We start from the raw sequence: 72089 nt of genomic DNA, 5'->3' as shown, positions 1-72089 counted from the left end.
GTCCCAGTTGCGCGAGTCCGCATGCGAGTCCGTATAATTGTCGATCGAGTTACAAGCTCACAGTAAATCACACTCACCGTCGACGTATAATATTCTCCTAGGCAAGGAAATATTCCCCCAGACAAGAAATAATTGCACAACTGAGCTAAACAGACAACGATGAATCTATGCTAGCCGCCGCGAACGGTTGAATTAGACACCAGCCTTCATGTGTTACCTTAATAATGTATTACATGTATATTATCCATGTATTGTTGCCAACCAATCCAATAGCATGTACATGAAAACTCTTAAGCGCATATATTTAACGTAACTTCACCTTATTCAACAAATTAATTACTGGGAACATCATGATATAAAACGAAATTTATCTTGCAAAATTTATAAAACTAAATCCAAGCGGGATACCATTCGGACAAAAAAAAAAACGTGGATTCAGTAGGATATCGGCACGCAATTATTTTTGTAGTTGTTGAGCCTTTGCTCAACTGTTAAGTCTCAACTGTGCGTCAAATCTTCGTCTTCTCAAGGAGCAACTCCCAATATCTACAATTATGCAGCAATATTAATCAAACATTACACGTATACTCTTATAAAATTTTATGTATTATTGGGCTGCTGCCAAACTCATCAAATGGGCCCTTCCCGAGTGCGTTTTTTGACACGTTTGACGAAGTCTGAGTGACGTATAATTTTTGATTTGTTGCGTAACTACCCCTAAGTTCTAACGAATACAATTACGGAATAATACCACCAAAACCTTGCAAATATGCTCATAAGGAGCCTCTTATTAACCCTGGCGGCTGATTGAGACTACTGACCTACTGTAAAGCTTCTCCATGGAGTAAAGCTCCTACGGTAAATCTCTTACCGAGTTATACACTGACACGGTGTTGTAGTGAGCGTTCAAACTCCCAACACCAGATACCACAAAGACAAATTTACACACTTCAACTACCTACTACATAGTACATACCGTGATGATACCGAACAACATATCTCAAGACCACGGAAGGTTTCAGTCAGTCATTGAATGTTCTTTGCGAGGCTGTTAGAAAACGTATGTGGGGTAACTGAGATAATTTATTTAGTCGGTTGGTAAGTCCCGAAACGGAACCCGAACCATCGGGGCTCGGGGGTTTGAGCTTGTATTTGATTCCAGAGCGGCCCGAAATCTCAAGTGCCTGAATTTGATTGTACGAGCTGACGTAATCGAAAGGGTTCACTTAAGGAGTTTGGCAAAAATCTCAAATCTATATCAGTCGGCAAGGTTAAATAATAGTGTGTGTACTGCACACACTATTATTGTGTGTGTGTAACCTTGCACACAGTGTGCAAGGTTTGAGGCGTTGCGCTGCATAGCTGTGGACGTTTGGAGTTGTTCCATTGTATGGGGGAATAAACATGTAGCTGACAAAGCTGCGAGTAAAATCAGTGCCGGTAATTTTATACGCTTTGGGCTGTAGCCCACATCCATACAAGTTACAAGCTCGCTATGTGTCCGATTTGTGTCAATCAAACATAAATTTTCGTCATTAAATAATTCACCTTCAACTGTTATCAACAGCCATACACATATGGATATTCCGAAAAGGGCGAATTAATCTTAGTATATAATAATATTATGAATACTATATAAGAAACGCCATACACAGGGAATTGGGATCATACGTACCCGAGACCGGAATAGCTTCCCGGATTATGTCAATCATTCGTACCCTCAGAAACGATGATAATATTTTCATTGCCAATCGCTAAATTTCAATGCGAAGTTTCAATGTCACTTATCACACCTAAGAGTTAATTGAAGCATGGACATTCATGCGTGCATAATTCTTAAACCTCGAAAAAATATTTGAATTCTTAATGACGGCTCAAATTGGACTACTTCAACTGTCTACTACATGCTATGAATCGTCATTTGGTCTTAATTTAAGAAGCACAAACGATTGTCCAATGAAAAGAGGCGGGTGCAAAGATTAAGCTGTGCGGTGAAAACAATGGTGGAACGTTGAGTATTTAAAACCGAGTATAAATTTGAGATCGAATCAAGGTCTAACGGTGACTCTCCCCTGCTGAAAATCACGTGATATTTTTGTACCCACTTCACAAATAACATGTTGACAGCTGAAAAAACTTTCTTGAATTTTAATTTTCATTTGTTTTCAATTTTGTTTGTCTCTGTTACTATATTACATTGGTTCAATTTGTTGAATTGAATAAGCGTGTAGCTTCTATGTACGGATATCCATTGCGTGGCTCAAATAAACGAACACCCGAACTTTTTTACATGGCATTCACTTGAGAAGACTAATAAACTTTCTAGGTGGATCAGAACGAACCAGTAAAGACATCTAGGGCCGAATTATCAGTAATAGTGAAGATTTGAAAATACTGTTAGCCAATTACAGACGGCTTCAATAGCTACACCAACCAATCACAAACGAGAAGTCGGCCGCTAATTATACTTACGCTACTACGAGTATTTGTGCAAGTTTTGTTAGTATGTATACGACCCCTGGGGACTCGAACCTATCGTCATGTCAATGTCATGTCATGAGAAGAGTTTCAACGTAAACAGCCTGTATAGCTGAAGTCTAGTGGGTCACATGCTTATAGCCCGACAACTTTGCCTCTATTGGTCAAGCTCACTATAAATAAAAAAGTTATTCCTTACATATTCATTCAGATTTCTAACACCAAACGTACATGTATAAATACTATTATTTAATAAATGTGGGCAGGGTAAAGCTAAAAAGCATCAGCTATATCTATAAAGTAACTTCTCTCATTAAACATACAGATATATACTTTGAATTCAATTCTGAGATCCCAAGCACTTACGAGCTATAATTTTAGATACGACAAATTTCAACTAATATTTAAAACATAAACTGTATAGGTTCCAGATCCTAAATTTAAATCGTTGAGCCGAGGCTCTAATAAATTTACTTCTCTTTTAATGTCAATCAAAACCTATTTTTCTTCATAAACACCTATTTTCTCCGTGTTTCAGTTAGCTTTGCTGAAATGACACGTATATAATTTATTGCCATGGAGAAATTGACTGCAAAAAGAATCCCCAGAAATATTCACGGCTACAGCCCAACAAGCTCTGTTCATTTCGGAAAAACTGGAGTTCTCAATTCGGTAAAAATCCTCCTACCAAAAACTGGATTGACCTGGAGCAGACTTTTGGTGGTACCGACTAGTGGAGAGTGTGCATGCCGACGCGTTGGTGCGATCCATTCTAGTTGGTTCCATTATAGGCTATACTGAACTATAATGGTTAAAAATTTACATAACACACGCATTTATAAGATAAGAAATCTCGAAAAAATCATCTAATATAGAAAAAATGTGACAGTTGCAGTATTTTAAATGCTGAAATTTCACTAATTGTCTTTGAATGTTTCTCGACACCTGACGAATCTATTTTAGAAAATATTGATATCCATGCTCGCTAGGTAAAATATTAGCTAGCGTATACACCATACAACCTAAATAATAACACCACAACACTCATTCCACTTCACCGAGATCAAGACACCACAAACATCATATCGCTACGACTCGATCGTGGCAACACAATCTCTATACCACCACGCCCTGATCATGACATCACAGTCGCCTACCTTCATACTTCGCCCATGACACCACACACCACCCTCTACCATGACATGACCTATACCGTACCATATCATCTATTCTTACCTCCGTTCTGACTCTGCGGCGACCTTCCCTGAAATGTGACATGGCCATGGAGCTTTGAAATTCATTTATTGTGAAAAACATTCAGGGCAATTATGAAAACTCTGGCCTGATATTGGCTCAATTTATTTTAATTTTTCAAATCACACATCGGAGAAAATTATAAAATAATTGGCAATTGATTACACGATTTCAAAATGATCCATGTGAAGAAAGAAAAATTAAAAATTATAAATCTTCCAAGCTTCTGTTATCGACGTCTGCGTGGCGACCTCATTGCAGCATGCAAGTATACTCATGGTTTTTATAGGGTCCCGGAAAGATTCGAAACAGAATTATAAATGTTCGTAGTTCACCAATACTCAGCTTCTTCCTTCCTGATATTGAAAATATTGAAATAAGCTTGAATTTTGAAGAACGCTGATGAATACATGGTTTTTGCTCCAAAGTTACGTTAGTGCAGATACAGGAAAATGGGCCTGGTAAATTACTAAAAATGGTAATTATGGCTAGTCATCAAATACCAGAAGAAAATACGTGCCAACTTGTAAATCGACTGACCTTTGAGAAGACCTCAATGGCTTGTCACAAATACAGCTTTACCACTAGAACTTAAAACATTTACCTAACTTTCAAAAATATTTTCTAATGAAGAGGCTATTTCAGTCCTACGACACTCAAACTTGCAATTCTCTTCAAAACTAAGAATTTCTCATAATCTCCAGCTGCTGGCGGATCAGAACTTGGATTTGAATCTAATTGTATAAAATGTAGCTAATGTCGCCTGTCCTGAAGCAGGATCCATTAAAGTGGCGCTTAAATTAAGCGGTTCAGTTGTGCAAAAATAAAGTTTCTCAGTACATGCCGAGGCTGAACATACAGATTTCATTTCTATATTGATATGTATTCATTTCTATTCATAAAATTACGTTTCTCAGTACATAGACGATCAAATAAAACCCATGAACGATGAAACCATGGAATAAAGTACATGGACGATCGAATAAAAACTTCACTTCTACATTCACCTCTACGTATACCCACGCGTTACGGAGATGGTCGACTGCGTTGGTGCAGGCTCCATAAGTTGCTGCGATGGTCGACTGCGTTGGTGCAGGCTCCTTAAGTTGCTGCGATGGTCGACTGCGTTCGTGCAGGCTCCATAAGTTGCTGCGATGGTCGACTGCGTTGGTGCAGGCTCCTTAAGTTGCTGCGATGGTTATGGTAGACTGCGTTGGTGCAGGCTCCTTAAGTTGCTGCGATGGTCGACTGCGTTGGTGCAGGCTCCTTAAGTTGCTGCGATGGTAGACTGCGTTGGTGTAGGCTCCTTAAGTTGCTGCGATGGTCGACTGCGTTGGTGCAGGCTCCTTAAGTTGCTGCGATGGTAGACTGCGTTGGTGTAGGCCGCTCAAGTTGCTGTGAGGGATGTGTGGCTTCTGCCGCGTTTCGTTAACACGATCACAATTAATTTGTCCTAACTTCAGAAAGTAAATAGATGGAGCGAAATAATCATCCTTATTTTTTTCATTTTAGAAGACAAGGTACAACGGCAGGTGTAACAAACTGCTGCAACTTTCTCGATATTTTTTAGAGATCTTCTGATATCAAAAATAATTTGACGACAGGCAGCTGCACCAGTTGCGCTTGCGTGAGGATGACAAATATATTTTGCATGCCGGATTCATAACCTTCTCATATGGATGCTGTTGTTGGTTAAAAATTTCTAAAAATCGGTGGCGCTGACTTTTTTGGTAGATTCAAAATTTTCATTAAAATAACTGGGAATCTCATTCCTATAGCTATTTTTCGAGAGACAAGTTCATTTACGAGCCATTACGATGTCTTGGCATTGGAATACCATTCCGCCAGGTGAAAAGAGTCAATGAGTTTTTGTGGCATTTGAAAGATGGCGTAATAAACAATGCTTAAAGATGGTGGCGCTGAGCGTCGTAAAAAACCAAGCCTGACGTATCAAAGTTTCAGCCAGAGTTTAATTATAGCTTAGGCCTTCTTGCGGACACGGAATTGCCATCGTTTGATTATCAAATATAATCATGCAGCGTGCGACCATGTGTGGCTAATACTAGAGGGTTATCGGGTGAAATGAATATTGCGTGAAAGTGGAACATTTTATGAGGGGCTGTACAAGCTCTACAAATTGTTACTGTATATTATGAAAATTGTTGAAATAGTATGATTTGTTGAAATAGTACGCTTTCATAAATTCAAAAAGCCCTGTTTCGTAGCCAAGTGTTGAATATACCACATCATCTAAGAGGAAAGGTGTGATGGAAGCGTAACTATTTCTCAACAACTAAATATTCGCCTATCTGAAAAGACGTACATGTACACGAATCGATAATAGAGGTCGATTGACGTGATAAAATCTATTACGTGCGCTCTAATTCACGTCAATTCACGTGCGCTCTAATTCACGTGCGCTCAATTAAATTTTATGGAATTGAAAATGAAAAATTGAAAATGAAATTTTATGAAATTGAACGAGAAAATGAATTAGACGTCTGCTGCAAGTCAGGCTATCAATTTTTGTGTTTAATTAAGCACCAGGTTATAAAAGTGTTCACAGAGTGCAAACGGAAACTGGCGAGAGAGCCAACACTGCAGGGCTTCGTGGACGTCTACACAAACGTGCTTCTCCACTCCCACGTTGTGATGTTGCACATGGAAGAGGCTTGCCCATTGAGAGGTCTGGGTCTTCTCCACTCCCACGTTGTGATGTTGCACATGGAAGAGGCTTGCCCATTGAGAGGTCTGGGTCTTCTCCACTCCCGCGTTGTGATGTTGCACTGGAAGCGACTTGCCCATTGAGAGGTCTGGGTCTCTCGACAACGACGTTTCCACAAAGTTTATAACGACTAATGTTCTGGAGTTTTTGGGAAAAAGTTATTTCCGGTGAAAAGTGAGAATTTTATGCATGTTAAGCGAAAAATTTAAAATTCTTAGCTACATTGCGGCAGCAAAATCAATCAACTCAGTGCTTGTCAACATTTACTTGTCTGCGACCCTTGGACACTTCATTTTTTACGAACGCACACTTTTTGAAGTTATTGCGCAAAAATCTACGCGGAGCGTCATAGGAAGAAACATTACATATATAAAAGCAAAAGATAGGAATATAAAAAGGAATATATAAGAAAATATTATAGACCTTACCGATTTTGAACAGTTTAAAAAGTATAAGTACTACGTTGGAGCTGATTGCTCTTTGCAAGATCGTCCTATTATTATGTCTTCTATCGAAAGAAAGAATGTTTATCGTTCATTGTTTTTAACATTCTCATCGAATACAATCTGCTCAAATCGTATCAGCCGAATTGTGTCGATCTACTATTTGGTAGTCGAAGTTTTTTCTGTGATTGTATCGCATAATATTTCTTCCCTATCGCTTGCAATTTTGTCCTTTCTTCTTTGTACGATGCGTAAATGCTCTAATATTTGAACATGAAGAAAGACAGTATATATACGCACGCCCTCTCAACTGCATGGCAACATATCAGTTGCTTGCAAATTGTGCAATGTTTCATTGACCAAGCATTGTAGGATTTTCGAGATTTTTCATCAAATCATTCATTTCACTGTGTATTCAAGTGTTAGGATACGTATTGAAGAATTATTTAAAGGTTAAGTTAAACCTCTCATCTCACCTTTCCTTCCTTTCTCTCTATATATCGTGCTATCAGTTTTTTATTTTGAATTCTCAATCGCTGTCGGCAGCGTTTTAAAACCTCTTATAATCTGTTCGTCGGCTTCTTGGTGCTGCGTTATCATTCAATGTTTGCGAAATCAGTGCCAATGCACTATTTTCTTCGTTACCATTTACGTTCATGCAGATGTGTTACTATATGTATTCTTAGTTCGACTAAACTAAAAATGAATAAAATCACTTTAAAAGTCGAAATTCAATAGACAGACATAAAACCTAAATAGGACCTAACATTATATCGAAATAAACAGGACTAGATTGGAACAACTTAGTCCTAGGGGTACGACAAGAATATAAAATTCTAGCGATTTACTATTTCCAGATTGTATGAACGAAAGTACTAAACGCATTATTGAGACACGGTTTTCGTTTGAAGATACGTATAGAGACTCCAAAATTCTCAAATCCGAGCAGCCAGAAGTGGAACCGAGTATCCTGAAATCACTCTCAGATACAGCCTCAGCATGGAGGCGCACAGAAGAATGAGGAGGCTTGGCGAGAGGCAAGTTAAACGATAGCTCCTGCCACGGTGTTCAAAAACCTGGATGTAGAAGTTAAGCGACGTCATTCCAACGTACGTAGATGCACAGCGTGCACAACAGAACTCACAGACCAGGTTTGATCGCATCCGAGCAGGAATAACGTCCTTATACCTGAAGAAAGAACCAATTTTGAAATTATTCACCAGTAAAACATGCAAATTTATATTCGGGAAATATTTCAAACACAACATCTTTCGTTCTTTGGACATAGTTTCAAACGCACTACCAAAATAGGGCAATGTGCAATAAATAATTTTGCCCCTTTGTCCCTAGGACTAAGTTGTTCCAATCTAGTCCTGTTTATTTCGATATAATGTTAGGTCTTGTTTAGGTTTTATGTCTGTCTATTGAATTTTTACTTTTAAAGTGATTTTATTCATTTTTAGTTTAGTCGAACTGATGATGGAGCTGGACTTCAAAACGTTTTTAATATCAATATGGTGAATTTTCTTGGCGTTTTTTAAATTCCTTGTGAACTTGCAATATAAGCAGATTAATAATATAAGTACTTATATGTATTCCCAGATGTGTTACCCTTCATTGAGGGTAGCCCATTTGTTCTACTTGTATGTGTGCTAACTGAGTTGTTTCAACGGAAAATTGATTCAATTATTTTGTAAAAAACAGTTTGCGCCGACATATAGCAGTTACAAGGCAATTAGGATAGGTTAGGTTAGCGCTGTTAATGTTTGGGCGAAGAAGGATTGAAATACTCAAGTTGCCACTTGCAACGCACTGGGCTGACCATTTGGAACCCACAGTTTCTAAAGCATGTGTCAGTATCAATGATTTGAACCCGAGTCATCACTGCAGTTAAGTTCACGACCAGCAACTAAGACGACGCATTAGCAGGACCTTTTTGAATCCATAAGTCATTATAACGTATGTCGCATCAACGATTTTAACCTACGCCATATATCGCAGCTCAGCTCACGACCAGCAAAAACCTCATAAGCCTAGCTTTCATGCTGTTGCCCGCAGTTCGTTCGTGCCAGCACCATTTATCTGTTTGCACTTGAATTTCTCATTCCATAAAGTTAGACGAAGAGCTGAGCTTGGCTTCAGCTACGCTTTCTGCGTCTGTTGTTTTGACTCGTAGTATAAAATTTATTTCCTGGTATGCGCCTCGAATAGTTTTCTAGCAGTAGAAATCTTTTTATAAACAATAAAGTTGTGCCTTGACAGCTGAAAATTTCATGCCTTGCCCACTTTTTTTATTCCAAATTTCCTGGAAGATTAAGATCAAGTCGAGCTTGAATTAGCAAGGAGAATAATCGCGCACATTGGCGGACAACTATGGAAAACATCAAAATTCATGCGAGAATTGAATATACGTTTTGACTGACGAACAAGCGATTCAGTGTTGGAATAGTTACGCTCTTTGAGAGGTAAAGCCACTCCGATTTCTTTCGGTGGCCAGGATTAGCGTATCTGTGTTTTGGTTTGCTTCCAACGAATACGTTCACGTGAATAAGGTTAAAAATACACCAGACATGTCCGTACAAAATTATTTACTATAAACAGCAGAGGAGTGCGTCCTTGAACAGCGCTTCATGATTAATTAATCTTAAGTTATAGATTGAGAGTAAAATGCCCCTTTATGCTACGAAAATGCTTAAAACCCTGTGAACAGAGAAAAAAAAAGACATATTTGAGGCCATGAAAATCGAGAGTTGTTGACAGAATTACTTGTGTACTTGACCATTTTCATTAGAATGAGGAAATTATCCAAAATAAATGTAGGTAGGAAATATTTAAAGTGAAATAACATAATAAAATGACGGAATAGCTTCATCGTTTCTAACCATGACCACCACACGCTCGGACTACAACTCCGTTTCCCACACATAAGACGACATAAGGCGAGCAATACATTCTATTCAACCATACAAGAACTAATTTTCAATGTCACTAGATTGCTTGAATCGAAGAAAACTCCACAAAAATTATGTATTTATGTATTGAATAAATAGGTATTTCTGTATTATTCTGCCCTTTGCCTGTAAATTTAGGTTTTAACTTCTGTTTTTTTTTTTCTTTTGACTCCAAACATTATTAATTTTCTGACTGTATATGTGTTCTAGATTTATCAAACTGACGATGGAGCTGGTCTCCGAAACATTTTCAATAGAGAAATGCTAATTATTAATGTTACGGTAAGAGGACTATAGCATTAGCTACACAAGAGGATAGGACGCAGCAGAAGCTATACCGCACATGTTTTGGGCATTGCGCAAAAATTTCATGTATCCCTTTTCTCCCCAATGCTCGCTCCACTCGTTCTTCAGGAGCCAAAAGTCTGAGCCGTTCTCTGTTCCGTAGCCCACAACCAGCAAGCCGTGGTCTATGTACTGGCTTTCGCATAACCCATCGACGTAGATACCTGCGAATTTAGACACAATTTAAAAATACATCATAAGGGATTAAGCAACAGACATACTCGCCCATCAATCATCAACTGCTAATAAGAAACTCATTTTGTCACTAACGATCAATTCTGGCGGTAACTGTATGTACCTCAAAGTCAGTTTTACAGATGTGATTGTTTTACAGTTTGATTAGGCACAGGATCAAACATTTGTTGGCACAATTGAAACTTTCATTTCTACGCCTCCAATGTCCCTTCAATAACAGACAACAAATCGAAGAGAAACGTTACCCAAATGACGCAAAGATATATAAATTAGGAGCTAGCCTGATTAACCGGGATCTCCAGAGAAGCCAATTTGAACTTTCCAGACTAAAAATTGCTGACATCGGAAAGGTGACCACGTATGGCATAATTATTAGCAGTGAATTATCACCTGAGCTATAGAATTGGAATTCGTCGCTGGATGCGTCTACAGCAACAGACACAGGACCCACGGTGGCCACGGCTGCCTTCAGCGCATCCTCGTCGTTGCTTTTGATGTCCACGAAGCCTGTGTCTTCGGCGCCGACGTCATCCCTCTTGAACTTGCAATCACCATCCTGTTCATGAGTTTATTTATGATATAATTTGATTTCCAGCTTCACATAAACTTTAAATATTAAATGACACACATATTGTCAACTTTCTATGATATCATTTGAAGTTAATAATATTATTAATAAATAATTGATATTAAAAATATCTATCGACAATCATGTCCGAGGAAAGTACAATTTACGGTTTGATCATGATACCGGCGCTCGACCTATTCAAGCACACAAATAGAATTACGGACTCACCACGGCTGTGTATGGATATGATTCCTCGGTGTCGATGCCGCCGTTATCTTTTATGTATCGGAAAGCGAACTCCATGAGTCCGCCATTGCAGCCCTCGTTACCGTAGTGGCCCGAACAGTCCACCAGGTTCTGTTCAGACAGACTCACCAGCTGGCCCGTCTTGAGGAAGTGCTGGCCTTCCAATGATCCCGTCTAGTATAAGAAGAGATACAGGTACAATTATCGAACAATAAACCTACAAAGCGTTAGCGTGAATAAGTCTGTTAAGACTGGATACAAACTAGTTTGACATCACCCTTTGTTTCATACTATTGATAACTTTTCTTGATAGTCATCTCATATCACTCAAAGAATTATCCTTATATCATATACGACATTTTAACCAATATGCTTCCTAGACGGAAATTCTACCGTAAAATAATGAACCTGTATAACTTTGAATAAAAATTAAGATCTTTCTGAAACTTAACGTGTGATTAGCCTCAATCTAGTAGGCGAACACTCCAGACATGGGACCGATTATCGCAAAGCCGAAATATTTTCTAACTCATATAACCGGAAATTTTGTAAAACATTTCAAATACGAGTAAGTGTAATTTCAAGTCTGATATGTGGATGGTAACTCCAGAAAAAATGACCACATCGCGATTACCTTAAAGTATAAAAAAGGTGTGTTTTTTATGTGGCTTGACGTTTGGCGGAGAAAGTTTATATTAATTTATAGTTCCAAATACGATTTTGGCAGCTAAAAAATTCCCAATTAGTTTATAAATTTTTAATTTAAATAAGTGTATTTATTAGCTATACTGACGTACCGCGGAGAAAGCCCAGCACGAGCCACATTGGCCCTGGCTCTTGATGGGAGTGACGGCCCCCTTGGTGCGCCAGTCCACGGAATCGGGGAGCTTCACGTCGCTGTCGGGCGCCACGAAGCGCGATGCCCCGTAGGTTCTGTTCATGCTATTGCCTCGATAGCCGTTCATCGTGTGCACGAACTCGTTATGCAGCTGCGAAGAAGTTCGATGAAATTAGAAGTTCGATGCTGCATATAATGCAGTGTTTTAGGCATAGAAGGAAACTGGGCTGAAATACCGCGTTAATAGAGAAACATATATATCCTTATTGTTTAAGCTTACTTGTGAATGGTTCGAATATACGATCATATCGCAGAGGTATTATTATGTCATAATTGTACTCCATGTCTCATAGAACGTTACTAACGTAGAAAGCGATCGATGGGAGTAAATTATTAAACTGGAAAACAATTATCAAGGCGTCATTGAACCAAATTAGCTAAACGTACATTATTTAGATAATCATTGAAAGTAGCTTAGCCGTCCTGTATTTATGAAGTATTGTCAAAGGACATTTACAGGGTGATAGTTCAACAGATGATAACTTTTCACCGGTTCATAATTCAATCAAATAATTTTGACGAAGACCAAAGTTCTTCACATTGAATGCAAGAACATTTGCGAACAGTCACAAAAACCTAATGCAACGCAGTTATATGAACTCACCATATCTCCAAAGTGATTCATCTTCAAGTCGTATGTGCGCTCTCCTTTGTTGTACAGTTGGTTGTGTCTGTCAATCTTCATCTTGTTCTCGGCAAAGACTTTCAGGCGGAAGGCCTCTTCCACGGGCTCATACTTCTTGTTGTAGACGAGCTGAGGGAGGAAAACTTTGCACTTGTTTGTTGTGTTCAGGAGTGTGCTATGTATAATACTTCAACTGGTTGCTCGCATCACCAATCAATTTAAATTTCGAAGCCAAGAAGCATGCCAAATATATTAGATTTTAATGAAAATGCTACCTTGACGCAGCTCCAATGTCTGTTCGTGTGGTGACAAAGGAAATATAGAATTTTTGCTGCAATTTAGTTTGTCATATAAATCTCTCTTATTGTACTTGACATGTGAAACTTACGAACTGGAGAGAGAAGGTGCAACATTTCTCAACATTGAAAAGAATGCCTTAAGGAATCACAGCAAGTCTACACGAATTCTTGATACCTTGAATGACTCCCATTCCTCCTTGACTTGGTCGTAATAAGAGGCAGCACAGGCAGCAGCGGCCAAGCCCAGGAGCAGCACCACCAAACGCATCTGCAATCCAAATCCAGACTTGTTTTTATGCCAATTACATATAATTCAGGGAGCACTTAATTTTTTCCGCGACTACAATTTTATTTAAATTTGAATTGTGGAATTGTCGCCACTCGTACGCCCACCGTCTCCAGGGTATCAAGACTCATCGCAGAAAAACTGGATGGTCTCTTGCCGGCACAAAATCCCCCTATATACATTTAGGCACAGCTGTGAAGACAGACCGATATGTTCGGTATATGAAGTATCTAATTGATATATAGTTTTTTATGATTAGAATAAGCGTTGGTGCGAATGATGTAGTGTAAAGCAATACATGACGCACCTACGATCTTGTATTATATGTTATATAAATTTTATGTATGTGAGCCTTGAGGAACATTAATTTAGAGCCAACAACTCAGAACAGCGGGCAATGTTTTCTGATAGGGGAAATTTTGATTAATACTCTCTGACAATAACAAATCGTTCTAATTAAAATGCTAAGGATAATGAGAAGTTTAAACTGAAATAACTTATTATGTATTGGGCATCATACCTTTGGCAAAAGTCGAGAAGTTTGGAACTTAGAAGACGAGATGATACCAATTACTTTCAGTTCACGCAATCGGAAGCTGATCGTCGACTATCCCTGCACCGGCATTTGCTTTGTGACGGTAGGCAGCGTCGAAGCTCTATTTATATCACTCGTTAGGCATAGCAGCTGACCTGCAGTTGGGCAGAGGCAGACTATCGTTACAATCTAAACAAAGGAAAATTTCCCGCAGTATTTCCGACCCTCTGTACACAGTCCGGGCGCGTTTCAGCAATAACACAAATTATTTTTTTTTCAAAATTGGAGGCAACTTCGTGCACTGCCACTATGGTGTCAGACGTCAAGTGTAGATTTTGTTTATGGTAATCCTATTTTTTCGGAGGAATAAAATATCATTGTTGGAATAATATATTTTTATAACCTCGTTCTGCTTATAAGTTATAACACGTAACCTGATTTTTTATTGGTAATATGGTTTTACATCTTAAATGTTCATTATGTTAATAAGATACAATATTTGTTAAATTGAATTTCATAAAACATTATCGAGTTTTGATTATGAACATGAAATCAATATACGAATGAGATTGTCCAACATTTTCTTATCATTCATTGTAATCTAATATCCTCTCGACCTGACAACATAATAAAAAAATCTCGCGACAATATCCAAAGAGTTGAATGTAGCAACATAGAAAAATAACTGCGCTGGTACGCCAATAAATGTTATCAATATTACTGCCTATGCTATCTATATATTTATATTAAAAGTAATTCAAATATGCAATAACAGTCCTAGTGGTAAGTGGTAAAGGTGATGTGTGGGTTGGCCGCAAGGAGCAGCTGTGGCTGTGATTGAGAAGGCAAAGTTAAATTTGCTGGGTGTGTAAAAGTTGAGAGAGTCAAGCAGGATGCAGGAATTGAACGTTGCCTATCGGAGAAGAAAATTACAAAAAATATTAATTTGAATATATCAATTGCAGATATATATCCCTTTTTTGCTTTAAGTGGTGGGTCACATTTGTCTGATTGAATTTATTTTTGTAGATAATTTAATGCAAATGGTGCTCGTTACTATGGTAAAAACAGTATACCCTTGAAAACACCGCTCTTCACAAATAAATATATTTCAGCCCCTAAAAGTTGGCTTGATTGTATTTTTCGAATATATTACATCAAGCGACGTGGATAGCAGAAGCGAAGGTCGGAACAGAGGCCTCCAAGACACCAATTTCAACAATCGAAGAGAAGGCAAGAAAATACCACCTTCACTATAGACACCATGTTCTATTGATATGGAAGCAATTATTGGTACAAATTAAAGAAAATCATTGGTTACACGTCTTCTACAGTTAGTTTCATGTGGCTACCCATGCTTTCTACAATATGATGTGCAGCATCGGTCGTAACGCTCGTTGAGAATATTGGCTGGTACAATGTTGCAATCATAAAAATTGTATTACTTAAGTTCAGATGCTGCTCTGTTCACCAATTTTACACAGATGCTTCATACCACTCTTCAATTTGCTTGAATATCTGAACAATATTTAGGAAAATGGTAGTTTTATTCACCGGGAGTTATCATTGTTGAATACAATCGTTATCATTTTTACACCGGGAGTTATCACCGGTACGGTCATCAGTAAGATACGGCCACAATTTCCATCAGCAAATTACGGACCAGGCAATAAATCCAGCAGCTATCTCAATCAATCGTCAGTTATGGAAAGATCGGGTTCCAAAGGCAGAATCCCTTTGTCACGAAAAGTTCAAGAATGGGCAACAGGCCATGCATGGGCCTATTTCTTCAATACCGACACACTTCTATTCTATTCTATTAAATAAGACATTTAAATCTCCAGGAAAGAAGAATCAATGCCAAGAGCATACAATGTTTTTCAATTGATAGACTGTTGTTCTTATTCGATTGTTGAGAATCATGCTATGGTAATGCAGCAAGATTATTTACACTATTAAAACTTAATGCTCACTCTGAGCATTAAATAAAGCAAAAATAATTTATGTTACAGAGTGCTACATCTTTTACAAAATATCGCCTATATTAAGAACTCGCTTTGTTTTTAGCCACAGCTGCACATGCAAGAAACTCGTAAATTCTTAAATTATGTTGAATCTAGATGTGCCTGAAATAATTATTTTTATTCAGTAAGATCTTAACTAAATAGGCAGCAAACGTTCAGCAACAAATCAAAATTTTGACGTCCAAAATATCATGATGTGATGATCTTGTTGTACGTACGTATACGTGACTTTACCGCCTTGCCTCGGCCCCAGCGATTCGACAGCGTAAGCCGAGCCACTATTGGGCGAGACGGCCAATTTCTGCGCCAATACATCGTCAGCCTCGCACTTATCGCCAGTGGAATGTCTTTGATTTCTGACCAGATAAAAGACCTTGCTCTAATCCTTGCAGTTTTAGCCGGTATAGCTGCAGTTTATAAGAATCCTAATTTTTGATTTTCTATGTTTAGTAAAATTTTTCCAAACAAAAGTTTAATTGACGCAGTTCCCTCGACCTACGGCTATAGCATTCGTTTTTAGACCAAGATACCGATGCCTGTTGTGCCCCGTGGAACCCAGCTATTTGGTTCATTTGATTTGTACTGTATCTTTCATGATTGATTATTTGGTAAAAATGTCGTTATAATGTATTTATAAATTTTACCTTATCCTTCCTTATGTATATTTTGTCGTTGCTTTCTAGAGAGTGTATGTCGTAAAAAAAGTCGTTTCTTGTCCTGTCTTGTTTTCTTGTGGAATGTTTCCACAAAGAATATCATGGCAGAACGTCTCTTTGCACTCAGAATACTCTATTTAAACAATTTCAATTTCTCGATGGTAGTTCTGGTTGCATGTTCTACACTGAACTTAGCCTCGCGCTACCAATTTATTAACATAAAGTATTTTTCCGTGATACTCTCTACTCTCGTGCTGTGTAGCCAGGGTTGCACGGGGCACCTGCCCAGGGAGCTGTTCACCTACCCACCCGGGCTGGGTTTTTTATTGTTAAAAAACCCGGGCTTTTATATAAACACGTTAAGTAAAAAGTTGGTTTAAAATAAAATTTTAGAATGAATCAAACTGATTTTAAAGTTTTGAACATCAAAAGCAAGACTATTTGATAGAAGCTGCCAAAGAAATACATATTTCGCTTTCTTGAACAAAAACATTATCTCATATATGTACTGAAAACCTCTATAAAAAGTCTACATGGATTTGGATCCTAGAAAGTTCCACACATTATGAAGCTTTACAAATGACACAAGGTCCCCTATCTTGCTCTATACAGTCATTTAGGACCAATCACAGTGACATGATTTAAAAAAATTAACACCTGAAAATTCCTTCATATCAAAGCTAATTTTGTGATTTGTCTAAATTCTTAGCAATTTTTGCCACATCATTGCTGGAGAAAGAGTTTAAGTTAAATATCTGACATAAGTGAAAGCAGCAAGCTCTCTGCTGTTGACGAAAATGGAGTGAAAGGCAGAAGAGCTGCATTTTGTCACCTTGACAACCACTCACTAAGACGAGAGCAGCTCGATATTTTAGGCGTCAGCTTCCATCGCGGCTTCTATACATTTCTAGGAAACAATAGAAATGCATATAATCATCAGGTAAAAAGACTATGATCGACTACACAAGAAACCAAATAATCGACTACACACAATATTCATTTCGCCCGACGACCCTCTTTTGTATTTGCATGCATACATGTTCGCACACTGCATGATTCGATTAGATGCCCAACAGTTCCCATGTCCGCAAGAAGGCTTAAGCTTTTATTAAACTCTGGCTGAACTTTGATACGTTAGGCTTGTTTTTTTTCGACGCCTAGCACCATCATTTTAAGGCATTGATTTCATAAATTCATAAAGCCTCGTTTCGTTGCCAAGTATTGAATATTTATCATCATCTAAAAGACGGGTGTGGTGGAAGCGTAACTATTTCACAACAACAATATATTAGCCTATCTGAAGAGATGTACATGTACACGAATCGATAACAGTGTGGATTGACGTGATAAAATCTATTACGTGCACTTTAATATGCGACGCTCAATTAATTTTTATGGAAGGCTTGTAGATAGAACGAGAAAATGAATTAGACGTCTGCTGCATGTCAGGTATAAATGTTTGTATTTTATAAGCGCCAAGTTTTAAAGTTGTTCACAGGGTGCAAACTGAAACTGGCGAGGGAGCCAACACCGCAGGGCTTCGTGGACGTCCACACAAACGTCCTTCTCCACTCCCACGTTGCGATGTTGTGTCAGAGCTCATTATATTAAGCTCTACCTGAAGACTGGGTTACGTGACTATAAGGTCGAGGGGGATTTTTAAGACACATCTGTATGATAACATCTCTTATATACGGGGTGGTTAAACAGGAGTACGATACAGAGGTATAAGCTTACGGCGTCGACCGTAAGGTCGGAGAACTCAACCGACACGTTACATCGCGTTACACGTTACATCACGTTACTTAAGGTTGCTAGCCCTTATATAGCATTCGCTTCCGCCCACAACTAAGGTATTGATCGCGTGATCTATCACGCATCTTCCAGATTCTGACTCATGTCACTAATCTCTATCAGATCAAGTGAGTATTAAGTCTCAATTACGTTATAAAAATTGTTATAGTAAATTATATTCATTACGTCTCAATTAGTTGTTGATTATAATGAGACGTCAGATTGACACCGGACAGTTGCACTGGAGGACGCTTGCCCATTGAGAGGTCTGGGGTCTCTCGACAACGACGTTTTCATACAACATGCCCATATCATATCAACCAAAGTATGACGATCTATAATTGGTACTCGAAGTTTTCACTATGATTGTATCGCATAATATTTATTCCCTATCGCTTGAAATTTTGTCCTTTCTTCTTTGTACGATTCGTAAATGCTCTAATATTTGAACATGAAGAAAGACAGTATATATAGGCACCCCTCTCCACAGCATTGCAACATCAATTGCTTGCAAATTGTTCAATGTTTTATTGACCAAGCATTGTAGGATTTTCGAGATTTTTCATCAGATCATTTTATTTCACTATGTTTTCAAGTGTTAGGATACGTATTGAAAAATTATTTAGGGTTAGGTTAAACCTCTCATCTCAACTTTATTTTCTTTCAATCTATATAGTGAGTGCTATCAGTTTTTATTTTGAATTCTCAATCGCTGACGGCAGCGTTTTAAAACCTCTTCATCTGTTCGTCGGCTTCTTGGTGCTGCGTTATCATTCATTGTTTGCGAAATCAGTGCCAATGCACTATTTACTACGTTATACCATTTACGTTCATGCATGCAGATGTGATACTAAATGTATTCTCAGATGTGTTTCCATTTATTGAGGGTAGCCCAGCTGTTCTTTGTATGATACCCGAGTTGCTTCAACGGAAAATTGATGCAATTATATTGTAAAAAATAGCTAGAGCGACATAAAGCAGTGACAAGGCAATTAAGACAGGCTAAGTTGGCGCTGTGAATGTTTGGTCGAAGCAGGATTGAAATACTTAAGTCGCACTCAAGCGTTAGACGACGGATTAAGAGATCAAGAAGATCCTAGAAGATTAAGATCAAGTCAAGCTCATATTAGCAAGGAGAATAATCGCGCACATTGGTGGACAACTATGGAAAACATCAAAATTCATGCGAGAATTGAATATACGTTTTGACTGACGAACAAGCGATTCAGTGTTGGAATAGTTACGCTCTTTGAGAGGTAAAGCCACTCCGATTTCGGTGGCCAGGATCAGCGTATCTGTGTTTTGGTTTGCTTCCAACGAATACGTTCACGTGAATAAGGTTAAAAATACACCAGACATGTCCGTACAAAATTATTTACTATAAACAGCAGGAGAGTGCGTCTTGAACAGCGCTTCATGATTAAAAAAATCTCAAGTTATAGATTGACAGTAAAATGCCCCTTTATGCTACGAAAATGCTTTTTAGAGAAAAAAAGGACACGTATGACGCCACGAAAATCGAGAGTTGTTGACAGAATTACCTGTATACTTGACCATTTTCGTTAGAATGAAGAAATTCAACAAAATAAATGAAGGCAGGAAATATTTGAAGTAAAATAACATAATAAAATGCCGGATAAGCTTCATCGTTTTCTCACTATGACCACCACACGCTGAGACAACTCCGTTTACCACACATACAGTAAGTCGACATAACGCGTGCAATACATTCTATTTAGCAATACAGGAACTAATTAATAATGTTACGGTAAGATCACTAGCATTAGCTACACAAGAGGATAGGACGCAGCAGTAGCTACACCGCACATGTTGTCGTCATTGCGCGCAAGTTTCATGTATCCCTTTTCTCCCCAAGACTCGGTCCATGAGTTCTTCACGAGCCAAAAGTCTTGGCCGTTCTCTGTTCCGTAGCCTACCACCAGCACGCCGTGGTCCAGGTCTTCGGTGGAGCATAACAGATCGATGTAGATACCTGCGAATTTGGACACAATTTAAATATACATCATAATGGGTTACGCTACAGACATCCTGGCCCATCCATGATCAGCAACTAATAAGAAACTTATTTTATCACTAACGATCAACTATGGCGGTAACTGTGTGTAGCTCAAAGTTAGTTTTAAAGATGCGATTGTTTTGCAGTTTGCAGTTTGATAAGGCACAGGATCAAGCATTTGTTGGCACAATTGCAACTTTCACTTCTACGCTTTCTATGCCCTTGCACTAACAGACAACAAATCTAAGAAAAACAACCTTAACTAATTGATACAAGAAATAGAAATTAGGAGCTAGCCTGAATAATTAGGGGAGCGTCTGGGTCCAAAATCGAAATTTCGGCTTTTCCGGTTTTTAGTCTCATATTAAAGCTTACATTCTAAGCTATCCAACTGTACCAAAACCATCTCTGTACGTTGATTTATGCGTTAAGGGCAGATCATGAAAGGGAGGGAGGTGGGGGAGTTCTTCAACAAATTAGATGGGGGAAATTAGTGGCCGAGCACTATAAATAGACTGTCTGCTAGAGCTGAGCTTCATTAGCCCGACTGGTGTCCTATGGGGTGCTGTGCTAGCAGTTGCTCCCACCACCCTTGACTGGAATCAAGCTCCTGTAACGCTCAGTTTCGTAGCCTTGCTACATTGAGTGGCTATTCCTATGCGCGCGGGACTTTGTCGAGCTGTCCTGAAAAGTTAACATTTTGTCAGGGCAAACCTATCTCCTCCTATAGTTTTGAAGCTACAGCAATGGGAGATATACCATTCGATTCGTAATTAAAATATCTATCAATTCGTCGTAGTTTTTTTTCGAATTTCGTTATATTTTTGAAAATATTTTGAAAAAAGGGTGCGGAAATTGAAAAAAAAACGAAAATTTTTCGAAAAATTTTGAAAAAATGCTCCCACTTCCACAAAAATTCGAAATTCGAAAAAAGCTACAACGAATCGATAGATATGGTCCTTACGCATCGAATGATATGCGTATCGATGTTGTAGCTTCAAAATCCTAGGAGGACCCCTTTTTTGGCCGTTTTCTAAGAATTTCACCTTTTCTTTGATTTTTTTGAAAAATTCACACGAACAAAAAAGTCTTAGAATTCTCTTTTACATATGTGTACCAAGTTTCAAAACGATCCGTCTGTAAACAAAAAAGTTTTTTCACCACCCAGACGCTCCCCTTAACCGGGATCTCCAGAGAAGCCAATTTGAACTTTCCCGACTAAAAATTGCAGACATTGGAAAGGTGACCATGTATAGCAAAATTCATAACAGTGTATGTCACCTGAGCTATAAAATTGGAATTCGTTGCTGGATGCGTCCATAGCAATGGACACAGGACCCAAGGTGGCCACGGCTGCCTTCAGCGCATCCTCGTTGCCGCTCTCGATGTCCACGAAGCCTGTGTCTTCGGCGCCTACGTCATTCCTCTTGAACTCGCAATCACCATCCTGTTCATGAGTTTATTTATGATATAATTTTATTTCCAACTTCACATCAACTTTAAATATTAAGTGACACACATATTGTCAACTTTCTATTATATGTTTTTGTAGTTAATAACATTATTTATAAATAATCAATATTAAAAATATCTATCGACAATCATGTCCGAGGAAAGCACAATAATTACGGTTTGATCATGATACTGGCGCCCGACCCATTCAAGCACACAAATAGAATTACGGACTAACCTCGGCTGTGTATGGATATGATTCCTCGGTGTCGATGCCGTCGTTATCTTTTATGTACTGGAAAGCGAAGTCCATGAGGCCGCCATTGCAGCCATCGTTACCGTAGTCGAACGAGCAGTCCACCAGGTTCTGTTCAGACAGACTCACCAGCTGGCCCGTCTTGCGGAAGTGCTGGCCTTCCAATGATCCCGTCTAGTATCAGAAGAGATACAGGTACAATTATCGAACAATAAACCTACAAAGCGTTAGCGTGAATAAGTCTGTTAAGCCTGGATACAAACTAGTTTGACATCACCCTTTGGTTCATACTATTGATAACTTTTCTTGATAGTCATCGCCCATCACTAAAGGAATTATCATTATATCATGTACGACATTTTAACCAATATACGTACTTCCTAGATGGAAATTCTACCGTAAAATAATGAACCTGTATAACTTTGAATACATGTGAAGTTCTTTCTGAAACTTAGCGTCAGATTAGCCTTAATCCAGTAGGCGAACACTCCAGACATGGGACAGATTTTCGCAAATCCAAAAAATTTTCTAACTCATATAACCGAAAATTTTGTAAAACATTTCAAATACGAGTAAGTGTAATTTCAAGTCTGATATGTGGATGGTAACTCCAGAAAAAATGACCACATCGCGATTACCTTAAAGTATAAAAAAGGTGTGTTTTTTATGTGGCTTGACGTTTGGCGGAGAAACTTCACATAAATTTATAGTTCTAAGTATGATTTTGACAGCTAAAAAATTTCCAATTAGTTTATGAATTTTCAATGAAAATAAGTGTATTTTCTAGTTATACTGACGTACCGCGGAGAAAGCCCAGCACGAGCCACATTGGCCCTGGTCCTTGACGGGAGTGACTGCCCCCTTGGTGCGCCAGTCCACGGAATCGGGGAGCGTCACGTCGCTGTTGGGCACCACGAAGCGCGATGCCTCGTAGGTTCTGTTCATGCTATTGCCTCGATAGCCGTTCATCGTGTGCACGAACTCGTTATGCAGCTGTGAAGAAGTTCGATGAAATTAGAAGTTCGATGCTGCATAACAAAGAAGGAAGCCTACGCAGCGTTATTTACAGACTCGCAGCGATGCTGACTATAACCTATACGCAAGAGCTCGAAATCAAGCTAAAGAAAGCTGTCGCACCACAGTAAAAACACTCGAAAAAAGTATTGCTACAAATGCAAAAAAGAACCCGAAAGCCTTCTTTTTGTACGCTAGCTCGAAGTGCAAGATGAAGGATGGTGTTTCTGATTTAAAAGTAGATCAACGAAAGATATCCTCTGATGAGGGCAAGGCTAATGTACTTAATCTTTTTTCAGTAGCGTATTCACTGAAGAAGACTTTAACAGTATTCCAGCTATTGAGGAGCGCCCAGTCGGCTCTAAATTAACAAATTTTGAAATACAAGAAGAAGAGGTTCTCATGCGCCTTATCGCTGTAAATCAAAACAAATCATGTGGACCAGACCGCTTCCACCCAAGATTAATCAAAACAAGGAGTGAGCAACTGTCCTAGCCGGCCCTCTGACGTCATTTTTTCGAAAAACTTTAAACGAAGGGATCTTGCCGGCAGACTGGAAAGAAGCTCAAGTGACACCATTGTTCAAAAAAGGTGACAAAAGCTGCCCGGGCAACTATCGCCCTGTCAGTTTGACAAGTGTCATTTGCAAGGTAATGGAATTTGTTGTGAGGGATGGATTGATAGATCATTTGACTGCTAATAATCTCCTATCAGTCTGTCAACATGGCTTTATTGCCGGGAGATCCTGCACCACTAACCTCTTGTCTACTCTAAACGAATGGACCCGCCTGCTGGACGAAAGGGAGCCAGTAGATGCAGTGTACCTTGACTTTGCTAAGACATTTGACAGTGTCCCACATGAGCGGCTGTTGCGTAAATTGAAGTCTTTTGGAATTGAGAGTAATGTACTCGAATGGATCAGAGATTTTCTAGTGGGGAGCCGACAACGTGTAAGTATTAATGGGTCCGTTTCAGACGGGGCTTCAGCGCGCAGCGGCGTGCCACAAGGAAGCGTTCTCGGGCCTATTCTATTCGTTGCGATTATAAACGATCTGCCAGAAGCTGTGTCTAGCGTTTGCTCGATATATGTTCAGTCTTAAAATGCCTAGCAAATTACGGACCAGGCACGAAGTTCAGCAGCTATCTCAATCAATCGTCAGTTATGGAAAGATCGGGTTCCAAAGGCCGGATCCCTTGTGAAACAAGTCACAAAAAATTTAAGAATCGGCAACAGGCCATATGGGCCTATTTTCTTCAATGCCTATACTTCTATTCTATTCTATAATACAGTGTTTCAGGCATAGAAGGCAACGGCTGCAATGACGCGTTAATAGAGAAACATATATATCCTTATTATTTAAGCTTACATGTTAATGGTTAGAGTATACGATCGTATCGCAGATGTATTATCATGCATAATTGTACTCCATGTCTCATGGAACTTTACTAACGTAAAAAGTAATCCATGGGAGTAAATTATTAAACTGGAAAACAATGATTAAGGCGTCATCGAACCGAATTTTTAAACGTACATTCGATAATCATCAAAAGTAGCCCAGCCGTCCTGTATTTCTGAAGTATTGTCAAATGACATTTACAGGGTGATGGTTCAACAGATGATAACTTTTCGCCGGTTCATAATTCAATCAAAATAACTTTGACGTGGTCACGTGGACCAAAGTTCTTCACATTGAATGCAAGAACATTTGTGAACAGTCGCAAAAACCTAATGCAACGCAGTTATATGAACTCACCATATCTCCAAAGTGATTCATTTTCAAGTCGTATGTGCGCTCTCCTTTGTTGTACAGTTGGTTGTGCCTTTCAATCTTCATCTTGTTCTCGGCGAAGACTTTCAGGCGGAAGGCTTCTTCCACGGGCTCATACTTCTTGTTGTAGACGAGCTGAGGCAGGAAAAACTTTGCACTTGTTTGTTGTGTTCAGAAGTGTGCTATGTATAATACTTCAACTGGTTGCTCGCATCACCAATCAATTTAAATTTCGAAGCCAAGAAGCATGCCAAATATATTAGATTTTAATAAAAATGCTACCTTGACGGAGCTCCAATGTCTGTTCGTGTGGTGACAAAGCAAATATAGAATTTTTGATGCAATTTAGTTTGTCATATAAATCTCTCTTAGCGTAGTTGACATGTGAAACTTACGAACTGGATAGAGAAGGTCCAACATTTATACCATTAATCAACATTGAAAAGAATGCCTCAAGAAATCACTTGCAAGTCAAAACGAGTTCTTGATACCTTGAATGACTCCCATTCCTCTTTGACTTCATCGTAATAAGGCGCAGCACAGGCAGCAGCGGCCAAGCCCAGGAGCAGCACCGCCAAACGCATCTGCAATCCAAATCCAGACATGTTTTATGCCAATTACATATAATTCAGGGAGCACTTAATTTTTTTCCGCGACTACAATTTTATTTAAGGGGGGGTATACCCTCCAGAAAAACTTCCACATTTACACATGGATCTTTCTGAAAACTTCACACATATATGTAAAACCAAAATACAAGAACATTTTGTTCGAATGATTTTTCGGAAAAATTAATAGAAGCGTGAAATTCATAACAAACTTACAAAAAAAGGGGGTACTTTAGAAATCTATCTCCTCCTAGGGTTTTCAAGCTACAACATTGAAACGCATATCATTCGAGGCGTAAAGACCATATCAATCGAGTAACGAAGCCTGATTTTTGATTTTTGCCTTAGTTTTTTACACGCATTTTTCCGTTTTCTTCTCATTTTCTTCAAATTTTTCCCCCTCCCCTCCCATTTTGATTCCAAACTATGCACAAATAAAAAGAAAAGGCTTCGTTACTCGATAAATATGGTCTTTACGAATCGAATGGTATAGGTATGTCTCATCGCTGTAGCTTTAAAACTCTAGGAGGAGATAGGTTTGCCATGACAATAACTGTGAATGTTCAGGAGAGCGCGACAAAGTCCCGCCCGCATCACAATAGGCACTCAATGTAGCAAGGATACGAAACTAAACGTTTCTGGAGCTTGATTCCACTCAAGGATGGTAGGCAATGACATACATACCTCCACATACAACGCCAGGCGGGTTTCTGAGCTGCACCTCAAGCAAACACTGTATTTATAGTGCTGGGCAGCGAATTAGTTCCTATCTAATTTCTTAAAGAACTCCTCCACCCGCCCCCCTTTTATGATCTGTCGTGAAAGCATAAATCAACGTACAGAGATGGCAATGGTACCGTTGGATAGGGCAGAATGTCAGCTTCAAGATGAGACTAAAAACCGAAAAAGCCAAATCCGAAAATTTTAGGGTATACCCCCCCTTAAATTTAAATTGTGGAGTTGTCGCCACTCGTACGCCTACCGTCTCCAGGGTATTAAGACCCATCGCAGAAAAACTGGATGGTCTCTTGCTGGCGAAAAATCCACCTATATACATTTAGGCACAGCTGTGAAGACAGACCGATATGTTCGGTATATGAAGTATCTACTTGATATATCGTTTTTTTATGATTAAAATAAGCGTTGGTGCGAGTGATGTAGTGTTAAACAATACATGACGCAATACAGCAATACATCTTGTATTATATGCTATATAAATTTTATGCATGTGAGCCTTGGGGAACATTAATTTAGAGCCAACAACTCAGAACAGCGGGCAATGTTTTCTGATTGGGGAAATTTTGATTAATACTCCCTGACAGTAAAAAATCGTTCAAATCAAAGTGCTTAGGATAAAGAGAAGCTTAAACAGAAATAACTTATTATGTATTGGGCATCATACCTTTGGCAAAAGTCGAGAAGTTTCGAACTTAGAAGACGAGATGATACCAATTACTTTCAGTTCACGAAATCGAAAGCTGATCGTCGACTATCCCTGCACCGGCATTTGCTTTATGACGGTAGGCAGCGTTGAAGCTCTATTTATATCACTCGTTAGGCATAGCAGCTGACCTGCAGTTGGGCAGAGGCAGGCTATCGTTACAATCTAAACAAAGGAAAATTTTCCGCAGTATTTCCGACCCTCTGTACACAGTCCGGGCGCGTTTCAGCAATAACACAAATTATTTTTTTTTCCAAAATTGGAGGCAACTTCGTGCACTATGGTGCCAGAAGTTAAGTGTAGATTTTGTTTATGGTAATCCTATTTTTTTCGGAGGAATGAATATCATTGTTGGAATAAAATGTTTTTATAACCTCGTTCTGCGTATAACCTGTTACTTGGTTTTAGTTTTTTATTGGTGACATGGTTTTGCATCTTATATGTTCATTACGTGAATAAGTTATAATATTTGTAAAATCAAATTTCTTAAGGCATTTTCGAGTTTTGATTGTGAACATGAAATCAACTTGTTAATTAGATTGTCCAAAATTTGTATATCATTCATTGTAAATCCTGTTTACTTGACACTATAATGAAAAAATCTCTCGACAATATCTAACAACTTGAATGCAGCAACATAAAAAAATAACTGCGCTAGTACGCCAATAAATGTTATCAATATTACTGCCTATGCTATCTATATATTTATATTAAAAGTAATTCAAATATGCAATAACAGTCCTAGTGGTAAGTGGTAAAGGTGATGTGCGGGTTGGCCGCAAGGAGCAGCTGTGGCTGTGATTGAGAAGGCAAAGTTAAATTTGCTGGGCGTGTAAAAGTTGAGAGAGACAAGCAGGATGCAGGAATTGAACGTTGCCTATCGGAGAAAAAATTACAAAAAATATTTATTTGACTATAGCAATTGCAGATATTTATCCCTTTTTCTGCTTAAAGAGGTAGGTCACATTTGTTTCATTTAATTTATTTTTGTAGATAATTTAATGCAAATGGTGATCGTCACTGTAGTAAAAACAGTATACCCCTGGAAACACCGCTCTTCACAAATAAATATATTTCAGCCCCTAAAAGTTGGCTTGATTGTATTTTTCGAATATATTACATCAAGCGACGTGGATAGCAGAAGCGAAGGTCGGAACGGAGGCCTCCAAGACACCAATTTCAACAATCGAAGAGAAGGCAAGAAAACAACACCTTCACTATAGACACCATGTTCTATTGATATGGATGCAATTATTGGTACAAATTAGAGCAAATCATTGGTTACACGTCTTCTTCAGTTAGTTTCATGTGGCTACCCATGCTTTCTACAATATGATGAGCAGCATCGGTCGTAACACCCGTTATGAAATATTGGCATTGGCATATGTTGCAATCATAAAAATTTTATTTCTTAATTTCAGATGCTGCTCTATTCATCAAATTCAAAACAGATGCTTCATAACAATCTTCAATTTTCCTAAATATCTAACAATATTTACGAAAATAGTAGTTTATTCATTAAATAAGATATTTAAATCTCCTGGAAAGTAGAATCAGTGCCAGGTGCATACAATGTTTTCCAATTGATAAATTGTAGTTTTTTATTGTTGAAAATTATGCTATGGTAATGCAGCAAGATTATTTACAGTGTTAAAACTTAATCCTGTAACTGGGCATTAAATAAAGCATAAATAATTTACGTTACAAAGTGCTACATCTTTTACACAACATCGCCTATATTTTAAAATCGTTTTGTTTTTAGCCACAGCTTTACATGCAAGAAACTCGTAAATTCATCAATTACGTTGAATCTAGATGTGCCTGAAATACTTACTTTTATTCTGTTAAATCTTTCCTAAATAGGCAACGAACGTTCAGCAACAAATACAAATTTTAACATCCAAAATATCACTATTTGATGGTTTAAAGTGGGCCTATTTAGATATCCTAAATATTCAAGCTGCTAATGTAAAATAGTCATTAACTCAGTGTAATTTTTTATAATCATATTTGATTTTCAACAATTATTTTGATCGGCTAGCAGTGTTAAGTATGACTTAATTAATTATTAGACTGCTAATGACTGCTATTACGCACATTTTTTGTCAAGTCAATTCAGCGGCAATTGTTTAATCAACGGTGTCTGGCTAGTTGTACTAGAGAAAATCAAGAGCGGACAAAAAATTTTGAATGATTTTTTTCCGTATTCTGCTAGAAGTTAAACATTTGCATCATCTAATTTAGCGCACTTAGATGAATAACAGATCAATTAAAAAATGTAAATAACATGTTTTTATGTAAGCTCAGAATCACTTATCAAAGTTCAGTCATGGTTTAACCAAGGCCTTAGGCCTGCTTGCTAACAAGGGGACTACCATCGTCAGGATATCAAATCTAATCATGCACGGGGAAAATACTGACGGTAAATACTAAATTTCTTCTAACTGATAAGAATTCGATGTTCCTAAAGCTTTCACAGGAAGCATCAAATGATGAACAAATCTAGTTGTTTGAAATTGTATTAACTTCAGCATACTTGACGAAAATGTCCAGTCTTACTCGCATCAACTCGAATTTCCTCGTCTTTCTCCTCTCGCTGTGAATAACTTTTCTACCCTCTATGTACACTGCAAAAGGTGTTGGCAAACCGTCAGCTTGCCTTGGCCAAACAATTTTCGGCTTTTATCTAGAAAAAATGATCGTTATTGACAGTGAAGACATTGGCAAAGAAGTTATTTATCAATTAATTTTTAACTTTGGTTCATGAGAGTAAATTTTTAAACAGATTCCCTGCAACTTTGCCTGCAAAAAAAAAAAAAAAATATCGCGACGACGCCGAAATCTTCAAATTTCGGATTGTTTTTAATCATGTTGTAGTGACTTTTGGAATCACTGTTAGAAGTGACATAAATTACGTCATCACATTTGCATGAAAGGCTTCGTTAAAAAATATTACAGAATGAGTGACAGTAACTCAGTGTAAATTAACAAAGTGCAGTAAAGGTTTTTTGTCCTTTCAGAGTCGTGAGCGGCTGCGCCGCAAACCTTTTTCTGTGACAGCTCTTTGCTGCGTATCATCTCGTCACATTCACAACTCGCAGCAATGCAGAAACAGCTACGGGAATGGGTAGTTCATTTTCAACGTATTCTTGGCCAACGGCGCTTCTTGTCTGGCCAACAGTTGTACGTACGTGACTTTACCGCCTTGCCTCGGTCCCAGCGATTCGACAGCGTAAGCCGAACCACCATTGGCGAGACGGCCAATTTCGTCTGCCTAGCGCTTAATCGCCAATGGAACGTCTTTGATTTCTGACTAGATAAAAGGCCCTTCTCTAATCTTTGCTAGCCAAAGGCGGTATAGCTCCAGTTTGTAATGATCATCATTTTCGATTTTCTATGTTTTTTTCGAATTTTTTTTTTCGAAATTTTTTTTCGAAAAAAACGTAATATTGACGCAGGTCCCTCGACCTACGGCTGCACCATTCGTTTTTAGATCTAGATGCCGGTGCCTATTGTGCCCCGTGGAACCCAGCTATGTGGTTCATTTGATTTGTTCCTTACCCAAATAAAAATTAAGGGTGGAGCACCGATGATTATAGGTGGCGATAGCAGATTATAGGTGGCGTAACGGTGGGTGGCCAGATCTGCCGAAAATCGTCAATAAAACACCAATAAATCGAAAGAGTGGCGAGTATAGGTGGGAGCCATCGATGAATCATCGATGATTTATAGGGTCTGAAACATCTATGGCTCATTGCAGACAAATCTCTTGTGAGCCACCGATAACCGTTTGCCCTAACTGCACAGTGCACGAAGGTATTTGCCACTGTAATTTATCCAACGTAGAGAGGTGTTTTTGGGTTGCAGGTCATTCGAGATTAAGACGAAACCATGACTTGTGCTTGGCGTTCTGACGTTCGTTCGGCGTTCTGAGACGAAACGTTCGGTGTGCTTAGCATTTAAGATTAAGTTCTGTTAAGAAAATTTAGCGTGAATTCAGTAGGTACGAGTAAAACTGACAGATAGAAGCAAGGTGTTTGGTGCCAATGGGCAGTTATTGGCGGAAGGAGAGCTTTACGTTTAGGGGGGCCATAGGCAGGTTATAGGTATGGTAAAGGTGGTGCACGCCACCCTTAATTCACTGTATAAATCAAAGCTGCTCCACCTATGGCGTCCGCCTATAGCCATCATAAAAACATAGGTGCTCCACTCTTAATTTTTATTTGGGTAATATGTCATGGTTGATTATTTGGTAAAAATGTCGTTAAATTTATAATTAATACCTTATCCTTCCTTATGTATATTTTGTCGTTGCTTTCTAGAGAGTGTATGTCGTAAAAAAGTCGTTTCTTGTCCTGCCATGGCGGTGCTTCTGAGAATAATGTTTCCACAAAGAAAATCATGGCAGATAAGTCTCTTTACACTCGGATTACTCTATTTAAACAATTTCAACTTCTCGATGGTAATTCTGGTTGCATGTTCTACACTGAAATAAGCCTCGCGCTACCAATTTCTTTCTGTGCTACTTTCTACTCTTTTTTTCTGTGCTACTCTCTACTCTCGTATTTTTCTGTGCTACTCGCTACTCTCGTGCTGTGAAACCAGGGTTGCACTGGGCACCTGCCCGGGGAGCTGTTCACCTACCCACCCGGGCTGGGTCTTTTATTGCAAAAAAACGGGTTCTTATATAAACACGTTGAGGTAAAAGTGGGTTTAAAATAAAACTTATGAATGAATCAAATTGATTTTGTCGTTTTGAACTTCAAAAACAATAATATTGGATAGAAGCCATACCAAGAAAATATCTATTAAGCTTTATTGAACAAAAACATTCATCTCATGTGTATACTGCAAGCCTCTATAAAAAGCCTACATTTATTGGAATCCTAGACAGTCCCACACAGTATAAAGCTTTACAACTGATACAAGGTTCCCTAACTCGCTCAAAAGTCATTTAGGACCTATCACAGTGACATGATTTTAAAAAAATGACCACCTGAAAACTCCTTCATATCAAAGCTTATCATGAGATTTCGTCTGAATTCTTAGCAATTTTTGTCACATCATTGCTTGAGAAAGAGAGTTTAGGGCATATATCTGACATAATACTGAAAGCAGGAAGCTCTCTGCTGTTAAAGAAAGTGGAGTGAAATACAGAAGAGCTGCATTTTGGGGGGGAGGTATACCCTCCGGAAAAACTTTTTTGTTTACGGACGGATCACTCTGAAACGTGGTACTCATATGTAAAACAGAATTCTAAGACATTTTTGTTCGTGTGATTTTTTCGGAAAAATTGATAGAAAACGTGAAATTCTTAGAAAACGGAAAAAGGGGTACTACGGAAAAGCCTACTCCTCCTAGTTTTAAAGCTACAGCGATGAGACATATACCATTCCATTTGTAAAGACCATACCAATCGAGTAACGAAGCCCGATTTTCTATTTTTGCCTTAGTTTTTTTTATACGCATTTTTCCATTTTTCTCATTTCCCCCACCCCCCTTCCCCCCATTTTGAATCCAAACTATGCACAAATCTAAAAAAGGACTTCGTTACTCGATAGGTATGGTCTTTACGAATAGAATGGTATATAACTCATCGCTGTAGCTTCAAAACTCTAGGAGGAGTAGGCTTTTCCGCGACAATAAGTTAAACTTTTCAGGACGGCGCGACAAAGTTTCGTGCGCCTCGAAATAGGCACTCAATGTATCATGGATACCAAACTACAGGCTTCTGTAGCTTAATCCACTCAAGGATGCTGGCAGCGACTTGTAGCGCACCTCTCCGTACAAAGTTAGGAGGGTGTGATGGCAGTGGTACCATTGGAAAGAGCAGAATTTCAGCTTTAAGATGAGATTAAAACCCAAAAATGCCAAATCTGAAAATTTTAGGGTATACCTCTCCCTTAGGGCAAATATCTGACATAATACTGAAAGCAGGAAGCTCTCTGCTGTTAAAGAAAATGGAGTGAAATACAGAAGAGCTGCATTTTGTCACCATGACTACCACTCGCGAAGACGAGAACAGCTCGATACTTCAGGCATCAGCTTCCATCGCAGCTACTATACATTTGTAAGAAACAATATAAATGCATATATTCATCAGGTAAAAAGACTATAACCGACTACACAAGAGGGTAGGATGCTTCTGTGGCCACACCGCACATATTGCCGGCATTGCGGGCAATTTTGATGTATCCCTTTTCTCCCCAAGACTCGCCCCACGAGTTCTTCACGAGCCAAAAGTCTTGGCCGTTCTCTGTTCCGTAGCCCACAACCAGCACGGCGTGGTCCAAGTATATAGAGGAACATCTCGGATCGTTATAAATGCCTGCGAATTTGAACACAATATTAAAAGTAACGTCCAAAGAGGTAACGGAACAGGTATATTTTCCATCAATAAGCAATTGCTTGAACTGAACATTACACTGTTTTAATAATGATATCTACCTAGAAATTCGCTGTGGACGTCATCACTGTGCAATTTTCAGTTTGATGAGAAATGGGATAAAATTTTTCTGAGAATTTGAATCGTGCTTTCAGCGCTTTGAACGCAGCTATACAATAAAGACTACAAATCTTGGGCAAAACAACGTTACTTCATTAATACAAGTAATAGAAGTTAGGATTCTTCCTACACAATCGAAAGGTCATAAGTGCGCAAGTTCGATCTTTATTTCATTTGCAGCCCAAGTTACCATAGGGTTGCGAGCAGTCCACCAGGTTTTGTACCGACAGTGTCACAAGCTGGCCCGTCTTGCGGAAGTGCTGACCTTCCAACGATCCCGTCTGGTACAGGAGCAAAACAGGCAGAATAATCGATCTTTATAAATGTACAATGCGTTTAGTGGGGTTAACCCTGTCTATTGATGTCATAATATTGTCATTACTAGTAAGAAAAATATTCCCATCAACGTTTAAAAAAGTATGATTACATAATTTAATTATATTAAATCCAATAAGTTTTGTAGCCGGTGCATCCAGTACCAGATAGTGAACCGGGATAATTCTTGTGAATAAAAAAAGATCTATTTGTAACTCACCGTCTCATCAGCATCTACTCTAAATCAAAGACTAAAAAAAATTGTTTCAAAATTTTTTCAAAACATCAGCTAGATCGCCACAATAAAACGTCTAAGTACACAATATAAATTCCACTGAATGGAATATCAACTTCGAAGTATGAATAATATCTGCTGAACAGTTTACTAGATTGTGATTTTTTAATAAGAAAAATATAGTTAGTGTCTGATGTGGGCCAAACGTACTGCAGAGAAAGCATAGCACGAGCCACATTGGCCCTGGTCCTTGACGGGAGTGACGGCCCCCTTGGTGCGCCAGTCCACGGAATCGGGGAGCTTCACGTCGCTGTCAGGCGCCACGAAGCGCGATGCTCCGTAGGTTCTGTTCATGCTATTACCTCGATAGCCGTTCATCGTGTTGACAAACTCGTTATGCAACTGTAAAACAAATGCACATCAAGTTTAATATTAAATTGTTGCTTACATAATAAATTTTAAAAATCCTTTTGAAATGAAGTGTATCAGCCACTTTGTACATGTGAACAAAAAATAACTACTGTTGAACTCAAATGAGGAGAGCAATTTAGTATTCAAATATAATTGCCAATAAAATTGTTCTGAGGCAAGATTATGTCAGAATTGTATTTTCTCTATAAAGGTTCCAGACGTTGGCAGCGAATCTTTCAAAAGGGAATAAATAAAAAAATGAAAATTGTTAAACGAACGTCATCAAATGGAGATTGTTGAACGAACATTATATAATCATCAAAATTAGTCAGGCAGTCTTGCATTCTTGAATAATCCTGTGAATGTTCACAACGTGACGGTTCAATCGATGTAACCCTTCTCACCGTTGACGACTGAATCATAATTTCTACCAGCATCACTGTTATGCACATTGAAGGCAAGAACATTTGTGATCAACTGCAAAAAACCTCATGCATACAATTAAATGAACTCACCTAATGCAACGTCGTTATATGAACTCACCATATCTCCAAAGCGATTCATCTTCAAGTCGTATGTGCGCTCTCCTTTGTTGTACAGTTGGTTGTGCCTGGCAATCTTCATCTTGTTCTCGGCGAAAACTTTCAGGCGGAAGGCCTCTTCCACGGGCTCATACTTCTTGTTATGAGCCAGCTGAAGAAAGGAAAAAATTAATATTATCAGCAAATTTAACGATTATAACAATAAAAATGTAATAATTTTCAAAGTTGCTTAGTAATCGGAACTTGAAAGTTAATAAGATGTCAATGCGAGCAGGCTTAATGAAAGAAAATTTAAAATGTTTTGCTACATTTAAAGTCATCAAACGCCAACAGTTTTATGAATCTATCCGTGTATTGAGTGTGACGTTGATAACTAACCAATACGAGTGACTTTAAACTTTTGTACCTGCAAAATTATTGTGAATATTCAGTGACTGTTGCAAATGGCTTCACTATAACTTTTATTTGCTTATATACTCGAGTAAACAGTGTAATTGATTTTGGTGGCTTTGTTAAAAACTTAGAGGAAGATTGATGGAATTCGATAAAAGTTTGGGCCCGAGAAGCACTTACGCACCCAGTCCATACTATTACAAATAATACTCATAAATAATATCATTTTCAATGCTCCAAAGCCTGTAAGGAAATAAACTTCGACTCGTCGATACATTTTATCCAAAATTTCAGTTACTTCAGTCTGTATGAACTTCAATCATTACACTTCGTCGCAGCAAGTGTTCCTGAAGGTGTTATTTCACACGACACTCCTCGGAATGACTTTAGTATTATGACTAATTTGTTATCTCATTTGATTTGCATGTTTGAGCATTCTCATTTACCCTGTATAGTGAAAAATATTATGTTTATACAAAACAACATAGTATTGTCAGAGCTGAAGATTAATATGCCTGGTGTGGCCTGTCGCCGATTCGTGTACTTTTCGTGACTTGTTACCAGGAGATCTCAAAACTGGCTCTTTAAACAGATCTCTTCAAAACTGAGGTTGCTTTTAAATAGCTATAGTAAACTTCTACCAGGTTCGTGGGAGGGGGCGTCACCAATATATTCCAGTTACGTTGAGGCCTTCGTCTTGTCTCATCTATTCATTGGTCTCTATCTATTATATGCGGGAGGCACCTATCAGCGACTTGAAGTGTATTTCTCAGTTTTTCAGGAAATAACAGGAAAAACCAACATGACAATAATTGTATACTGAGCAACAAACTCAGAATCAACAAAAAGTAACCAGGCAATAAATTCTGAAGTAATGAAGGAAGTATTATTTTGTATCGATGATATAACGAGAACAAGTTTTTGCCGTCACTCCTTGTCCGTTTTCATGAAGTCGTGTTTTTTAAAAAATTCAATTTGTCTGGGTCAAATTCAAATTGTCTGGGTCAAACTCAATTTGTCTGGGTCAAATTCAATTTGTCCCAATATCTGCGACAGTCTGTGATTTACAAAAATATGAGAAAAGGCTTCAAACCAAAGGTTTGGAGGAGTACACGAATCCTTGATACCTTGAATGACTCCCATTCCTCCAATACAACGCCGTAGAAAGATGCAGCACTGGCAGCCGAGGCCAGGCCGAGGAGCAGAACTACTAAATGCATCTGAAACACAAATTATGATTTATTGTTTGGAGGAGAAAATTGCATTTTATGTCAGCACACAGTTAAAATCGCGAGCATAAATAAAAGATTACATTTCCGCCACGAACGCCACAAGAGAACAATCAGCACCACAATTGTTATGATTATTCAATCATATTATCGCGAATAAACACATGTAGCCAGAGACGCAACCTTGATCCGCAAATTTAATTCTTAATTCAGTCCACGAGCCAAAGCATAGCAAAAATGAAATAGCTATACACGACCTCGGAACAGATTGGAACGACGCTGGATTTCTCAATGTCCTACTTCAAAAATATTGACCCATCATAGCCGTACATCCTCAGTCCTCCCTTAACGTCACTAACTTCCCCGCAGCAATGGCCGGCCCAACCTCCTCATTTACACCACTTCTCATGAGTTTTTAAGCTTTTTTAAGCTTCCTTTATTACCTTATTACTATTACGGCAATTAACCAACCCTAAACGTGTCCCTGTACAACCGAACTGAAAGTGATCAAAAATAGTCTGAATTTAATTCAGAGATTTATCAACATACTTCTGATGAAGGTGGAAGAATACCACAGAAGAGTACTGTTAATCGAATAATTCAGATAGCAAAACTAGAGAAGTTATTTACTCCAACTTTCGTCACTGCTTTCTGATAGCTGGCAGCGTTGGAGCTCTATTTATATCACCTGTCAGGCCTAACACCTGACCCGCAATTACGCAGATAAGGAACATGGTTCCAACCAACATGGATGATGTCACGTGATCCAACCAATCGCGGCAGAATTCCAAAAGAGAAATTATTTAGCCTTATATACTAATAACTTATACAAATTAACTATCATTCAGCTCTCCGAGTAATTTTTAATGTATTAAGAGTTTTGAGCAAGATTTCTGACAAGTCAGGTCCACTCTACAATGTACATGCAATCCGAACACATTTTGACTGAAACATAATTTCTTTCAAATTGTGGGGCTAAGTTAATGTAATCTGGCTCTCAGCGTGAAATTTGGATTTAAACTTTCCAATCCCCGTTTTGCGATTATTAAAAGGCTTTCAAGAGACACAGTGAAGTTACACAAGTGATTCAATGCAATTTCTTAGCATTGAACTTTCATGCTTTCCCATTAAATTACAAAAGAGCTTCAAACTACTCATGGGAAAAAAATTGGGAAACTCATTTTAACAGCAGTACCTAAATTAGTGATCATAATTTTTCATTTACTGGCCATAGACTAGGAGCCATATAGTATTTGAATACCGTTTTGTGGGCTGAAAAAAATCAATGTGCGTTAGTGGCCACAGGAAGATGACGTAATAATCAATCGAAGCCCAAAGATGACGATGCTGAGCTCTGTTAAAACCATGCCCAATGTATCAAAGTTCAGAGTTTAATTATAGGGCGTAGGCCTTCTTGTGAACACGGGAACTGCAGTCGTTTGGCCATCAAATCTAATCTATATAGAATGCAAACATGTGTGGTAAATACTAGGGGTTCTCGTGTGAAATTAAACAAAGTTTTGTTTCGTAGCCAAGTGTTGAAAATACATATACCTCATGGTCGATGTAGATAGGTGTGCAAGGAGCGTAAAAATATCTTGACTACTTATATAGACATTTGTGAAGAGATGTGACTCCTTGTAAAGTCAGCTCTCTCTCTCTGCGACCATTTCGTACACTTAGGTGACTTTTGCTACGTAGAAACAATCATCAAATTCTAAAAAAAACTTGGTTTTATTTTCAGTTCGTGCCAGCCATAATCACCCAATTTGTGTTCCAACTCATCTCAGCAGACGAAATTACTGTCGTATCGGATCCGGTCTTTGACGAGGAAGTGCCAACGGTAATGGAGGGAATTTGGCAAAAGCAGAGAGGGTAGCCAAGAAGGCTTCGGCCTCCACAGGACAATCCCACAGTGAGGAGACGCTGAGGTTTCGTGGGGAAGGAGGGTCGGACAAGTTGTTAAACGGACGAGAAAATATCTCTGAATTCTGGGCGGGTGACACAAGGAAATTTTTGATTTATGTTATGTGGTATATAGGCCTATTAATTTTCAGCACTAACAATACTTTGTTGTTATAGAAACTCAATATTTTTCACTATAAAGGGCAAATGAGAATTTTCTAACATGCAAATCAAAGCTAGGAGATAACAAATTAGTCATATTAATAAAGTCGTTCCGAGAAGTGTCGTGTGAAATAACACCTTCAGGAACACTTGCTGCGACGAAGTTTAATGATTGAAATTCATACAGACTGAAGTAACTGAAATTTTGGCTAAAATGTATTGACGAGTTGAAGTCTATTTCCTTAAAGGCTTTAGAGCATTAAAAAGGATATTATTTATGAGTATTATTTGTAATAGGATGGACTGGGTGCGTAGGTGCTTCTTGGGCCCAAACTTTTATGGAATTCCATCAATCCTCCTCTAAGTTTTTAACAAAGCCACCAAAATCAATCACACTACTCGAGTAAAAGCAAATAAAAGTTATAGTGAAGTCATTTGCAACAGTCAATGAATCTTCTCAATAATTTTGCAGGTACAAAAGTTTAAAGTCACTCGTATTGGTTAGTTATCAACGTCACACTCAATACACGGACAGATTCATAAAATTGTTGGTGTTTGATGACTTTGTTGATTAGCAAAAGATTTTAAAAATTCTTTCATTAAGCCTGCTCGCCTTGACATATTATTAACTTTCAAGTTCCGATTAATAAGCAATTTTGCAAGTTATTACATTTTTATTGTTTTAATCGTTGAATTTGCTGAAAATATTGATTTTTTCCTTTCTTCAGCTGGCTCATAACAAGAACTATGATCCCGTGGAAGATGCCTTCCGCCTGTAAGTCTTCGCCGAGAACAAGCTGAAGATTGCCACTATTTGCCAGGCACAACCAACTGTACAACAAAGGAGAGCGCACATACGACTTGAAGATGAATCGCTTTGGAGATATGGTGAGTTCATAAACTGCGTTGCATTAGGTGAGTTCATTTAATTGTATGCATGAGGTTTTTTTCAGTTGATCACAAATGTTCTTGCCTTCAATGTGCATAACAGTGATGCTGGTAGAAATTCTGATTCAATCGTCAACGGTGAGAAGGGTTACATCGATTAAACCGTCACGTTGTGAACATTCACAGGATTATTCAAGAATGCAAGACTGCCTGACTAATATTGATTATTATATAATGTTCGTTCAACAATCTTCATTTGATGACGTCCGTTTAACAATTTCCAATTTTTCATTTATTCCCTTTTGAAAGATTCGATGCCAACGTCTGGAACCTTTATAGAGAAAAGACAATTATGACATAATCTTAACCTCAGAACAATTTTATTGGCAATTATATTTGAATACTAAATTGCTCTTTTCATTTGAGTTCAACAGTAGTTATTTTTTGTTCACATGCACAAAATGCCTGATACACTTCATTTCAAAAAGATTTTTAAATTTTATTATGTAAGCAACAATTTAATATTAAACTTGAAGTGCATTTGCTTTACAGCTGCATAACGAGTTTGTCAACACGATGAACGGCTATCGACGCAATAGCATGAACAGAACCTACGAGGCATCGCGCTTCGTGGCGCCCGACAGCGACGTGACGCTCCCCGATTCCGTGGACTGGCGCGCCAAGGGGGCCGTCACTCCCGTCAAGGACCAGGGCCAATGTGGCTCGTGCTGGGCTTTCTCTGCAGTACGGTTGGCCCACATCAGACACCACATATTTTTCTTATTAAAAAATCGCCCTCTAGTAAATTGTTCAGCAGCTATCATTCATACTTCGAAGTTGATATTCCATTGAGCGGAATTTATATTGTATACTTAGACGTTTTATTGTGGCGATCTAGCTGATGTTACATATTTCCGATCGGGAGAGTTGAAAAAATTTTGTTTAATCTTTCTCATGCTGGAGTATCCTTCTACTGAGTAGAGGCGAGGCTGATGAGACGGTGAGTTGCAAATAGATCTTTTTTATTCACAAGAATTATCCCGGTTCACTATCTTGTACTGGATGCACCGACTACAAAACATATTGGATTGAATATAATTAAATTATGTAATCATACTTTTTTAAACGTTGATGGGAATATTTTTCTTACTAGTAATGACAATATTATGACATCGATAGACAGGGTTAACCCCACTAAACGCATTGTACATTTATAAAGATCGATTATTCTGCCTGTTTTGCTCCTGTACCAGACGGGATCGTTGGAAGGTCAGCACTTCCGCAAGACGGGCCAGCTTGTGACACTGTCGGTACAAAACCTGGTGGACTGCTCGCAACCCTATGGTAACTTGGGCTGCAATGGTGGCTTAATGGACCGGTCTTTCCGGTACATAAAAGATAACGGCGGCATCGACACCGAGGAAGCATATCCGTACACGGCCAAGGTAAGTCGGTGCCAGTCGTTCATTCTAGCTTTTGCGCTCGAATGGGAGTCCACCAGTACCATGTTGAAACCAAGTATTATGCATTCGACGGACATGTTTCTCGCCGGATATATTGAATATTCGTGTTATGGTAACTAAGAAATCAACAGTAGAACGTGGACAATATTTGCGCCATTGAACATTCAAATGCATGTAATAGAAATTTGATCGTTTCCAATCTGCTGAACAGGACGATTTTTGCACGTTCAACAAGAGTGGTATCGGCGCCGAAGACACAGGCTTCGTGGACATCGAGAGCGGAAACGAGGATGCGCTGAAGGCAGCCGTGGCCACCGTGGGTCCTGTGTCCGTGTCAATGGATGCATCCACCACTCTGTTTGAGTTTTATAACTCAGGTAAGCATACACTCTTGACCAAGTCTTCCTGCTACGCGTGATCAAATAACTTTCTAAACTTGAAATAAAGATCGAACTTGCGCACTTATGACCTTTCGATTGTGTAGGAAGAATCCTAACTTCTATTACTTGTATTAATGAAGTAACGTTGTTTTTCCCAAGTTTTGTAGTCATTTTTGTATAGCTGCGTTCAAAGCGCTGAAGCACGATTCCAATTCTCAGAAAAATTTTATCACATTTCTCATTAATCTGAAAATTGCACAGTGATGACGTCCAAAACGAGTTTCTAGGTAGATATCATTCTTAAAACAGTGTAATGTTCAGTTCAAGCAATTGCTATTGATGGAAAATATACCTGTTTCGTTACCTCTTTTGACGTTTCTTTTAATGTTGTGTTCAATTTCGCAGGCATTTACAACGATCCGAGATGTTCCTCTATATACTTAGACCACGCCGTGCTGGTTGTGGGCTACGGAACAGAGAACGGCCAAGACTTTTGGCTCGTGAAGAACTCGTGGGTTGAGGCTCATACCGTCAGCAGTCGCTTTTTGGTCCTCTTGCGTTTTGGTGTGGCTCGTACGTACCCACATCATTCGCTTATGCCACCGGCGTGTCGAAGCTCGTATCCTTGTCAGCTGTTACTGCTCGTGACGCTTTGGCGTGGTGTCTACAATCGACGCTCGTTCTTTTCTGTGGTGTGTCGAGGCTCGTCAGCCGTAACTGACTTTTAGCGTTACAGCGTGGCTCGTACTCACTACTCACGCCACTCGCTGCTGTGCGAATCGACGAGATTTGTACACCGCGGTTGTAATTCAGTTTTCTGCAACTCTTCATTGTCGACGAAGGAAACAAACATATGCCTCAATTGGAGAATTTATGTGCCTCTGTATGAAGACTCGTGTACTTTGCTCGAAGACCGCCAGCATACGATAAAGATTGTTTACACGGTGTTCATTTCATCCCCTTTCAACGCATGCAGAGGAGCTTAAAGTTTGACAAAAGAGTCACTCATGAGCTCTTGCGTTTTAAAAAGGTCAAAACTCTGCGCCGTAGACACGCAACCTTAGCTATTTATACTCTGCAGAGGTGTTTCTAATTTACACCAAAAAGCATATAAAACGCGAAATTTAGTCCTTTACGAGCAACAGACGTCTAATATTAATTTTTCCTTCAAATCTACCATAATACCACAGAATGAAAATAAATATTGTTACCTCTTGGTAAGGGCGTTGGAGATTTCGCGAAGTTTTCACTGTCACCGATTCTGGTACTGACCGTGTCTTGTTTAAAGAGTTACCAGAGACTGGTTTATCGACTATATCCACGGGAAATTAAATTTGATACTAAGAGTAATACCTTTGGTGCTCCTCGCCACTATATTAAAACCCTTACTGAACGTTGTTCTATTCCTCGGATCCTACGAGACGTTGTGCTTTTAATATGGTAACACCGTTGGCTATGTTAACCCAAAATAACTCGTCCATGATGTCCTGATTAACAACACACTATGTTTTTTTCGTGCCTGTAGTTCGGCCTACACATGATGTTAGAAAGCCTCTTTAAATTTGAAGCAATGCTTCAACTAAACTTAAATAATTACGGCATATTAAACCGACTAGCTCGATGCTTTGCAACTTTATTATGACAGTGTCTTTCATGGACTCTGGACTTATCGAAACTCCCCAATTCTAAAGATATATCACAATTTCCAACTCACTATATATGTTATGAATCAAACGAAGCTCCAAGTCAGTGTTTTAAAATCTACTCTTTACGTCATAAGAAATAGCAATACAAATTTAGAAGGAAAATTTGAGGAAATGACAATGATAACTTCAACGTTAGAGCTTTTGCAAGTTGTCAATCAAGCACAGCAGTCTCATCGTAAGTGAAAACCCATATCCTACCAGCTGAAGTGTGTCGAACTATTGAAGTAATTGAAATTTTCACTAAAATTGTATCTAATAATATTTCTTCTCTGTCACCTGTCATTTGTCGTCTTCTTTGTACTGTACCTGTAAGTGCTCCAGTATTTGAACGTAATGAGTGACTTAATAGTGGCTTCCTTCTACATACAGGGTTAGCCAAAAGCCACTGACCATTTTTGTTTTTAAATTTTCGTTTTATATCTTAATATTTTTTATTATTTTTTCAGATCCTCGAAATTAATTATGGAGAAATTCAGTCCAGTCCAACGTATGCAAATTGTAAAATTTTACTATCAAAATCATGGCTCAATAATTCAAGCCCAAAGAGCTTATCGAAGACAATATAGCAACCACAATAGACAACAGCCACAAGCAACCACAACATTGTGCCAATAAGCCACAATATTTAATGGAGCTAAAAGAAAACATCACCAGAGAAATAATTAAGCCAGGAAATTTTGGAAAAGGTTATGGTAAAGTTAATCGAAAGAGCTGCAATTTGTGAAGCATACGTAAAGTGGAAGGCATATGCAGGATGTTATTCTTCACTCTTACCGTTAAAGTTTCTAAAGCTTAATGAAAGTAAATTTTGGATAAGAATGAAAATAAATTTGTGTTAGAGAATCAAATTCCATCGCCTTGACTTTATGATACAAAAATTCATGCAGATAGCTGTTAAAATAAATATGTTAGTTAAAATTGAAATGGATCAGTGACTTTTAGCCAGCACTGCTATATCGTGCTAGTCGTTTTTCTATTTTGTGTTCCCCAAAGTTGACGGTGTTTCTTCCTTGGTGCTGCGTTATCATTTATTGTTTAAGAAATTAGCTCCAATATACTATTTTCTATGTTACCATTTTTAGTTTCAGATATGTTACTGTGCATTCTCAGCTGCGCAACCCTATCACTGTGATAAGTTGCATTCAATGGATAATACGTCCGATTTTCCTGAAAAAAAAATTGTTAAACCCGATATGTAGCCGTTACAGAGCAATTAATATCTGAAAAGTTACTGCAGTAAGTATACGTGACGTACTTCCAAAAATAGTAACGAATTCGTAGTTCTTTTAGCAAATGACGGACGGCTTTTCAAGTGAAACCTACGAATCACAGACGAGAAATCACCGTTACATGCAATTAAACGAGTTTTGATAGTACAACTCCTCGTCAAAGCAGGACTGTACCATCAAAGCCACACTTCAGCACCAGACGACGCACTGGTCGGACCATTTTGAACCCATTAGTCATCATGGCATATGTGAGCATCAATGATTTGAATCCACGCCATCATCGCAGCTTAGTTCACGACCAGCAACAAAAACCACGCACTGAGCGGATTTTTTGAACCCATAAGTAGTTATGGAATACGTCGGCATCTATGATTTGAACCCAAGTCAGCATCGCAGTTCAGTCCCTCTAGAGTTAGACAGTGAGTTGCGCTCAGCGTCAGCCACGCTTTCTACGTCTGTTGCTGTTTTATACACACGTCGCATCGAAACGAGGTGTTCGATTTCAATCATGATATTCGCTGCGACAAGTTTCCTAACAGCAGGGCATCCTCTTAAACAGGGAAGTTATGCCCTGAGAGTTGAATATCATTTCCGCTGCTTAGCTATTTGATTTAAAAACATTGACTTGATCCGATTTCAAATTGCCCTGAACTATTCTTAGTAAAAATAAACGACGAGAATGATGGCACATCTTGGTGGACAACTATGTCAGACAAAAAATTCATGCGAGTTTGAAACCATTCATGCGAGTTTGAAATTCATGCGAGTCGGTAACCATGATCAGCGTTTCTATGTATTAGCTTGATTCCAACGAATACGTTCACGTGGATAAGGTTAAAAATACACCAGACATGTCCGTAGGAAGTTATTTACCGCAAACAGCAAGAGTCTTCAACTGAGCTTCTTTGAAATACGTTATTAAAGCAATTTCAGGTTATAAAAATCCCTCGATATCATAACATTGTGTAGTGTGTAAGCTATAAAAACGCTTAAAACTGTTGTGAATAGAGAAAAAGACACGTGTTTGACATTAAATCTACAGCGATTTGAAACAACATTACCTACGAATTTGTCAAGTTTCATTAGAACGAGAAAAATATCTAACGTGAAAGGAGGAAGAAAGGAGGAAGCTTTCTATAATCAAAGAACATAGGGAAAAATTAGAAAAGAACTTTATCGTTGTGTCACCATGACCACCACACGCTAAGGCGAAAACAATTCCGATTCTTACACATCTGTCGACATGACGCGTGCAATAAATTATTATCTAACAATACAAATGCAAATAATCATCCGGTAGGAGGACTGGCATTGGCTATACTAGAGGATAGGACGCAGCAGTTGCCACACCGCACATATTGCCGGCATTGCGCGCAATTTTGATGTATCCTTCATCTCCCCAAGACTTTCCCCACGAGTTCTTCACGAGCCAAAAGTCTTGGCCGTTCTCTGTTCCGTAGCCCACAAGTAGCACGCCGTGGTCCAGGCGTTTGCTGGAGCATAGCTGATCGTTGTAGATACCTGCGAATTTGGACACAATGTAAACTATATATATATATATATATGAAAATGGGTAATGCAACAGACATACTGGCCCATCACTGACAGCAGCTAGCGAGGAAAGTTGTATTTTGTCAGTAACTAGCGAATGTGCCGGTAACTGTTTGTACCTCGGAGCTCGCTGCGTAAACGTCATTGCTTTGAAATAAGGAATAGGATCAAACATTTGTGGGAAGATTTTAAATGTGCAATCGCAAGCATTCAGCGCATAGGGACAAATAGACAACAAATCGAAGAGAAACAACGTTACCTCATTAATATAAGAAATATAAATTAGGAGCTGGCCTGCGTAACAGGGATCTAAAAAAAGACCAATAATATTAGAACTTTCGCGATTAAATTGCGGCATTGGAAAGGTAACTGTAGTCGAATCAATATACATAAGTGTATTCTCGCCTGATTTATAAAAATGGAAGTCATTGTTGGATGCGTCAATAGCAATGGACACAGGACCCAAGGTGGCCACAGCTGCCTTCAGCGCATCCTCGCTGCCGCTCTCGATGTCCACGAAGCCTGTGTCGTCGGCGCCGATGTTCTTCTTCTTGAACTCGCATGTATCACCATCCTGTTCATGAAATTGGTTATTACAATATTTTTATTTCCAGCATCACATAAACTGACATACATATTGTCAACATTCTATGATATATTTCGCAGTTAATAATATTATTAATAAAGAATTAATATCAAAAATATCTATGGACAATCATGTCAGAAGGAAGCACAAATTACAGTTTGATCATGAAACCGGCCCCCGACCCATTCAAGCACACAATTAGAATTGCCGACTCACTGCGGCTGTGTACGGATATGCTTCCTCGGTGTCGATGCCGCCGTTATCTTTTATGTATTGGAAAGCGTAGTCCATGAGGCCGCCATTGCAGCCTTTGTTACCGTAGGCGCCCGAGCAGTCCACCAGGTTCTGTTCAGACAGACTCACCAGCTGGCCCGTCTTGCGGAAGTGCTGGCCTTCCAATGATCCCGTCTAGTATCAGAAGAGAAACTGGTGAAATTATTGTACTTATATAGTAAACCTATAATACGTTCAGCGTGAATAAGTCTGTCAAGTTTGCATACTTAGAAAAAATTTGATGTCACATAATGGTTCACAATATCCAAAAAAATTCTACTAATCGTCTTCCCATGTTTTAATGAATTTTGCTTATATCCTAGAGGATATCTGATCCAACTTGTTTTCTAGCCGAGAATTTTACCCAAAAATAGTTAGCCTAAATAACTATGAATGGGAAGAGAATATTTTTTTGAAATTTGAAGTCTAATTAGCCTCAACTTAGTTGAGAGGCATCCTAAACTGGGACAGATTCTCGTAAACCCACAAATATTTCGATCTCATGTAATCGGAAATGTCATGCACCATCGCAGATACGAAAAAAGGTTACTAATGGAATTTTCAACTTCGAAAAATGAACTTCGGTAGCAGAAGAAATGATCTTATCACGATTACTTCCATCAGAAAAAGTTGCGTTATGTGGTTTGGTTTGACATAAGGCGGAAAAATGTCAGAACCTTTAAAAGTTGAAAATTTGGTATTGATAGCTGAAAATTATTTCAATGAGTTCATCAATTTTCAATAAAAATAATTTATTTCTTTAATTAGATTGACGTACTGCGGAGAAAGCCCAGCACGAGCCACAATCGCCCTGGTCCTTGACGGGAGTGACTGCCCCCTTGGTGCGCCAGTCCACAGTCTCGGGGAGCTTCACGTCACTGTCGGGCGCCACGAAGTGCGATGCCTCGTAGGTTCTGTTCATGCCATTGCCTCGATAGCCGTTCATCGTGTGCACGAACTCGTTATGCAGCTGTAAACACATGCATTGTAAGTTAAAAACAAAAGTTTTGCTCTAATTTTTAAACTCGCTATGCAACTATAAACACATGTATTGTAAGTTCAAAATTAAAGTTTTGCTATAATGTTAATATCATAACCTTTGACGTAAGTTTTTAAGCAAGTGCTGTGTTTTACGGCTGTAGATTGGTGAAATGGCTTGTTCAACTCAACGTAGAAGTTCGACATTGCATAATGCAGTATTTCAAGCATAGAGAGTAATTGAGCTGAAATGACGCATTTAAGTGAGATAAAAACAGGTAAATTACTATTATTTATGCGCAATTTCGCATCAAACAGTTCGAACATACGATCATTTCGCAGAGGTAATATTATATCATAATAATCTCATTCCCAAGAACGTTACAGACACGGGTATTGATGTGAGTAAAATAGAAAAGGATTATCAAAGCGTCGTAAAACCGAGCTTTCTAAACGGACATTAGATAATCATCCTAAGAAGTCGTCCATCCTGCATTTATGAAAAATTTTCTGAACGTTAATTAACTTTTAAAAAGTGATTGTTCAATAGAGGCTGGCTTTTTTACCGTTATATAACTGGATCATCCTTGTCACCAGCATCGCCGTTTTCAACGTTGATGGCTAGAACATTTGTGATCAAATGCAAAAACCTCATGCATACAATTAAATGAACTCGCCATATCTCCAAAGCGATTCATCTTCAAGTCGTATGTGCGCTCTCCTTTGTTGTACAGTTGGTTGTGCCTGGCAATCTTTTGCTTGTTCTCGGCGAAGACTTTGAGGCGGAAGGCATCTTCCACGTGGTCATACTCCTTGTTGTAGGCGAGCTGAAACAAGAATAAAGTCACGATTGTGAACAAATTTATCGCAGACATTTCTAACTGAAATTATTTGCACAAATATATTATTAATCGAAATGGGAATGGTAATACGATGCAATGGTAACGATGGTGTATAAGAAATTTCTTTGACTTAGCTCTAATTAATTACAAAATTATTATAAATATTAATATTTATAATATATATAATATATATATTGTATTATATTAAATGCAATATATGTGTAATAATTAAAAAAATTGTATGTGATATACGTGTAATATATTAAAAAATTTAATATATTACACGAATATACAGTAGTATTTATACATGAGTAAAATGCATGTATCAATGAAGTATTTTCGGCCATGCATAATTGGAACTTGTTGAGAATAGTTAGTACTTAGATATTTGTTTGCTTATATACTTTTACTACTGATTTCATGTTTTTGCACTGTTCAAAACTATCAAGCCTCACAGTTTAGTGCATCTAGTCCGTGTATCGAGTGACACGTTGAAATCTAATCTTCGCTCCATTAATCAAACAACAGACTTTAAACTTTTGCTTGAGTAAAATGGTTAAGGAGATACACTGATTGATGCTAAAGCTTACCTAAGAACACTTATTTACTTCTGCTCGAATAATCAGTGTGATTTATTTTGAAAACTATGTTAAAAACTTGATGGAAGATTGATTGGATTCAATTAAAGTATCGGCACGCCAAACACATGTGCGGCAGCCCAATCGATGTCAAATGATATTGATATTTGTAACATTATTTTCAATGTGTTAACATATAAACGTGAATAAATAAAATCCCATCGATGCGTTTTATCAAGAATTTCAGTTATTTTAGTCTATATAAATTTAATTCGTTAAACATGCGTTTACCTTCTGTCGGTAATACTCTCTATATCATGTGAACTTTGGAAAGAATAAATGAACGAAAAAATGTAGATTTCATCACTTTGTCGGCGTAAAATTGCGATCCTTCCCTAAAAAAATGATGGAACAGTTAATCAGAAATAAATTTACAGAACAATATTCTCCGTGTCACCAAAACAGCGAATTAATCAAAGGAGTCATGTTATGCGCTATGTTGTTTCCAGAGTAATAAAAATAAGTTCTCTCTCTACCCTCTTTTCCGTTTTAAAGAAGTTGTTTTTTAACATTCCAGTTGTTATCTAGGAAAGTCTGTAGATTGCCAAGAAAAAAATGCTTCAAACCAAAGGTTTGGAGGAGTACACGATTCCTTGATACCTTGAATGACTCCCATTCCTCCAAGACAACGCCGTAGAAAGATGCAGCACTGGCAGCCGAGGCCAGGCCGAGGAGCAGCACTACTAAATGCATCTGTAAAACAAATCCAAACTTGTTATTGTTTCAAGAAAATTAATCTTAGCTAAGCTCGTATTTACCATTTGCGAGTACAAATAAAAACGATAGCTTTTTAACGCTTTTACAAGTTGCCGTCCAAAACCCATAAGGCAATTCACTCATTTGGCAGTTAGCGTAGCCGTGGGCTCTTGATTCAGCACACGAGCCAACGCGCAACCAAAACATGGAATAGCTGCTATACACAGCCTCAGAACTAAACAGTTTGAAACGACGGTGAATTGCCGTAAATCTTACAGTTGCACCCAGGACTGGCTTCATGAACCAATCATAGCCGCACCTCCTCATTTACCGCACTGAAATTCCGCACTGCAATGACCGGCCCAACCTCCTCACTTACGCCACCTCTCCTCCGTCCCACAGTCAATTACTGGAAGGTTAGGTCCGGAAAGGTTGGGATAGGGAGAGAGTCAGGGTAAGTGTAGAGCTAAGAACTCGATGGACTCATATTTGTTAAGTTTGAGAAGTTTTAATAACTGTCTGTGGACTCACAGGCTCCATAACGCATAACCTATTCGCGAATACTAATGTGTCTTCAATCGTGTTTACGGTGTTTGTTAGTAGAGAAAAAGGATTTGATTTTCAAGTTGGGCAATGCCGAAATCCAACAAGCATCTTGCTTGACCTACCTCTCCTAGATCACATTTGGAGATAGCTTGCTCCGATGTATATGAGTATACTTGTACGTCTAATTACGTCTAATAAATTAGACGTAATCTTATACTAGTACGTCTAAGTATGAGTACGTCTAATTTATTCAAATAAGTTGAATTTAAGTTATCTTAAAATAAACTTAACACATTAATTTCTGCTGCGATTTGGCAGTAACCATGTGCCTTTTTCATTATCATCCACACTAGTGACGCAACGAAGAACGATATCAACTTTGAAAGTTGATTTTTTTCCAAGCCAAATTTCCGCTAATTATTGGTGATCTTTCTACATAAATGATTTGTCAATGCTTTGATATTCTCATATCAAACTGCAATTCTGTGGCCTTGTGAAAAAACATCTCAAGGTACAAACGGCTGGCTGCACAGTACATATCGGGTCATAAATATTCATATGTCTGAAGCAACCTATAGGAACCTTGCAGTAAATCATAAAATAATAACATGAATGAGCCATACTAATTTGCCATCTCTCACAACCGTCATTTTTATAAGTTTACGAATAATTGCGAGGTGAACTTAACGCAAAAATGTCCTTAACATTAAATTACACGGGATGAAAAAAAAAGAAAATTACTTCAGATATACAGTATTTTTCAACTTACCTCTGACTCAAGTGGATGAATTCCGAAGGAGAGAGTAATGGGAACTCAATTCAGAAAGCAAAACCCGTGAAGATGTTTACTTCAGCACCAGCAACTGTTTTCTGACAGCAGGCAACGTCGGAGCTCTATTTATATCTCTCGGCAGGCCTATAGCTGACCCGCAGTTACGCAGATACGAAACATCGTTCCAACCGCAAGGATGACGTCATGTGATCCAACCACCCTATGTTAGAAATTCAAAAAAGAAGTTGTTTAGGCTTATACACCAGTAACTTGATACAGTTAAGCTTTTATTGCTCTCTCTGCTACATGAATATTTCATCACTCTAAAAAATGCTGGATAATTTTCCATTGATTTTTGAGCCAGATTTCAGACGACGAGCCATATATATATATACTTACATGCGATTCGAACATATTTGGCGGTAACCATGAATTACGAAAAGTTAAGCTGCCAAATTAATGTCATTTGGCTCACAGCGTAAAATTGAATTTTAAACCTGCTAATCCCAGTTTTTTTCGATTAAAAAAAATGCCTTCATACAAGAGACTCGACGGAGCTTGATACTATTTCTTATTTAATCTGAAGTATATTTGAAGTAAAAAATGGAAAATTGCACAAAATTTCTTAGCGATGAACGTTCGTAGACAAATCAAACTTTTCACCAATTATATTGGTGAAATATATATCAACACCAAAAATTGGCTCTATCAACACCAATATAATTACTGATAGCAATACCGACGCTATAACTCAATAATATGTGAAGTACACGGAAGAGACGGAAAATGTATTAATTTGCTGTTAATAATACTAATAATTAATACTAATAATTTATGCTCTATATAACTTAACAAATCAAATTTGACGGAAGACAAACGTTCCTATCTAGAACGAATGCGCAGTTAGATTAGTTTATTTGACTGCGATGAGCACTATGGGTTCCGAAGTTATTTCTAATTGTTTCAGAAAATCTTTAAACTCATATGTATTTTATTAACAAAACTGCTCTTTCAGTGCATGGTCGGCAATATTATGGTGCATGACAGAAAACTCCCGACGTAGGAGAAGAATATTCAATGAGTGTTCGTGCCAAACGAACATGATGCAACGTTCGAGGCTTGGAGATGGCGTTGAATATGGAATTTAAGCAAAATTAAGACGAACATACAAATCGTCATTTTATGTTCTGCCGGTGCCTTCAGGCTTGTTAATACAATTGTGCTTAATATGCATTTTGTACGAAGGGTGAATGCAACAATCAAAATGAAACGTGGTCGTACGTGGAGTGCAGATTCTGTGCCTACATAATTTTTCCCTATACCCAGTCAGAAATCGCCGCAGTCTGGAAGCCAGCCGCGGGTGAACTTGCCTGCGCCAACGCTCGCCCCAGCGCAACGCCAGGGTTCGCGCTATTCGTTGCAGATGAGGCCATATCGTCGCTAGACTGCTTGGACGCGAGGTAAAGTCGGCAACAACGGCCTAGATTTGCGCGTTTGCGAACGTCTCTGCGGCGAACGGCCGCAATGACTGCGAGAATTTCGAACTGGGTAGAAGCTTCAAATGAAGAAGGGTTAAAAATAATTGCATTAGCAACGTATTAAATGAAAAAATATATCAGAATTTTTCAAACGAATTACGGTGTGTTACTGGCAAATGTGCAAATAAGATATTTCATCATTCACAATTCGGTTTTTATACTAAGGCTTCTAATTTCCTCTGACGAATGTGCTATTTGTTTGATTAAATCGAAAATTTGTACGTTCATCAGCGCACAATTGATTAACTTTTTATCAAGTGCGGTTGATAAAGAAGCGAGTGTATTCAGAGTGCGTCACATACGCTGCATGCAAGTATTTAAAGGGCAATTATAATACCTGCTGAGTTGCATGGCTGAGTCATCCTCCTCGGGATTCCTGGGCTCCTCATTGGGAAACTTTTATAAGATTTCATTCACGCGCATGAGGAAAGTATCTCTGGCTAGGTAGGCTACTAGAGCCTAGTAGCTAGGCTCTGGCTAGAAGGCTACCAAAGTTTGGAGGCAGCAAACACAATTGATCATGTAAATAATTCACTGATCTCTTTAGACGCTATAATACTCATTTAGGAACTAATTAACATTGCTTACAAAGCCGAAAAAGTCACTCTAGTATGATGGTTTAAGTGATGAATGCAAAATAACAAGTTTACAACGATGCTTAACTGCATCTAAAAGAACTGTCACATCAGCACTATGTGCACATTTAATAACTTTCCGAGTTTCTACTTCTTTTACTCAAAATTTCACAGACAAACATTTCTTACTTGGGAACAATAGATTCCAAGTTATTCTTTGATACTGTTTCATCATTTCCACTCTTAGGCAATGTAAGCAGACAATGAAGACTGGAGCAAAGTAACTATGCGATATGCCTCCATGATGCTTACTAATGAATTTTCGGAACATTTTAGTCAGACTGTTAACGAAAAATATTTTTTGGAAAATTTCCTAATGTGTCACTATAAAATCTTATGTTACTTGTCATACCCCATTAGATTGGCCTCTCTTCCATTATTTTGTTTGAAAAGGTAAACTTCAAGTCTTACTTTATCATTTCGCACTGATTCTACAGATTTACAGCTTTAAAATAAAATTACCGTAGTCTGATATTGATGAGGAACACTTTGAGTCTACGTTCACACATGCCTAAATCCAAACCTGAGCAGAGCAGAACAAATTAGTGGGCGGGAGAGCAAGTGGGTACATTTTTTATGAGTGGTTTCGATTTGAATCTTCATTCTAAATTACCCTAACCGTGGATGTGGTCGTAAATGCATTTGCTGGAACTGCCCGGTCCTGGACCTGAAACTGGTCTTGATGAGTATCTTGACCAATTCTGTGACGCGGTCAATAGGCTTTCGGAGGGAAAAAAATTTGGTAGTTTGACCAGGCGCTTCAAATTTATATGTTATGATGAGTTATAATATTGCGATTGTCACGCAGAGTGTTTTCATTTCGTGCTTAGTTTTATTCCCTTCTTCTGGTCTGGGCCACATAAATATCTACAGCAGCATGCCTGAGGAGTTGAAATGGAAGTTTGGACGTGACGCATTAATGGAGACGAAGATGAAAACTGGCGGACCGCTAACCTTTCTTCGGACACGTGGATTGCACATTGCACAGCAGGTCTCATGGCAACGTCTTACAACGCGTAGAGACCAGCAATGGCACTGACTTGGCACAGCACAGGTTTATCCGTACCAAATCACTGTAATTGATTTAATAGTTGCCATTTTGCTTCAAACTATTTTAATACCGGTTCTAATGATCATTGTAATGAGTGGTAATGAGCGTCTTCTTCGTTTCTCCAGACCCTAGGCTTCCGCTTCTACAACACTGCCATTTCGATATCAAAATTATGCGACTCAATAAAAATATCGAAAAATTAGGACTCGGGTGGCAAAAAAAAGTTTGAACGCCTAATAATCCTACAGAAATTACTGTTCTCCGCAAGCCTATTGACCGCGTCACGGTGTTGGTCAAGATACTCATCAGAACCACTTCCAGGTCCAGGACCGGCTAGTTATAGAAAATGCATTTATGACCACATCCAAGGTTAGGGTAAGTTCAAATAAAGATTCAAATCGAGACCACTCTTGAAAAATACTTAATCCTACTTGAATATTTTTCCCAGGCGAAAGAAAATAGTCTCAAGCAGAAAATAATCACTCCCTCTTTGCCCACCTTTCTTCGTCATATTCTGTTTTGGTTTTGATTTGTGCACGTTTGAACACTGAGTATTTTTCAGCAATGTCGAACAATAACATAATGATTACTATTTTTTACATTAAATGCGAATGAGATTTTTTAAGTCCTAATAAAGAAGTGGGGAGAAGAATGGGCAAGCAATATAGCGATCCTCGTTCAAGTTTCGTTCTCCAGAAAATTCCAGCTAAGTCCGGTAGTCAGGAAATAATTAATAATTTACATACCAAATAATTAATACATACCAATACAATAAATAATACATACCAAATTAATTTACATACATAATTTACATTGCCAAATAAGAGTAGAAATCATGAAACAGCCTTGAATAATAATTTGGAGCATGAAATTCATGAAATCCACAATGAAAATATTTTTATTGATAAAATTAAGTGAAAGAATCATAGAAGTCTAGAATATTTTTAACCATGACAATAATAGTTTCATATTAATTTATTTTCGCAAGTGTGCTAAGCACTGTGGCTAATTTGCCATATTGTTTGCTTCACCTCAGCTAAAAACAACTAGATTGGCTCTTCGGGCTTTGTAGGCAGTGTTAGTTTCTAAATGAGTATTGCGGCGTCTCTATATATAGAGACCAAGACTCCATATAAACTGATTAATTTGGGTTATTCTTGCGTTCGGCATCTCCAAAACTTAGGTACCTTCTATACTAGCTTAGTCAGAGATACTTCCCTCATTTGCGTCCCAGTGTCGGAATGAAATCTTATAAAAGTTTCCCAATGAGGAGCCCAGGAATCCCGAGGAGGATGACTCAGCCATGCAACTCAGCAGGTATTTTAATTGCCCTTTAAATACTTGCATGCAGCGTTTGGAAAGCACTGTCAATATACGCTCGCTTCTTCATCAACTGCACATGACAAAAGTTAATCAATTGCGCAGTGATGGACGTACAAATTTTGTATGAAATCAAACAAATAACACATTCGTCAAAAATTAGAATCCAACAAATAATACATTCGTCGAGAATCAAACCTTGAACATTGCATCATGTTCGCTTGACACTCATTAAATATTCTCCTTCCACATCCGTTTTTCTGTTATGACACTAATATTGCCGACTATGAACCGTAAGAAGAGTTTTGCTAATAAAATAAAAATGAGTTTAAATATTTTCTGAAAACAATTAGAAACAGCTTCGGAATCTAAATTAAGAGCTCGCAGAATGAAATTTGATTGCCTATCTACTATCGATTTGTGTTTTATTCAAACAGAGCACATATCCTGGACGACATAATGAGTGGCATATTTACTTCATTTTCGTTGTGCGCATCGCAATCAAATAAATTAATCTAACTGCGCATTCGTTCTAGATAGGAAAATTTGTCTTCCATAAAATTTGATTAGGTTATATAAAGCACTTACTTCTACAGCGAATTAATACATTTTCATTCTCTTCCGTGTACTTCACATATTATTGAATTATGAAATCGGTATTGTTTTCAGCAATTATACTCGTGTTGATAGAACCAATTATTGGTGTTGATATATATTTCACCAATATAATTGGTGAAAAGTTTGATTTGTCTACGAACGTTCATCGCTAAGAAATTTTGTGCAATTTTCCATTTAGTACTTCAAATTTACTTCAGATTAAATAAGAAATAGTATCAAGCTCCGTCGAGTCTCTTGTATGAAGGCATTTTTTTAAATCGAAAAAACTGGGATTAGCAGATTTAAAATTCAATTTTACGCTGTGAGCCAAATGACATTAATTTGGCAGCTTAACTTTTCGTAATTCATGGTTACTGCCAAATATGTTCGGATCGCATGTGAATATATATGGTTTGTCGTCAGAAATCTGGCTCGAAAAACAATGAAAAATTATCCAGCATTTTTTAGCGTAACGAAATGTTCCTGCAGCGGTGAGAGCAATAGAAGCTTAATTATATCAAGATACTAATGAATAAGCCTACAAAATGTATTTTTTGAATTTCTAACATTGGGTGGTTGGATCACCTATCATTCTTGCGGTTGGAACGATGTTTCGTATCTGCGTAACTGCGGGTCAGCTATAGGCCTGCCGAGAGATATAAATAGAGCTCCGATCGACGTTGCCTGCTGTCAGAAAACAGTTGCTGGTGCTGGAGTAAACATCTTCACGAATTTTGCTTTCTGAATTGAGCTCCCATTACTCTCTCCTTCGGAATTCTTTAATTTGAGTCAGAGGTAAGTTGATCAACATATCCGAATTAATCTCAGTCTTTTTTCCCATGTATTTAGTGTTAAGAACATGTATGCGTGAAGTTAACTTCGCGATTCTTTGTAAGCTTATAAAAATAACGGTTTTAAAGAAGGTCATTCATAAAGACGGTCATTCATGTTTTTACCACGTTTTTTTACCACGTTTTTCTTAGCTCGCTTTCGTGTCCCTCTGTGATGATCAAATCTTGCAATCGATATTTCACCAATATTGAAATTAAGGCATGCCTAAATGAAGATGCGCCCCACGTTTTTCGTTTTAGATGTTGTAAAATATTTTAACTGAAATACAAAAGACCAAGAGAATGAAAGCAAACAGAGATCAGTTCATCAGTAGCTGCCGAAAAATTATTTTCTACTTTTGAGTCCACATGAAAAACGTGGTCTTTAAAAATTTTTTTATACATTTTATTACTTAATGATTTACTGCGAAATTCCTAGGTTGCTTCAGACTTATTTATGACCCGACATGTAGGTACTGTACATCTAGCCGTTCATACCTTGAGATGTTTTCCCCACAAGACCAGAGAATTGCAGTTTGATATGAGAATTGAGCATTGACCAATCACTTGAGAAATGACATGAGATCAAAACATTGGCCAATCACCACCTAGCGAAATGCTTTGAAATATCACCACATAGCGAAAACTTGGGTTGTAAAAATTCAGTCCTTAAGGATAACATCGTTCTTTGTTGCTTCATATCTAGTATCTGTGAAGTTTTATGAACAATGATAATGAAATAGGCACAAATCGCAACAGAAATAAATGTGTTTAGTTAATTTCAAGGTAACTTAAATTCAACTGAACTAAATATATTAGACGTAGGCTTAATTCCAGTACACTCATATATATCGGAACAAACTATCTGCATATGGGATCCAGGCGAGGTAGGCCAAGCAAGGTGCTTGTTGGATTTCGGCATTGCCCAACTTGAAAACCAACAATAAACATAATAGAAGACACAATAGTTTCCGTGAATAGGTTATACGTTATAGAGCCCGTGAGTCCACAGACAGTTATTAAAACTATTCAAACTTCACAAATGTGAGTCCATCGAAGCCTTATCTCCACACTTACCCTAATTCTTCACCTATCCCAACCAATCCTGACCTTACCTTCCGGTGATTGACTGCGGGACGGTGGAGAAGTGGTGTAAGTGAGGAGGTTGGGCCGGTCATTTCAGTGTGAACTTTCGGTGCGGTAAATGAGTAGTCACGGCTATGATTGGTCTATATTCATGAAGGCAGAAAGTTAGCCAGTCTCGGGTGCAACTGTTAGATTTACAGCGATCCACCGCCGTTTCAAGCTGTTTAGTTCTGAGGCTGTGTATAACAGCTTATCCATGTTTTGGTTGGGCGTTGGCTCGTGTGCTGAATCAAGAGTTGAGTTTGTGGCCCACGGCTGCGCTAACTGCCAAATGAGTGAATTACCTTACAGGTTTAAGACGGCAGCTTGTAAAGCGTTAATAAAATGTACCATTTTTATTTGTACTAGCAAATGGTAAATGCGTGCTTACCTAAGTCTAATTTTCTTGACACAATAAAAGTTTGTATTTTTGTTTCAGATGCATTTGGTAGTTCTGCTCCTCGGCCTGGCCTCGGCTGCCAGTGCTGCATCTTTCTACGGCGTTGTCTTGGAGGAATGGGAGTCATTCAAGGTATCAAGGAATCGTGTACTTCTCCAAAGCTTTGGTTTGGAGGCTTTCCTCCGTGGTAATCTACAGACTTTAGTAGATAACAATTGGAATGTTAAAAAAACAACTTCTTGAAAACGGAAATGAAGGTACAGAGAAAACTTATTTTTTATTACTCCGGAAACAAGATAGCACATAACATGACTCCTTTGATTGATTCACTGTTTTGGTGACACGGAGAATATTGTTCTGCAAATTTATTTTCTGCTTGCCTTTACGTTATTTTTTATGGAAGGATCATAATTTTACGTCGACCAAGAGATGAAATCATCATTTTTTCGTCCATATATTCATTCCAGAAGTTCACATAATAATGAGAGTATTACCGACAGAAGATAAACGCTAGTTCAACGAGTGAAATTTATATAGACTAATGTAACTGAAATTCTTGATAAAACTCATCGATGGGCTTAGATTCATTCACATCCATATGTTAACACATTGAAAATAATATTATAGTTATCAGGATCATTTGGGCTGCCAAACACATTGGCTGCATATGTGTTTAGCGTGTTGTAATTTTAATTGAATACAATCAATCTTCTATCAAGTTTTTAACATAGTTTTCAACAACAGTCACACTGATTATTCGATCAAAAGTAAATACGTGTCCTTGGGTAGACTTTTTCAGCAATCAATGTATCTCCTCAATCATTTACTCAAGAAAAATTTTTAAGTCTGCTGTTTGAATAATGGAGCGAAGATTAGATTTCAACATGACACTCAATACACGGACCAAATTCACTAAACTGTTGACGCTTCATAATTTTGAATAGTGTAGTGTAAAAACATGAAATCAGTAGTAAAAGTATATAATCAAACAAATAGCTAAGTAACATGGCTTAACATGGCTTAACATGGCTTAACATGGCTTAACATGGCTTAACATGACTTAACATGGCTTAAGATGGCTTAACATGGCTTAACATGGCTTAACATGGCTTAACATGTCATAACATGGCTTAAAATGGCTTAAGATGGCTTAACATGGCTAAAGATGGCTTAAGATGGCTTAACATGTTAAGCAACCAATGCCACCAACTCGCAATAAAGCATGTTCACCTAGGTTGCCCTGGATATAACTGTTATAGAACTATTATATAATCACTACGGAACTTATTTATAACATGGCTTAACATGGCTTAACATGGCTTAACATGTTAAGCCATGTTAAGCCATGTTACGGAACTACGGAACTTATTTATAACAGTTATGGCTTAACATGGCTTAACATGGCATAACATGGCTCAACATGGCTTAACATGGCTTAACATGGCTTAACATGGCTTAACATGGCTGAACATGGCTTAACATGGCTTAACATGTTAAGCAACCAATGCCACCAACTCGCAATAAAGCATGTTCACCTAGGTTGCCCTGGATATAACTGTTATAGAACTATTATATAATCACTACGGAACTTATTTATAACAGTTATGGCTTAACATGGCTTAACATGGCTTAATATGGCTTAACATGGCTTAACATGGCTTAACATGGCTGCAAAGTCTCAAAAAGTTCCAATTATGCATGGCCGAAAATACTTCATTGATAAAAGCATTTTACTCATGTAATACTACTGTTTATTCGTGTAATATATTATATTTTTCATGGCATTAGAGCTAAATCAAAGAAATTTCTTATACACCAGTGTTACCATTGCATCGTATTACCTTTCCTATTTCGATTAATAATCGATTGGCGCAAATAATTTCAGTTAGAAATGTCTGCGTTAAATTTGTTCACAATCGTGACTTTATTCTTGTTTCAGCTCGCCTACAACAAGGAGTATGACCACGTGGAAGATGCCTTCCGCCTCAAAGTCTTCGCCGAGAACAAGCAAAAGATTGCCAGGCACAACCAACTGTACAACAAAGGAGAGCGCACATACGACTTGAAGATGAATCGCTTTGGAGATATGGTGAGTTCATTTAATTGTATGCATGAGGTTTTTGCATTTGATCACAAATGTTCTTGCCATCAACGTTGAAAGCGTAAAAAAAATGCTGGTAAAAAAGATAATCCAGTTATATAACGGTAAAAAAGCCAGCCTCGATAGATGAGTTACTTTGTAAAAGTTAATTAACGTTCAGAACATTTTTCATAAATGCAGGACGGACGACTTCTTTTGATGATTATCTAACGTCCTTTTTAGAAAGCTTGGTATTATGACGCCTTGTTCATACTTTTCCGTGTGAGCAACTTACTCATATCAATCACTGTGTACGTCAGTAACGTTCTTGAGAATGAGATTATCATGATATAATATTACCTCTGCGATATGATCGTACGTTCGAACTTTTTGATGCAAAATTAAGCGTGAATTATAGTAATTTAACTGTTTTTTTTTCACATAAACGCATCATTTCAGCTCAATTACCCTCTATACTTGAAATACTGAATTATGCAATGTCGAACTTCTACGTTGGGTTGAACAAGCCATTTCACCAATTTACAGCCTTAAAACACAGCACTTTCTGTAACAACTGACGACAAAGGTTACGATCTCAAAATTAGAGCAAAACTTTTGTTTTTAACTTACAATGCATGTGTTTACAGCTGCATAACGAGTTCGTGCACACGATGAACGGCTATCGAGGCAATAGCATGAACAGAACCTACGGGGCATCGCGCTTCGTGGCGCCCGACAGCGACGTGAAGCTCCCCGAGACTGTGGACTGGCGCACCAAGGGGGCAGTCACTCCCGTTAAGGACCAGGGCCATTGTGGCTCGTGCTGGGCTTTCTCCGCAGTACGTCAATCTATTTATCAAATAAACTTCTTTCAATTGGAAATTTATGAATTTATTGAAAAAAATTTCATCTCTCACAACCATAATTTCAACTTTTAACGGATGTGACATTTTTCCGCCTTATGTCAAACCACATAAAAAACGAAACTTTTTCTGATGGAAGTAATAGGGACATTATCAGTTCTTCTGCTGCCGAAGTCCATTTTTTTGAAGTTATTCCATTAGAGACATTTTTTCGCATCTGCGATGGTTCATGACATTTCCGATTATATGAGATCGAAATATTTTGGGTGTACGAGAATCTGTCCCATTCTATGGTTCTTATCTACTTAGTTGAGGCTACTTAACTTTTAGTTTCATAAAAATATTCTCGTCCCATTTATAGTTATTCAGGCTCATAATTTTTGGGTAAAATTTTCGGATAGAAAACATGTTGGCTCGGATATCCTGTAGGATATGATCGTAATTCATTTAATGATGAGAGAAGTCGATTAGTACAAATTTTTTTGGATAGTGTAAACCATTAAGAGTGACATCTACTTTTTTTTAAGTATCCAAGCTTAAAAGTCGTATTCACGTTTACGTAACGAATTATATGTTTACTAAGCACGATAATTTCACCAGTTTCTCTTCTGATACCAGACGGGATCATTGGAAGGCCAGCACTTCCGCAAGACGGGCCAGCTGGTGAGTCTGTCTGAACAGAACCTGGTGGACTGCTCGGGCCACTACGGTAACGAGGGCTGCAATGGCGGCCTCACGGACTCGGCTTTCCAGTACATAAAAGATAACGGCGGCATCGACACCGAGGAAGCATATCCGTACACAGCCGAGGTGAGTCGTTGCCGGCCGTTTATTCTATTTGATTGCTTGAAGAGGTCGACGCCGCTATCATCATCAAACTGTAAATCATTTAGGCGACTGACATACACTAAAAATCGCGCTCCAATTACCGCGGCTTCGCTTCTTTGCAAGTTTTCAAGAGATACGAGAGTCATTTGGAAAGTAGTACCCNAAGTCTAGTAGCTTCTTCAAACTATCGCCAGTCATGAAAAGATCCGGTCAAATGACACGAGTTTAGATCTATGAACAAGGCACGAAATAGAAAAGAATCGGCGACAGGCCACATCAGGCCTACACTTCAGAGCCGACATCACTATGTTATGTTATGTTATGTCGACCGATGTAAAAGAATCGGAATTGTTTTCGCCTTAGCGTGCGGTGGTCATGGTGACACAAAGATGAAGTTCTTTTCTCATTTACCCTATGTTCTTTGACTATAGAAATCTTCCTCCTTTCATTTAAGATATTTTTCTCGTTCTAATGAAATTTGACAACTCGTAATGTTGTTTCAAATCGCAATAGATGTAATGTCAAACACGTGTCTTTTCCTCTATTCACAACAGTTTTAAGCGTTTTTATAGCTTACACACTACACAATGTTATTCTTTCGAGGGATTTTATAACTTGAAATTGCTTTAATCACGTATTTCAAAGACGCACAGTTGAATACGCGCTCTCTTGCTGTTTGTGGTAAATAACTTCATACGGACTAGTCTGGTGTATTTAACCTCACCCACGTGAACGTATTCGTTGGAAGCAAAACCAATACACAGAAACGCTGATCACGGTCACCGAAAACGTAGTGGCTTTACCTCTCAACTCGCACAATTATTCCAACGATTAATTGCTTGTTTGTTTGCCAAAACAGATGTTTCAAACTCGCACGAATTTTTTGTCTGACATAGTTGTCCACCAAGATGCGCCATCTTTCTCGTCGTTTATTTTTATTAAAAATATTTCAGGGCAATTTGAAATAGGATCAAAGCAATGTTTTTAAATCAAATAACTAAACAGCGCAATTGATATTCAACCCTCAGGGCATAACGTCCCTGTTTAAGAGGATTCCCTGCTGTTGGGAAACTTGTCGCAGCGAATATCATGATTGAAATCGAACACCTCGTATCGATGCGACGTGTGTATAAAACAGCAACAGGCGTAGAAAGCGTGGCTGACGCTAAGCGCAACTCACTGTCTAAAGGCCCGTTTACACTAGTGGCAACGATATGCGCTTTGAGTCGTTTGCTGCAGTGCCTCACCGCGCACAACCGTTCACACTACTTTTGTACTCGGTAGTTTGAGACTGCGCGCTTTGAACACCAGTTGCCACCTAGACGTCAATGAGGATGGATGTAACAGAATTTGAGCTGTGGGCCATTGTTCTCGGGTGTGCTGTCGTCCGTCATTCTTCGCACTATGCTAGTTGTAAACGAGAATTTAGCATAGGCATCATAATTAGAGAACTAGCACATTCAAAAAGATACAGTTTATAAAAAAATAGTCTATTCTTAAATAAAAAGTTCTAATATTCGTACCGATATCATATCATCCTTTGAAATCGCTTAACGGTAATGCATAAATTATCAGGAGTTGCTAAAATCACATAAACTAAACACGTCATGTAGAAATAACTTACATCATTTGCATTTCGATTTTTGTACTCCTTTGAACGAACACTCCATATGCATTCATTTCCTCTATAAAGATCAATTAGGCTCTCTTACTAGAGTTACTTCAAACGAGCGTGGTGTTAGTCGACATTTGGTGTGCCGGACCAGTGTACTCAATCAACCTTACTACTACTAGACCACAGACAGCTATCTACTAACTAAGAATTTAAAAGCAAAGAATAGTCCACAAAAATTCATATCTTTATAGAAAACGTTTCGGAGACCAGCTTCACCGTCAGTTCGTAGAATCTAGAATCACAAATCAGAAGTCCAAATGTCACAAATTAATACATTGAAACCATAGAACGAATTGAATTTCTTTAATTAATTAATTTAGATTTTTAATTTTATTTCAATTTTTAATTTAATTTAAATTCTTAGTTAATTTGCGATTTAAGCATACAATTGATATCAATTCTTTAATATCTATCTACTAAGCGCCGCGCTTGTGTTGCATGAGGCATGGCCCCTGTCAATCGCTAGCTCGTCAATCGGTCAAGAAGCGCATGCAGAGGCTGCAAAGCGCCTCTGCATGCGCTTTGAGGCACTTGATTCTCGTGTATTGCCCCTAGTGTGAACGGGCCTTAACTTGAGAGTGACAGAAATGAAAGTGAAAAACAGATTAATGCCACAGTTCTTGGGGGGACTTGGACATAACAGGGCTTTTGCTGGTCGTGGACCGAACTGCGAAGATGGCGTGGGTTAAAATCATTGATGCACACAAATGGCATGATGACTAATGGGTTAAAAACGGTCCGACCAGTGCGTCGTCTGGTGCTGAAGTGTGGCTTTGATGGTACAGTCCTGCTTTGACCAGGAGTCGTACTATCAAAATTCGTTTAATTGCACGGAACGGCCGATTTCTCGTCTGTGATTCTTCGGTTTAGCTTGAAAAGCGGTCCGTGATTGACTGGAAGAGGTATGAACTCGTTACTATTTTTGAAAGAACGATTGAATAAGGTAGGTTATATTGAACATGTATAACGGGTAAGTGTTAAGAATGCAAGGAATGCGGGTCGAAGCGATATAGCAAGTGTATAAGGCGCGGCTGTTTCGAGACCGCTGGAAGGAGTTAGTTTACATTGAACGTCTGCGGACTCAGCGCGAGGTACATTCCATTCGAGGAATGCGGCGTCTCTTCGAGGGAATAGGCTTAACTGTACGCGACGGCTCCCTATATAAGGATCTCAAAATTGGCACCAAGGGTTGTTGGTTATACGGAGGTGACCGTCACGCACGTACGGTCTGCAGTCAGCGGACACAATGGCCGCGGCCGTGAGGCCGGTGGTTTGTCGTTTTCGAACATTGACGGTCGCGAGAAACCTAGACTATCGAGGCAGCTACGAGTCCGGTTAGCACGTCAAGAAAATCAACATCAACAATACGGCTGCGACTCAGCCGTGAGACAATGCGAGAGGGCCCCGAGTTGTACAACGATTATATCGCACGTCATCAGAAGATCTAAGTTTCGAGCTCTACACCACAAATTATCATCTGTACGGTCATCAATAGTACGGTCACAACTCTCATCAGAAGAAACGTGACGGGCATAGCATCAACCGAAGTACGGTCGTCATAAATTCTACGGTTAGACCGCCCGCGAGACATCACTATAGCGCGGGAAATACGGCCAGGAAGAAGGAGCAACTGTTAAGAAGACGCGAGATTACAGCAGCGGTACGGCCGCTGAACATACGGCTGTAAACGTGTGCGCAAGTTACGGTCGTTTACAACTGTCATACGCATTGGAACTGCAACGGATCACACGCTTTTTCCGGTAAAATTAGATTATTTTAATGATGTAAACCGATAGGTTTTGGACTTTTGATTGTGTTCAGATTACATTTTTCAAGTACTAGAGATTTTTTTTGTTAATGTAGGATGTGAACTTTAATTTTCCAATTTAATGTGAAATGTATCAGTGTTTTACTACAAACAACCCTCTCTTTGTACTAGTTTGCCGTAACCTATTCATACGAGAACTTAGTCACGTGCCTATCAAGCGCCACTCGACGAAAACCTGACAAAACGATAAGTAATGAATACCGGTATCTTGAACCTGAACCTGAACGTAGAGTAAAATTGTTGGAGTAATCACTCCGAGTGTCCAACTTAAAATATATGAGACCATAAGAAACTTATTATTATTATTATTTTCTTATTCTAATCACGATCACAGATACTTACTGCAGTAATTTTTCAGATATTAATTGCTTTGTCAGAGCGGCAACGAGGATGCGCTGAAGGCAGCCGTGGCCACCGTGGGTCCTGTGTCTAGTTTTCTTGGTTGCTTCCACCCAATAATATTGTTTTTGAAATTCAAAACCATAAAATAAATTTAATGCATTCTTAAATTTTACTTAAAACCCACTTTTAACTCGACGTGTTTATATAAAAACCCGGTTTTTTTAACACTAAAAAGTCCAGCCCGGGTGGGTAGGTGAACAGCTCCCTGGGCAGGTGCCCCGTGAAACCCTGGCTTCACAGCACGAGAGTAGAGAGTAGTACAGAAAAATACTTTATCTTAATAAATTGGTAGCGCGAGGCTAAGTTCAGTGCTCAGTAACATGCAACCAGAACTGCCATCGAGAAGTTGAAATTATTTGAATTGAGTATTGAGTGTAAAGAGACTTTCTGCCATGATATTCTTTGTGGAAACATGATTCGCAGAAGCACCGCCATGGCAGGACAAGAAACAGCCTTTTCGTGACATGCGCTCGCTGGAAAGCAAAGACAAAAAATACATCAGGAAGGATAAGGTAAGATTTATAAATATAACGACATTTTTACCAAATAATCAATCATGAAAGTAAAAGGACAGATCAAATGAACCAAATAGCTGGGTTCCACGTGGCACAACAGGCATCGGTATCTAGGTCTAGAAACGAATGCTATAGCCGTAGGTCGAAGAAACTGCGTCAATTAAACTTTTGTTTCGAAAAATTTCATTAAACACAAAATCGAAAATTATGATCCGTACGGAATGCAGCTATACCGGCTAAAAATGCAAAGATTAGAGAAAGACCTTTTATCTAGACAGAAATCAAAGACGTTCCACTGGCGATTAAGCGCGGGGCAGACGATATATGAGCGCGGAGATTGTCCATCTCGCACAATAGTGGCTCGGCTTACGCTGTTGAATGACTCGGACCGATGCAAGGCGGTAAAGTCACGTATACGTACGCACAACCGTTGGCCAGATATAAGAAGCGCCGCTGGCCTAGAATACGTTGGAAATGAACCCATAGCCGTAGCTGTTTCTGCATTGCTGCGAGGCGTGAATGTGACGAGATGATACGCAGCAGAGAGCTGTCATAGAAAATGGTTTTGCGGCGCAGCCGCTCACGACTCAGGACAAAGAACCTTTACTGCACTTTATTTATTTACACTGAGTTACTGTCGCTCGTTCTGTAATACTTTTTACCGAAGTCTCATATGCAAATTTGATGACGTAATTTATGTCACTTCTAATAGTGATGCCAGTAGTCACTACAACAAGATTAAAAACAATCAGAAAGATGCAGTTTTCGGGGATGTTTTCGGCGTCGCGGTGACATTGGTTCTCTGTGGGCAAAGCCGAAGCGAAATTTGTTTAAAAAATTTACTTTCCCTAAACATAGTTCAAAATTAATTGGCATATAATTTCTTTTCCACTCTTTTCACTGCCAATAACGGGAATTATTCGAGATAAAAGCCGAAAATGGTTTGCCCAAGGCCACCTGACGGTTCGCCAACATCTTTTGCAGTGTACATAGAGGGTAGAAAAGTTATTCAACGCAGGCTTAGAGAGACGAGGAGATTCAAGTTGTTGTGATTTTGACCTGACATATTCGTCTGGTGTGCTGAAGCCAATACCATTTCGAACAGCTAGATTTGTTCATCATTTGATACTTCCTGTGAAAGCTTAGGAAAACAAAATTCATATCAGTTAGAAGAAAATTTAGTATATAAAGTCAGTATTTTCTCTGTGCATGATTAGATTTGATACCCTAACGATGGTTGTCCTTTGTTAGCAAGCAGGCCAAAGGCCCTGGTTAAACCATGACCGAACTTTGATAAGTGATACTGAGCTTACATAAAAAACATGTTACTTACATTTATTTATCTAAGTGCGCTACATTAAATGATGCAAATATTTAACTTCTAGCAGAGTGCGGACAAAAATCATTTAAAATTTTTTGTCCGCAATTGATTTTTTCTAGTACAACGAACCAGACACCGTTGATTAGACAATTGACGCTGCATTGACTTGTCAGAGAATGTGCGTAATAGCAGTTATTAGCAGTCTAATAATTAATTAAGTCATACTTAACACCGCTAGTCGATCAAAATTATACTTCGCACCATACGTTTCTTACTTGAATCATACTTCGTACCGCTAGTCGTTTATTATTTATTTCCCTAATTCTTATTTAAAAACATTTAAACTGATCATTAGTGAAATTATAACAGATTATTTGCCATTTTGAAGTGAATAAAATACTAGGTTTGGAAGAATTTTCAAGTGGAATTTTAAAAGTTGTCAATACTAATTCTATTTAAAAACGGCTGAACAGACACTCGTGAAATAATAGCAGACTTTTCGCCTCTTTAAAGTGAATAAATTCTAGGTTTGGGAAAAATTTCAAGTTGAATTTAAAAAGTTATTAAAACTAATCCTATTTCAAAAACAGGCGAACTGATGCTCGTGAAATTAAAAGACTTTCTGCTGCTTTAGAGTATATAAATCTCCAGACTTCCGAGAATTATTGAGTTTAATTTAAAAAGTTATGAATACTAATTCTATTTCAGAACCGGCTTAACTGAAACTACTGAGTTATAACAGACGTCTTGCCTCTTCTATACGAATAAATTTCTAGGTATGGAAGAATTGTCAAGTAAAATGAAAAAATTTATTGATACTAATTCTATTTCCGAAACCGCTGGGGAGACATTTGTGAAATTTTAATAGCATTTTTTGTGAAAATATAGCAGACTATATGCCGTTTCAAGGTGAAAAATTTCTAGGTTGAAGCTCTGTATGCCGGAAGTTCTAAAAGAATGCTCGTCTCGTGAGCATTTGCATAATTAAATCACATTAGATTTCATAATTAAATCAAAATAGTCAATTTGATGTTCTCCAGTAGCTGTAGAGTGTAATTTTCTTTCAATTTTGCTTCGTTCTGTCTGCGCTCACATCGCTTTAAATTAATTTGATCAATCTCCGTGAGTTCAGTGGTAGGTCCTGGGATAAATTTATATTTAATTGTATCTGAAATATTTCGAGGGGGCAAGCAAAAATTGTTGTTTTCATTAATGTACAAAATCTGGTATAATTCGTGTTTTGCTCGTTTTATTTATATATAAATCCGCATTTCTGGCCAGTCTGAAGCCGAACCTAAAGAAAAAGCGTCATTGGATGATGCTTCAGACTTCGTTTACCACTCGTGACGCTGGGTGCTCCCTCTGGGTCTGTCTTCGCGGCAGTTCGGCAGGATTGTGGTTCCCATACGTGGGGCTTCGTCGTTCTGAAGCTCGGCAGCTGTGGGCGTTATCTCCTCCCTCGCCTAGCCCAAGAATATCAACGGTAAAGCTTCTTTCATGGCCAGAAATTTTTTGATCTTGCTCCCTGCCATGTTACTAAACAGGATGATTCTATGAGACTCAATCGTAAATTCTCGAATTCCACCGATTTTTTGTTATTATACTCTTACATCCTCTTATTCAACTCCTGTTTATAAGCTTTGAAACAGACTGCCTGCAGATTGGATGTCGAGGCCAGGCATGGAGGATCGAGCTTGCTTCAAACCTTCCATTAGCCTTTAAATAAATCAAACTTAGTGCCCTGGTATTTGACGTTTCTCGTTTCCTTTAAGAAATTCGTTCCAGAAATCTAATGTTGGAGGAAACTCACGGCGCCCGTCCTGCGGTTTGTCTTGCATTTTTGTATGGAATAGAATAGAAGTGTCGGCGTTGAAGAAATAGGCCCATAGCCTGTTGCCGATTCTTGAACTTTTCGTGACTTGATTCACAAGGGATCCGGCCTTTGGAACCCGATCTTTCCATAGCTGACGATTGATTGAGATAGCTGCTAGACTTATTGCCTGGTCCGTAATTTGCTAGGCATTTTAAGACTGAACATATGCTCCTGCATAGCTTCGTCTAGTCTGTTTTTGAAGATGTTCATACTCGGAGCGTCAACGATGCTATCAGGGAGGCTGTTCCATAATTCATGTTATTCATGTTATTCATGTATTTCATTCATGTTAGTTGCATCAGCAGTGCAGTTGCTCATTAGTTCAGTGTTAAGACGAGCAGTCAGCGGCTGCAAATTAGACGTACGAGTTAAGCACACACAATTTCACCAATGATAATGTGCACATATACACAAATCTCAGAAGCAATTTATTTCTCCATTGGGTGAGCAACATTCAAAGTCACGATATTTAACTATTCATAAATTTAATCAATATTATTACATTAATATAATAGATTCATAAAAATTATTTACTCTATAACTGCAGGAGATTATGTAAATGTGAAATTGGTCCTCATCTTGAACGCGTGTAGCGTTGCGGAGGACAGGTTCGCCGGCGTGACGCTAGATGGCGTCTGCGTGCGTGTCGCCACGAGCACGAGCCGTAACCCTGAGGGACGAGTTGAATAGATATCAAATAACCATGCATGAAATAGGCTTTTAAATGTGTAGTTTACAGCCTCATTTCTCCCCGTGATTAATTTTCTTCTATTTCAAGGAACGTCATTGAAATGTTGCTCGGCAAATCACATAACCTCTATGACGTAACTTTTATGGGTTGCCTTATGGCACAAATAAAAAGTTGGAAGAAAAGAATACATTGGATAGGCTTAGTATATTAACCATGCCATACCGGACAATTCTCATTGTTTTACCTCTCAAATTTTTTAGTATCTTTTTTAGATAAAAAATACTCGGAGATTCGACCAACTCTGGATAAATTTATTTATGTGAAGTCACTGTCAGCATTAGTAAAGTATTTCTAACTACCCATCATGATCGTTGGTATTTGCGCCAACATTTTTAATGGCTAGTACATGGTATATCTAAAAATGTAAATTAGCATAAATTGTCATCTGATGATGTTGGAAGCATTCAAAATAACGAAGACAACTCATTTAATGACGGGATTTGTATACGAATGGAGAGAAATGACGAATTGCTAAGGAAATGGCTGAAAATAGGCATAGTTTCAAAACTATAATAAATATCGCTTTTTCTCTCCTGATAAGCACATGTCAGTTCGTATAAATTACCAAATACATCTAAACGCATATTGCTGGCAAGAAGATTATTCCAGGCTTTCCATTGAAAAATTTACTAATTATTTGTTGAATTAAATTAAAATAATTGATTTGGCCAACAGCTAGCGTGGCACGGGCAGTGGAGCAGAGCTTGGCGCAAACCCCACGACGACGCCCGCGTGAGCCAACGGCGCGTCATTCATTTGTACGCGCCACATTCTGGACGCTCGTGGTTTGTTATTATTGGAATATTTTGGCAGAAGTTGTTCTTTTATGCAGGTTTTGTTGGAGACCTGAGAGAAATTCTGATATAACATCTTCTTATTGGTATTTTAAAATTTTCCAATTAGATTTTTTGTAGGATTTGAAAGTTCATATACGAGATTTGCAAAGGACATTTTACTTATTGATTATGACATTCCGAATACCCATTATTAATTAATGTGAAGTAACCTGAAGGTTTTCTTGTCGCTCAAAATTTGTATTTCAGAATAAAATAAGTTCAACATTGTGTACTACGAGCACAATTCGAGAAATGAAACCTAAAATTCGCTTGAAAGTAATTTAAATTGTCTGACAAATTCATTGCTTAGTATATTGATAATTGCATTAAATTGATTTCGGTTCCCGACCGGATTGTAAGGCCCAGTTTCTCACAGTTGAATAATTTCAACAAGCATTGGTTCAACCATGCATGTAGTGAGGGGCTCTTCCGATAAAGTCATTCATGATGACACAATCTTCTGAAAAGTTCGATTCGTCAGTAAATGATTATTTTTT

General features: G+C 38.4%; 3 protein-coding genes and 1 pseudogene across 6 annotated transcripts; 2 read left to right on the top strand and 2 right to left on the bottom strand.

Moving 5' to 3' along the window:
- Nucleotides 1-10079: 10079 nt before the first annotated feature.
- On the bottom strand, nt 10080-13959 carry LOC108667335 (procathepsin L). Its single transcript, XM_018154352.2, has 7 exons — nt 13834-13959; nt 13203-13295; nt 12708-12857; nt 12003-12194; nt 11188-11379; nt 10782-10947; nt 10080-10360 (listed from the first exon to the last, which is right to left on the bottom strand). Exons 2-7 carry the CDS (start codon nt 13293-13295, stop codon nt 10155-10157), a joined length of 999 nt encoding a protein of 332 aa, XP_018009841.1. The 5' UTR covers nt 13834-13959; the 3' UTR covers nt 10080-10154.
- Nucleotides 13960-19680: 5721 nt separating this feature from the next.
- On the bottom strand, nt 19681-51235 carry LOC108667334 (procathepsin L). 4 transcript variants are annotated; one of them, XM_047882790.1, is made up of 7 exons: nt 51122-51233; nt 36408-36500; nt 34889-35038; nt 22849-23040; nt 22030-22221; nt 21621-21786; nt 19681-20315 (listed from the first exon to the last, which is right to left on the bottom strand). In XM_047882790.1, the coding sequence occupies exons 2-7, from the start codon at nt 36498-36500 to the stop codon at nt 20110-20112; spliced, it is 999 nt and encodes a 332-aa protein (XP_047738746.1). In that variant the 5' UTR covers nt 51122-51233; the 3' UTR covers nt 19681-20109. The 4 variants fall into 4 exon arrangements, with proteins under 4 accessions (XP_047738746.1, XP_047738745.1, XP_018009840.1 ...); XM_047882789.1 differs by lacking the exon at nt 51122-51233 and adding an exon at nt 37059-37146; XM_018154351.2 differs by lacking the exons at nt 34889-35038; nt 36408-36500; nt 51122-51233 and adding exons at nt 24816-24965; nt 25322-25414; nt 26841-26946.
- LOC108667331 lies at nt 38875-42300 on the top strand (annotated as a pseudogene).
- Nucleotides 51236-56962: 5727 nt separating the features above from the next.
- LOC108667330 (cathepsin L-like) lies at nt 56963-68087 on the top strand. Its single transcript, XM_018154347.2, has 6 exons — nt 56963-57060; nt 58660-58752; nt 60560-60709; nt 61348-61539; nt 62182-62417; nt 68063-68087. The coding sequence occupies exons 2-6, from the start codon at nt 58660-58662 to the stop codon at nt 68085-68087; spliced, it is 696 nt and encodes a 231-aa protein (XP_018009836.2). The 5' UTR covers nt 56963-57060.
- The last annotated feature ends 4002 nt before the right edge of the window (nt 68088-72089 follow it).

This window comes from Hyalella azteca, unplaced genomic scaffold (genome assembly GCF_000764305.2).
Source record: "Hyalella azteca isolate HAZT.00-mixed unplaced genomic scaffold, Hazt_2.0.2 contig11293, whole genome shotgun sequence".
Taxonomy (NCBI): domain Eukaryota; kingdom Metazoa; phylum Arthropoda; class Malacostraca; order Amphipoda; family Hyalellidae; genus Hyalella; species Hyalella azteca.
Note: the sequence above shows the minus strand (reverse complement) of the source record. Positions and strands in the feature narration are given on the sequence as shown.

Coding starts and splice junctions, on each gene's coding strand:
- LOC108667335 (XM_018154352.2), bottom strand. CDS start 13,295: ATGCGTTTGGTGGTGCTGCTCCTGGGCTTGGCCGCTGCTGCCTGTGCT. Junction 12,858..13,202: donor AGGAATGGGAGTCATTCAAG/GTATCAAGAATT, acceptor TTCCTCCCTCAG/CTCGTCTACAACAAGAAGTA. Junction 10,361..10,781: donor ATTCCAATTCTATAGCTCAG/GTGATAATTCAC, acceptor CTAAATTCGCAG/GTATCTACGTCGATGGGTTA.
- LOC108667334 (XM_018154350.2), bottom strand. CDS start 49,803: ATGCATTTAGTAGTGCTGCTCCTCGGCCTGGCCTCGGCTGCCAGTGCT. Junction 47,623..48,307: donor TGAATCGCTTTGGAGATATG/GCGAGTTCATTT, acceptor ATGTGTTTACAG/CTGCATAACGAGTTCGTGCA. Junction 45,764..46,198: donor CTTCCATTTTTATAAATCAG/GCGAGAATACAC, acceptor CCAAATTCGCAG/GTATCTACAACGATCAGCTA.
- LOC108667330 (XM_018154347.2), top strand. CDS start 58,660: ATGCATTTGGTAGTTCTGCTCCTCGGCCTGGCCTCGGCTGCCAGTGCT. Junction 60,710..61,347: donor TGAATCGCTTTGGAGATATG/GTGAGTTCATTT, acceptor ATGTGTTTACAG/CTGCATAACGAGTTCGTGCA. Junction 61,540..62,181: donor CGTGCTGGGCTTTCTCCGCA/GTACGTCAATCT, acceptor TTCTGATACCAG/ACGGGATCATTGGAAGGCCA.